Raw genomic sequence first — 63049 nt, 5'->3', positions numbered from 1 at the left:
AAGGCACGTTACCCCTCTCTGTGTGTTCCCTGCAGGTCCCCCAGCTTTCTGCTGCTTTTCTGCGGAGACTGGTACGTGGGAGTCTTCCGCAGGGCTGCCTTTGTTCATATCTGCCTAGATACAGCCATTTTCTCTCTAGGTTTTTTTTTTCCTTATCAGTGACTGTGTTGCAAAGCCAGGCACAGAACTTTTCTGCTCCTGGAATCCAGGACCTCTCATTTTTTCCTCTTTACTCCCATCTATAAAAAAACTCTTTCCGGTCTGGGGATGACACAGATTCTCTTTCTTTAATCTCCACCACATTGCCCCACCCCTTGGGTTCCCTAAGGGCTTAAGTTTTTGGAACAAGGGACAAAAATACTTTTAATCTATATTTGTTTTCTCTCTTAATACATCCCTCCCTCAAGGCAATGAGGCCAGAGCCTGCTGGAATAGAAGGAAGAGAAAGGAGCCCTGTGGAGAGAAAAAGGAAGAAATCCGTATTTCAAAATATTATGTGGCCATGTATTTTATTTGTATGTAGGTCTTATCTCCCTAGTATATTTTAAGCTGCCTGATAGCATGAGTCGTTTTCTCATGCCTTCACAGTACCTGTGGAGTGAGGAGGCATGTCCCCTGACCGTCACTGGTTGGTCTCCCTTAAGCCTTGGCCAGCTTTGAGGAAAGCTCTGGAGCCTGTGGGATCATGAGGGTCACATCCCTGCTACTAAATCATAAGACTTCCCTTCCCAGTCATTGCCAACTATTACATTTTTGGTCACCTTTGGAGACATTGGTCCTCTGAACAGTTCACCAGAATGGATGGAATTTTGAAACTGTTTTTCACCCAACGGAAAGGTTTTGGTCCAAATCATTAAAGGTGGTGAATATAATAACCAGAAGGGAAGGGGGTAGAAATCTTAATGGCACGAGTCTCCTACCCGCAAATGCCACATTGCTTATCCAGAATTCTCACACCTGATACTCGCTTAAGCTGAGGCACTGAAGGCCTATCTTAAAATGAAGCCCTATCTTAAAAAGTGCTATTTGCTGATGCTCTTAGGTTACCTTGGTAATTACTCAGCAGAGCATAAACTCTGATGGAATTGAAGCTGGGTACCTGAGGGTTACTGTAAATATTCAATAAGAACATGGTTAGTCTTGACCTCTTCCCAACACAGACGCAGATGAAAAGAAGTTAATCTTGTTGATTGTTTAACCTGACAGGTGATTCAAGGGTCACAAGGATTTATAAACTTGTTTTGCAGAAGATATAGAATGCCTTTAAGGAAGTTACAACCACCAGATAACCAGCCCCCAGCTACCGCTGAGGCCCAGATGTCTGGTCGCCCAAGGCTTATCTGGAGCAAAAGGAACAGGACTTCACCTTTGTTTCTCCAAACTCCACCTTCCAAGCCCCTTAGCTCTATAAAAACCCCTTGCTTTCTTCTTTTGTTAAGGCAGATGTGGGGAGAACCTCCCACCTTCTCATTCTGGCCAATTCTAATAAAACTTTCTCCATCTCCAAGCATTAGTGTCTCAGTGATTGGCTTACTGTGCATCAGGCACAGGAATTTGAGATTAAGAGGTTCAATATCAGAATGAGACACAGGACAGGTAAGCTTTGATGGAAGAAGGTGAGGATGGGAAAAGGAAAAGGCCATATTCTCCCATGGAGGCTGGGATGAGAAATGGAATATGAAAGTGTCTCAGAAACCGGTCTAACAGTTTATAATTTTGTCCAGAAAAGGTTGGCTCTGCATTGTGGAAAGGGGAGTGTGTGAGCCTATCAGCTTTCTTTTTTCTGAGTTGTCTGATGACAGCCTTATTCATTCTCCACTCAACTCCATAGGGAGCCTGTAGCTGCGGTATTTAGCTTCCCAGGGTTTTCACTGTGTGGGCTGGAGTCCCAGGGCCCTGGGTCAGTGGCTCCTACTGGGAGGCAACATGCTGATGGAGAAGGGAGAATAAGCTCTGTTTTGCTCCAACCACCTCTCTTTTCCTGCTTCAGCTGCCCAGGGCTGAAGGTGCTCTCCATGCCCGACTCTGCCCTCACAGCCCTAAACCTTGTAAAGGCCATTAACTCAATTTTTTTTAGATGTATCAAATAAAAAGGTTTTTTATTGAGATATAATTGACATATGACATTATATTAATTTCAGATGTATGACATAATGATTTGATATTTGTATATATTGCAAAATAATCACCAGAAGTCTAGTTAGCATCCATCGCTGCACATAATTGAAAATTTTTTTCTTGTGATGAGAACTTTTAAGATCTACTCTTTTAGTAACTTTCAAATATATAATACATTAGTACTAACCATAGTCACCATGCTGTATGTTACGTCCCCAGGACTTATGTATTCTATAACTAAAAGTTTGTACATTTTGACCCCCTTCACCCATTTTTCCCACCCTCTACCCTCTGCCTCTGGCAACCACTAATCTGTTATCTGTGAGTTTGGGGTTTTTTTGGATTCCACATATGAGTGAGATCATCCAGTATTTGTCTTTCTCTGTTTGACGTATTTCACTTAGCATAATGCCCTCGATATCTATCTATGTTGTTGTAAATGGCAAGAGTTCCTTCTTTTTTATGGCTGAATAATATTCCATTGTTTATATATAGCACATTTTATTTATCCATTTCTTTGTCTATCGATGGACTCTTAGTTTGCTTCCATGTCTTGGCTATTGTAAATAATGCTGCAGTGAACATGGAGGTGCATATATCTTTTTGAGTTAGTGTTTTCATCTCCTTCTGATACAAACCCAGAAGTGAAATTACTGGATCATATGGTAGTTCTATTTTTAATGTTTGAAGATCCTCCATACTGTTTTCCATAGTGGCTGCACTAACTTACATTCTCACCAACAGTGCTCAGGGTTCCCCTTTTCTCCACATCCTCACCAGCACTTATTTCTTGTCTTTTTGATAATAGCCATTCTAACAGGTGTGAGGTGACATCTCATTGTAGTTTTGATTTGCACTTCCCTGATGATCAATGATGTTGAGCACCTTTTCAATACCCATTGGCCATCTGTATGTCTTCTTTTATTCTAAACCTTTCTATTCCTCTAGCATTTCCTGTCTAAAGAGAGGTCCGTGCTCAGTTCAACCTCACAGCTGGGCAAGACAAGCTATTTTGGTGCCCAGCCTTCTGTCGGCTGCTGGGAATGGAGAACTGGGTAGTTGGAGCCATCACCTTCCCCTCTCCAATTCCCATTTAAGTGGCTCTGGGATGTGCCCTGCTCTCAAAATGCGAAAAACAGCTGATGACGTCCCGCTGGGATATTTCACAATGGGGTGAGCTTATATACTTCTGGCTTTGCAGCTTTTAGCAAGGGAAGCAAAGACCTTAGTCAAACCCCATCTGAGCCTCTGCTTGATCCTTAACCTGAATTCAATTCTGAAGGTGCACACATACCTGGGGGCAATTGTTCTGTATAAGGAGGGATTACGTGGCTCTTGAGAGCTCAGCTGAAACGCTGAGGCTGGATGCTGAGCAACCTGTATGGTGAGAGCAGCCCAGGCCTCTTCCTCTCTGCAGCCCAGTGCCCAGCCCTGTGTCTGCTGCCTCAGAGCCACCCCCTCAATGTTTACAGTACTGAAATGAAACTGTATTTAGTCCACATTTATGGCATTTGGGTCTACCTTACCAAGCTTTTAAATATTCCCAAATAAGTCTCAGGCTGTAAAAAAGATAATGTTATTAATTGACTCAGAATATTCTAATTCTTTGTCACTGCTTTCCTTTATTGCTCACCATGTCCCCCAAGCATTAAGGAGTGCATGATGCAAAGGAGTAGAAAGTGAAGGGAAAGGCCCCTTCTTATTGTCAGGCGCTCATGTGCTTTTATAGAATAAGTATTTTGTACCAGGACTGGACAGCATAGCGGATTCCTTATGAGAGAAGATGAAAGGAATGACAGCGTTGGCCAGGGCAGGCATACCAAAGCCTCTCTCTTCCCTCCAGCCAGCTGCTCAGCAGCTCAGAGCAAAACAACTCTTCTGTCAGGGATTTGTGTTGGACCTGACCCTGCTGTGGCTTTTTCCTCAGACAATGTAAGGCAAGTTCCCTGATTATTATCCTTGGTTAGACTCAGCTAAACGCATACACAGGACCTCTTAGGTTGCTGCTATTGTTCTAGAAGTTTCTGGGCTTTGGCGATGGTCTATGACTGACTTATTAATTACAAAATCTCAAATTCTTGGGAAGGTTTTCACTCATTAACCTCACAGCTCCCAGTTGTTGGTGTCAATGGAATAGCTTAGCTGAAATGGAATTGAGTTATCTAAACCTGCAAAAGATTCCAAATGGTTAGCATTTGACCTTGTGGTATATAGGTGGCAACCCTGTTTTCTGATCCCCAAACAGGACACATCTGGACCACGAGAAAGAAGATTTGAAATCAAGACTGCCCTGGGAGTGGGTTATCTGATCACTCTATGTATATTGTATATTATTTGGATAGCTAAGTTATTTTCCTAACCTTGTTTTTCTTGGACAGATATTATAATTATTTGTGGTCTGTAACCTCACAGCAGCTTGAAGGTAGTGAAAACAGTTGTGAAAACAGTTGTGGGTAAAGAGAGGAAAGGAAGAGAGAAGCTGCCTCAGATGATCTGAGTGAGTGTTTTGGAGCTGCAGGTGCTACTGACCTAGAATTAGTTATAGAGAGTTTATCGTATTATTTATATTATATATAATATATAAATATTTTTATTATATTAAATTTAGTATATTATGTTAAATGCATTAATTAATATATAAATATACTTATTTATATATTATATTTAATATGTTAAATATACAATATATGTTATATTAAATATATGTTACATATATTTGATTTTGGAAATCCCTCTGGTAAATAAAACAATTAGTGCTGTGATGGCTCAGTGAATACTATTTGGTGAACCAGCTGAATTCCAGTTGTCTTACCTTTAGAGGCAAGAGTGCTTTGCTGCCTGGACTTTAGTTTAACTTATTATTTTCCCTCATTTTGCCTTGCAAAAAGTCATTATATGAGTTACCTATTGCTGTGTAACAAATTACCCTAAAACTCAGTGACTTAAAGTAATAACTGTTTATGATCTCATTTCTGTGGGTCTGGAATCTGGGTGCATCTTCGGTGGGTGTTCTAGCTCCTTGTTGGCTGTTGACTGGAAACGTCCCTTAGTTCTTGGCATGTAGACTTCTCCACAGGGCAGCTTGCAACTTGGCAGCAGGCTCCCTCAGAGTGAGTGAGAGAGTAAGAAGAGAGAGCAAGACAGAAGTCATAGTCTAATCTAATCTTGGAAGTGACATCTCATCACTTTTGTCATAGGGTCAAGCCCAATCGAGGGGAGGGGACTCCACAAGAGCATGAATGTCAGGTGTTAGGGATCATTGGAGCCATCTTCGATGCTGCCTCCCACAGCTAAAGAGAGAAAAGTGACCATTTTATGTGGTATCAAAATTAGTATGACCTAGATACGACACCAAATACACAAGCAATTAAATAAAAAAATAAATTGGACTTCATCAAAATGAAAGATTTTTAAGCATCAAAGGACACTATCAAGAAAGTGAAAAGACAATCCACAGAATGGGAGAAAATATTTGCAAACCGTATATGTGATAAGGATCGAGTATCCAAAATACATAGAAAACTCTTACAACTCAACAATAAAACGACAACCCAATTTAAAAATAGGCAAAGGATTTAAATAGACATTTCTCTAAAGAAGGTATACAAATGATCAGTAAGTGCATGAAAAGATGCTCAACATCATTAGTCATTAGGAAAACAAATCAAAATCACAATGAGTACCACTTCATAGCGTATTTTTTAAAAAATGGAAAATAGCAAGTGTTAACAAGCACATGGAAAAATTGGAATCCTCATATACTACTGGTGTAAAATGGTACAGCCACTGTGGAAACAGTTTGGCAGTTCCTCCAAAAGTTAATATAGAATTACCACAGCAATGCCACTCCTAGGTGTGTACCCAAGAGAAGTAAAATTGTACACTACAAAAAAACCTGTACACAAATGTTCATAGTAGCATTATTCATAATACCAAAAAGTGGAAATAATGCAAATGTCCACCAAGTGATGAATGGAAAAAAATGTGGTCTATCCATGGAATATTATTCAGCCATAAAGAGAAATGAAGCACTGCTCCATGCTACAACATGGATGAACCTTGAAAACATTATGCTAAGTGAAAAAGCCTGTCTCAAAACGCCACATGTTGTATGATGCCATTTGTGTGAAATGTCCGAATAGGTAAATCCACACAGACAGAAAATAGATTAATGGTTGCCAGAGGCTTGGAGGAAGGGAGAATAGGGACTGACTGCTTGTAGGTACAGAGTCTCTTTTCAAGGTGATGGAAATGTTCTGAAATTATATATGGGGCTGGTCGCACAACTCTGTGAATATACTAAAAACCACTGAGTTGTACACTTTGAAGTGGTCAATTTTATGTTGTATGAATTATATCTCAATAAAAATCTTTTGTTAGATTAATATGACCAACACCAACAATATTTATTGTTTGGTAGCGTGCAAAGAACCCTGCTGGGTTAGGTTCTAGAACCTAGATCAGTGGTTTTCAGCCTCTGCTGCACGTTAAAATCATGTGGGAGCTTTAAAAAATCCTGATGCCCAGGCTATACCCCAGACCAATTAAATCAGAATCTCTGGGGTGGGATCCAGGCCTCAGTGGTTTTCAGAGAACCTTGTGTAATTCCAGTGTGCAGCCAACTTTGAGAACCAGCACCTAGAGCAGAGTGACTCTTCAGCAAGTTGAGTTCACTCAAGAAGTGGTGACTCTCATGCCGTGTCTAGTATTTTCTTTCCATTAACAGTAGTCAGCAAAGAAAGCTGCGTGCCCTCAAGGACAGACTCCTCTTCCAAGTCAAGACGGCTTCTCAATTTCTCCTAGTTCACTGCTCTTTTCCTTTCTCTGGGTGACTCAGAATGTTCAGTAGTTTAAAGAGGGCGTATTTTATGCCTTACAGTTCTTTTCTCGTTTTGGATTAGGTTGCTGTGATTCAACTGTGGGCAGAGAATCATTTGCTCCGCTTTGGAACAAAAGTTGGCTTCTGTCCAAATGAGTTGGCACTTTTGTCCTGAAAAGGCTGGATTTTAGAGTTGTGAAGTTCTGAGCAAAAATTAAGATACAAGGAGCTAGGAATGTGAGGATGTTTACATTGGGCCCACGCTCTCTCTTTCGTATTTATCATCCATCTGTAATCCTCTAGTTTATTTAACTGTCTTTGATCTTGGCCTCCCGAGTCTTCGCCTTTGGTGCTCTGAGTCCTCCACGGCCAGCAGCTTGCCAGGTTGCTTTGGCATCACATTCGCCCTGTTTGGCAAACCCATCTGGGCTTGTGTCCCAAACCACTGTAGCCCTGATTAAATCCACCAACCAAAGTATTAACTTTTTTCCATTCATCCCCAGAAGCTGGAGGCAATTTGTGGAAAAGATAGAAATGGGTGAAGAAACAGAAGTTAGAAGATTTAAAAGAACCACAAAGAAAGGATCAGCAACAGCTACTGTAGGCTACGTAAGGACCAAGCCTGTGCGGTTCTAGTTAGTGACCCATCCTGGGGTTAGGCAAGGGGAGTAGATACACAGGATCTGCTCTGGTGCCATTCACCAATCATAATAAGAGAAATAACAACGAGAGAAAACTCCAGAAGGGAGACTGAGCGGAGACTGGCAACTGCAGGAAACTTCTGGTAAGAAGACAAGAAGTTGCAGAGTCTGTAGAGCCGAGGAAGCCCAGACAAGACAGGGTAGCGAAGTAACAATCAGAGGCATGTGGATCTGCCCCTGAGAAGAGTGGAAATCAGACATCTTGCTAGAATTAAATGAAGTAGAATGCACAAGTTTTAGGTATATAGATCAATGAATTTTTACGTATAAAAACCTGTGAACCACTGGCCAAATCAATAGTTAGAACATTTCCATCTTTCCGGAAAATTTTCTCATGTCCCTTCCAGGTTAACAGCCCCCTCCCCTAACGCCGAAGTAGCCCTGTGCTTATTTATATGACTGTAAATTAGTTTTTCCTGTTCTTAAACTTCATATGAATGGAATCATACAGCATATGTTCATTTGTATATGGTTTCTTTTGCATGGCGCATGTTTTTGAGGTCTATCCATATTGTTATGTGTATCAATAGTTTCTTCTTCTAGTCTCGCTGTGTAGTATTTCATAATATAAATATGCCGTAATTCTTATCCATTCTCCTGTTAATGGACATTTGGGTTGTTTCAAGTTTGGGGTATTAGGAATCAGGCTGCTATGGACATTGGTGTACATGCCTTTTTGTGGACATACACATCCATTTTTCTTGGGGATATATCTAGGAATGGAATTGCTGGCTCATAGGGTAGGTATATGTTTAACTTTAGTAGATACTGCCAGACAGTTCTTCCAAAGTGGTTGTATCATTTTACACTTTCACTAACAGTGAGAATTCCAGTGGTCATTTTTGAGATAAAAAGGAAGTCAGCAAATACCTTAACCTGGGTCAAGCTCCCGGCAGCATGAAATTCGCAAGGACCTGTGACATATGGAACCAGCAATGCTTTGCAGCTGAGTGATGAAAGAAAAACAATAAAAGCAGAGGCCAGAGAGGACGCCCATAACTGTCCCACCCCAACCAGTGCCCGCAGGAAGGAAACCCTGCAGCTATTTTTGGGTAGTTTGCTGGCATAGGACATTAGCTAGTTAAAAGGGAAAGGGGTTTGATGGAATGGAAAATCCTAAAGTTGTTTCCAATTAGCCTACTGAAAAACAATAATCAAAAAAAATAAGCAGGGTAGGTAGCAATGTTTGCCATACTTTACTGAACAGGACAGCTGGTTAAAAACACAGAATTTGCATTTTTACAGAGATACCCTAGGTAAAATCATGGGTGTTTCAAAAATCACTAAGAAATGCTGTTTAGAGGTTCAGCAATGCTTGCACAGGGTGTGTGATGGGGACAAGAGCAGGAATATTCCCATCTCACTTGACTTTACAGCATAGCACTTTGTTGACGCTGTCCTTTTTGACCTTTAAACGTTTTGTTGAGTATCCTTTTAAACATGTAAAAATTGAGGGGAACCTTCCACCATTCACTTTGTCCCCTGGGGTTCTTCTTCCCAGTGTGCAGGTTCAAAAGTGAGGGGCAGCTTTGTCCCTCCCTTTCTTGTTGCCAAGGAGGATAATCACCAGAAGGAACCCAACCCCCTTTTAAAGGCATTTGTGGTTAGTTTCAATTTTGAGTGATGAGAAGACATCAAAAATTACTGATACAACATTACAGAGTTAAAGCTGTTTGGCACATAGTAGGCACTTGACACATGTTGAGAAAATTACATTTATTTCAGGAAAAAATGTATTAAGCGCCCTTTATGTGACAGGCACTATGATAGGGCAAGGAATACCACGGTGGAAAAGATAGAGGAGGTTTCTATTTTCAAAATCCATTTTCAAGAGGTTTTCATTTTAATGGGGAACTGGATTAGGCAGGTGTGATAACTGTTCTAACAAAAATATATGAACACCTAGTTCTCAGTGGTTTAGTGCAATAAAAAATGTTCATATCACGCATTTCATCTCAGTCCAGTTGGGGTTGGTAAGAGACAGATGTCCTGCTCCAGGCAGTCATGTGCGGTCTCAGGTTCCTTCCACATTGTTTTATGTCCACGGAGCCCTCTCCACTCAGCCAGTAGATTGGAAAGAGAGAGTTAGGAGACTGCCTGAGTAGTTTTCATGGCAAAGCCAAACCTGGAAGTGGCATACATCACTTTACCCACATTGCATTGACCAGACTCAGTCATATAGTCACACCTAACTGCAAAGGAGGCTGGGAAATGTCGCTGGGTACAGAGAAGAAAAAGGAAACAGTTTAGTGAAGCCATAGCAGCCTCTACTGCAGGGGGCAAGAGTAACCAGGGAAGTGAGATCTGGTGTGGAAAGCACTGTATGAGGGGGAGGTCAAGAGTGCTGGATAATATACAGGAAAGACACCTAACCCAGACCAGGCTGGGGCAGAGAGAACATCCTGAAGGAACTGATGCCCAAGCTGAGGCAGAAAAAAAAGTTCATTTCTCTCCAAGATATGGTAACTTGTCCATTAATGAGATACCCCTTTCATGAACAATTTGTTTAAATCCAAAAACATTCTTTTCTTCAAAGTAACCATTAGAAAATAATAAGCCCTTTCCCGGTTACTCTCGGTCTCTGCTTTAAGGAGAAATGGCGTGATGTGGCATACTATTGGCTGACTGCCCCAAAGCCATTCCTTCCTTCTTCTTTGATAAGAAAATGCCAATTTTCTTCAGCCTTCAAGCAACAGTGTGTTCAAGGAAAATGGACTCTAGGAACTGGACTGTAATTATTCTAAGGCGACCATGGTAATCCAATTTACCTTTCATTCATCTGATGAATATTTAATGAGCTCCTGCTATGTGCCAGTCTGTTCTAAGTGCTGACTATCTTCGCCAGTTACAGGTCTGGAGTGGGGCATCAAGTCTGGGGCTCCAGATGATGAAGGGGAAGGGGAAGACTCTTGGGGGGCTTCTGAGAAAGCCTTCTTTTCCTCCCTGATAAAATAAAATGAGAGTTGCCTGGAAAGAAAGCCAGGGCTCTTCGTTCCTGCTTTTGGGCAGTGTCATGTGGTGTGATGCTTGGAACTGCAGCAGTCATCTTGCGATCATGAGGAGAAAGAGAGGAGAATCTCAGAGAGAATGACCCAGAGCTCTGGCCTAGTCAGGCTATTGAATTAGCCAAACGTGGAATCACCTACCTTTGTTATATGAGAAAAGAGAAAGCCTGATAAGCCACTTTTAGTTGGATATTCAGTCACTTGTAGCCAAAAGCATCCTAATAAATATGCATGATTTTGTTGGCATTATTTGTTTTGGATTAGAATGGGTGAATATTTTAATAAATGGATGAAGAATTTGACATTTTTCATTTTCTTCTCAGCTGTGTTGTTTGATCATAGAGGAATTTCTATCCCAGACATTTTTATGGATAGAAATCATCTTCTGTGATCTTATTGGCTCCTCTTTTGGCCACTGCAGATACCCCATTGGAAGCTGACATGTTTAGAAGCAAAGCCATATTCTCTTCTAGGTCCCTAGCCGTGTGCCCCTCCGGGAGCACTCCCAAGTGAGGGTTTTTTGGGTTTTGTTTTTTAATGTAGAAGAGGCAGCTTCTTATCTGAAGAATCATCTTTCTTTCTATGAACTTGATAGACAGGTTCATTCCTTCCTCCCTGCCTCCCTCCCTTCCTCCCTTCCCTCCTTCCTTTCTTCCTCTCTCTCTCTTTCTTCCTTCTTTCACCATGGAATGAGTTGGGCTGTGAGCTGTACTCTTTGTGGTCTGTGAGATTTTTGGAGGCTCCGTGAATCTTGTTCAAACAGAAACCTGGCAAACTTGATGTTCTAATTCAGAGCTTCCTGGCTGAACTCAGTGGAACTCCAGCTGAGGAATTAAGTTGGTAAGCCAGTGATATTTGAAATGAGTAATGGAGATATTTGAGGATCAGCTTTAGTTTTGGAATAAGTATGTCAAACAGCTTTTGCTAGAATGATTTGGCATAAATTCACAAATATTTAAGATGCCACTTGGCCTCTCACCATCTTGATGATGCCAGTAGAAAGGATATCTTTCCATGAAGTGTGAAATTTGGATGCTAATGCCTGTTTGCTCTGATTATTACATTGTTGATCTAAAATCATCATCACCCTTTTGGGACTTTCATGTCTGCCGTTTCTTATGTTGGTTTTGGTTGTTTTGACTAACAGCTGTAATTTGAGGGAGAAGTACTGTGCTGATCAGAGTACTGACAGGAAATAGATGGCAGAGGTAATTGAAGACAATTTAATGAGAGGGCTCTACAAAGATGGGGAATATTAAGGGAAACCAACAAGGGATAGGGAAACAGTGGGGCTAATAACAGTTACTACTTCTAGGCTTAGAATGAGCCAAAGAGAGGGAGAGGTTACTGGAAGCTGGAGAGACCTATAGGTGTGGAGATGGCCTCCCGATAGAATCTGTGGCCTTAGCTAGGAGGACATAGTTACTGTCAAACTGTGACTCTGGATGAACATAGACAGGGAAAAAATACCCTCACCTTACTCTACTCTTATCCTCTGACCTCCTGCTAGTGACTGTCACTGGCTAAACCCAACCAGAAGTCAGAGAGCAAGGGAGTCAATCTGTAAAAGTCACCTTCCTTGGCCACAGAATAAGGTAGAAAAGGATGGAGAGTGGATAAGGAAGGGCAAATGTGCTATCCATTTGCGCACCTTCATTTTCATTGTCAATAACTTTAGAACTAGTTAATAAGTAGGCAGGTCCTAGATCCATGCTTTAATCCATATGCCTTTATTGCCAGGATACAGGCTAGGCTGTATCCCCAAACACTGTAACTTAGCCAAGATAGAAGCTGATTTCTCTATCAGGTATCTTCCCAGAGACAAGTCCAGGGCTGGTGTGATGACTTGACGGTATTCAGTGCTTTGGTAGATGTTAGTTCTGTTGAAAAACGTATTTCTAGTCTCCTTCCTCAGGAAATAAGGAGGATTGTATTTCACTGCCGCCTCGGGGTTAGGTATGATCATGCAGCTTGCTTTGGCCAGTGAGATGTGAGTAAGTGTGAGGTGTATCACAGAAGCATTTCGTTGCCAGTGCAAGGATCTCTTGCTCTTGTTTTCTCTTTCATTGAAATTTGTGGAAGCACTATTGATATGAAGGACAGCCATCCTAAAAAATTTTTCAGAGCTGCAGCAGATTTGTGGGAGTCAAAAATAAAGCATTGCTTGTAAGCTGCTGAGACTGGTGGTTGGTTGTTAGTGCAGCTAAACCTGGTATTTCCTGACTAACACAGAGACCCAGGCTCTTTCTGTTTTGTTGCCCTCCAAACTCTAGGATGTTAGTGTCTTCCACATGCTCTAAGACAAGTTCATCACCATAGTCACCTTCTAGTTCATGAAAAGTAAGAGGGAGAAACAAGAGAGCTCACTTACTCTTTTTAGGAGCATGACCCGGAAGTAGCACATGTCACTTCATTTGGCCACACCTACTGCTTTAGTGATCTCTTGCATAACAAATTATCCCAAAGCTTAAAACAACAAACATTTATCAAATCATTTCAAGAGCAGCTTAGCTGGGTGGTTGTGGCTCGGGGGCTGCAGTTCCCTGAAGGCTAGATAGGGGCTGGAGGATGCACTTCCAAGCTCACTCACACAGTTGTTGGCAGACCTCCGTCCTCACTGGCTGTTGTTGGGAGGCCTCAGTTCCTTGCCACGTGGGCCTCTCCACAGGGCTGCTCCACGTGGTAGTTGGCTTCCCCCAAAACAAGTCCCAGAGACAGACACAGAGAGACAGAGAGAGAGAGAGAGAGAGAGAAAGACAGAGAGAAACTGCAGTGTCTTTTAGAACCAACACACCATCATTTCTGCTCTTTCTACTGGTCGCACAGATCAGCCTTGGTACCACGTGGGAAGGGACTGTGCAAAGGTGTGACTGCCGGGAGGCAGAGCTCACTGGAGGCTGGCTAAAAACCTAAATATATTAGAGGTGAGAAAATACAGTCTTTAGCTGGGCAGCCATATCCTCTGATGAAACTACAGGAAGAAGGAGAGAAGGGCTAAGAGGACAATAAGAATTCCCAGCCTCAGCTCTCCCCTCTGGCCATGTAAACACACTCGTGCACTCTCCGTCTCCTACACGGATACACATTCTGTATCCTGGAAAGAGTCTATGCTTCTGGATTATGGTTCCTGTGCCCCTAGGGATTCTTAGCCTTAGGGTCACTATCCCCAGAAACTTGCCTTCTTCACCCCTAGACAATGCCGAATCCCCAAATAAAAAGCTTTTTAAAAAAGGAGTGGGGAGAGGGAGCTTCCATCTGGAAGAAAGAGAAAGAAAATCCTTCTGCATTGCTAATCTGGAACTCTAAGGATGAGTCATATGAATTATGAGTCAGTTTGTCGTTGTGTTTAAGTAGTTGGATGAGTTATGTAAATTGAGATTCAAATCCAGTGTTTCTTATGTTTTCCTAAGTTTAGGTGGTAAACTCTCATAAGAAGCCACATTGAAATTTATGTTTAAGGGAGTGCATCCCCAGTGCAGCAGCACGCAAATATTTATAAGAGTACAACCAAGGGTGAAGGGAGAAGGTCTTCAGAAACTTTGCTCTTCATGCCGATCATTGTTTATATAGACAACAGCATCATAGTACTAGGCTTCATGAAAACCAAAAAATCTTATTCTCCTGCCTTGCCAACAGAAGCAATGGCTGATGTCCCAGATCCTTGCCTGACTTATGTCCACTTCACTGCATTTTAGTGCTTCCACCATGGGAAAAGAATGTGAAATTTTAAATTATTTTTCTTCTTATCATTATTATTGTGAGTTACTTTGGCATTGAATTTGGGAAGGGATACATTTGAAACAGTTGGTATGAGGTTTTTAAATGAGCTTTTAGTGGGCAATGGAATATGTGAAACAAGACTTCTACATGAAGATAGCAAGGGTTGAGAGAGAGTAGCATGATTTTTGTCACAAGAAGGTGACAAAATCACATCTACCATACATTTGCCCTTAATTCAAAAAGGTATGTACTTGATGTCCATATATTATCTACTTGTCAATGGTCATCTTTTCCTTTAATGTGCAAAAATAATCTTTTTCTCAAATCCCCATGGTCTGAGAAAACACTGATACTTTGCCCAATTATTTTCAAGGTTTGTTGGCCTATGTATTCCTGGCTATCTTTTACTCAGAATTCTTGCTTCTCTTGGATTCTTAGTTACCTTCATGGCCAATATTCCTCCTTCCATGCACTCCTCTCTCCCTTTCTTCACTCAGCTATTAGTCAGGACTCTTTTTGCCATAAATGACACATATACACCAAGAAGGGCATTCACTAGTTCACAGAGCTGGGGGGGTTGGGGTAGCCCAAGGGAAGAGTGAGAACCAGAGCCTCAGGACCTGGCCTCTCTCTCTCTCTCTTACTCCCATCTCTGCCTGGCTTCATTCTCTCCCATTACAGTGGCCTTCTTATGTGGCTGGGTAGATGGCTGCCTGCAACCCCAGGCCTCCATCCCCACAACTCTCCATGCATGAGGATAATAGAGAGCTACCCCTCCAGTTGCAACTGGGAAAACTCTGATGAAGGACTTTGGGCCGCTGAGGTCAAGAGCCCAGTGTGTAAAGGGATACGGCACAGTGATTGGCCAGCCTGGGTCATGTACCTAACTGAGTAGGGTGGGGAATCTGAGGCACTGTGATTAACCCCTCTACCATGACCACATGAAGTGGAAGGAGTTCCCGAGCGGAGAGAGGTGCTGTTACCGCTTTACAAGAAGCAGAGAGCTGACAGAAACAATCACTTCCGCAGTCCACGGCATGCCACAAACATGACTCAAGCTGCTCCTTCCCCATCCCTCAAAGCATCACTAGTGCCGGGCCATTTTGTGTAATAGAGCTTTCCTGAAGGTGGAGAACAACAGATCAATGTTGGCCTGTCAACAGTCGGTCCAGCTCTGCACAGATGTTAATTTAAAGTAGAACATTTGACATTTTAAAGTCCCTAAGCCAACTCGGCCATTCTTCTGGGTCAGTGACATGTTGCTGGAACCTGCTTTCTCCTACCAGACCATTCTCCTCCATCTCTCCTCTCAGCGCCCAAGGATCCCAAATATCCTCTGACCTGACTTTCACGGAATGCAGTCGTAAATTCCTGCTACCTGTTGTGCACGGCCACTGAGTTCTTTATTTTTTTTCTCCTTATAGACCCATGTTTCACCACCAAAAAAACTCATCAAGGTGTTTTCATAATCAAAAGAGCAAATTTTCGCCTTAGGAGGAGTCCTTCCATTCTGTGATATTGTGATTTATAATAAGAAATATATATTTGGTCTTTGTCCTGCTCCTGACAGGCAGCTCCTAAAACCTTTGTCATTTCCCAAGTGACAGGAGCAGTGGGAGCATCTTTTGTTATAATATCTGGTCTTTTGTCCTCCAAGAGCTCCAGTTCCTGAAATAGCTCCAGAATGATGGAGGTGAAGGGAGCGTCCGGTTATTTATAACAAGTCCTTTTCAACCGCACCTGAGTTTGGGTTAATGCGGTGATTTTTGGAAAGTCCCTAGATAACCACGGGATAGGGGCTGGTTGCCAAGGGAACCAACCTTGGGATTCGAGGGTTGGAACTCTCAGGCATCCTTCCCCCGCCTCCCAAGGAGGGGAGAGGGGCTGGACATTGAGTTTAATGGTGAGTGGCCATTGATTTAATCAATTGTGCCTACATAATGAAGTCTCTGTAACAAACCCTAAGTGCAGGGCTCAGAGAGCTTCTGGGTTGGTGAACACACTGAGGTGCTGGGAGGGTGGCATGCCCAGAGAGGGCATGGAAGCTCCACACTCCTTCCCCCATATCTTACCCTGTGCATCTCTTCCACCTGTCTATTCCTGAATTATAGCCTTTATAATAAACTGGTAGTCTAGTAAGTAAACTGTTTTCCTGAGTTCTGTGAGCTATTCTAGCAAATCAGTCGAAACAGAGGAGGGGGTCATGGGAACCTCTGATTCCCAGCTGGTGGGTCACAAGCACAGGTAACAAGCTGGACTCACAATTGGCATCTGAAAGTGGGGGACAATCGTGTGCAACTGAGCTCTTAACCTGTGGGATCCGATGCTGACTCCAGGTAGATAGTGTCAGAACTGAATTGAATTGTGGGACACTCAGCTGATGTCACAGAGTGGCTTGGTGTGGGAACCCCCCCCTCCACCACCACCACATATCTGGTGTCAGAAGTGAAATATTTTGTGAGTAGAGTGTTTTAGTAGAGTAGAGAAAAACAAAGAAGACTTTTCCTTTACCCACCCTTTCAGAGCAATGATTCAAACTGCAGCTACCTTCTAAAGTGGATTCTTCTCCCTGCCCCATGTGTGTTTATGCATCGAAAACATGCCTCCCCTCAATACGGTATGCCATCGTGTCACAGTTAACATTAAGGTTCCCTCTGGGTGCTGAGATTATGGTTAATTTTTATAGGTTTTCTTGGTTTTATAGTATGTTTCACTTTTTTGCTTATCTCTATTTCTACAATTAACAAATGAAACTGGTACAAAGCAAGATAAAAGGACAGGGCCTTTGCTGCCACTGTACCTGTCAGCAAAAAACACATAACTCTTCCCAAAAGTCCCCTCCACCCAGTCCTCAACCTAAGCCTCATTGGCCAGACTGTGTCACATGACCAACACAGCTCCAAGGGAGGATGGAAAAGGGAGTATTTCAGTTTTCCAGCCTCTAAGGCTTTGGTAGAGAAGGTGGCAACAGAGAAGGGGGTTGGAATAATTATCAGTCTAAGTGACCAACAGTGTCTGCGACAGCAAAACTAGGACACAAGGCGAAAAAAGAGGGGATGGTGCAGTTGTGCTCAGTCTGGGGTGGGTATTATCACTTTGGTGTATGACCCTGGGCATCCCGAAGATTCTCCTGATAATAAAACTTAGAGCTCTGCGTTCTCATTAAGATTTGCCTCAGGCATCAAAATGAACCTCGCCCTGTCCTCAGTAGTACTTTGTAGCAATAGTAATTATGATTACTTTTGACAAAGTGCTTTTTTCTTTTTGAGTAGAGTATTGCTATCCTTGTATTACGGTTGAAAAGTAAACTCAAGAAGGTTATTGGAAACAATTTCACATTTAAAGGGGCACCACCTTCTTGCCTGCCGCTGCTGGGCCCTGCAGAGGCAGAGGCTGCACCTGGACCCTGCTGCCAGGGCCGAGGAAGGCACCGCAGGGGGAGATGCTACGGTCGTTAGAACTGCCTCACGAGAGATGCTGAGGACCGGCCTCACACACGATGGCCTAGCACCTGGAATTCTCGAAGCAGCTGAAGCCTGAGACAGGCGCCAATGCCATCGTGTGGGCTTGCATATGACTGTGATGAACATAGCTATATATGTCAAGTTGGTGGACGCCCTTTGTGCTCACACCAAATCAACCTAATCAAGGTGATGACAACAAGAAACCAGGGGGACGGGTAGGCCTCTGCACTGACAGAGAGGGAAAACTCCCGAAAGTGGATGGTTGCAGTTATGTGGTAGTTAAGGACTATAGCAAAGACTCTCAGACCAAGGATGTCGTGAAGGGGGTACATCAAATGCAAGAAACGAACAAATAAAAAACTTAGCTCTTGTAAAAAAGAACAGTGAATAAATAAATAAAAGGACAAGAATCCTCGTTCCCTCCCAGCACCTGCCATTCAAACAGGACTCTTGACTCAGGCCTGATAAGCACAGGAAGTGATCCTTCTGCCATACACTGTGCTTCTCTTCCTCCAGCTAAAGGCACACTCTCTGCCCGGCTGGTTGACTCTTCTTGGCCTGGATGGATTAATCTTGAATCATGTCTCTGGAAAGACTTCTGACCTGGGGCTTAGACCTGGGTTAGCACCTCTCTCATTGCCTGACGAGGACAAATCACCGTGCTCTGTGTCTGCTGTGTCCACAGCCACGTTAGCAGCACTTTTTTCCCTCCCTATCTGTTAGCCAGTGTCTACGACAGTGCTTTGAAAGATCAAGAATCCTCTCTCTATGCAGGTATTTATTATTCGCACACATTCCTCCTCATCCCCACCTTCTTCTTTCCAGAAAGTGATGTCAGCATCCAGCTCTGGGTGCTGACTGATGCTCAGACCCACTAATTAGGCTGCTGGAGAGCACGCCAGATGAGGCTGTTCTGTTCAGGACTCTGGTTCACTGTGTACTGTTTACAGAAAAAAGTTTTAAGGTAGAGGAAGAGGAAGTTTGCCAAGGATGTTTAACGGGATCTTGTAAACATTTGTATTCTGAGTAACTGTTAGTGTTTCTTATTCTGGGCTCTTTATTTTAAAGAACTGAAAAGACTGTGCCTGCATTTTTGGTAAGATTTCAGAAGTGTACACCAGCATCATTTCAGGCTGGGTTGGCAGATGCTGCTAGTGGCCTTTCCAACATTCATCCTCCCCTTTCTTTCTTACCAACAGAACCCTAATTTTGCTCAAGGCAGCAATATGCCCAATTTAAGATGCTCACCTTCCCAGACTCCCTTGCAGTTAAGAGTGACCATGTGGCTCAATTCTGGCCAATGAGATGTGGGTTGAAGTTGTTGTGAGGGGTGGGGGTGGGGAGCTCCCAGGAAATCTGTTTTAAAAGGGAGAGTCTTAGCCAGCATTTGCCTTTTTCTTTTCTTTTTCTTTTTTTGCTTGAAATGCAGACTCATTGCCCAAGCATCCACCTTGTATCCATGAACACAAGAGCCACATGCTAAAGATAGCAAAGTAGGAAGACAGAATGACCGCAGGTCCTTGACAACATTAAGGAGCCACCTACCTATTGATGCCTTATGTAAAAACAATTAATCAATTAAGCAAACCAAAAGCCTATTTGGTTAATCCATTGTAATCAAGTTACTGTTCCAAGCAATCAGACACAATCTTGATTGATAGACTATTAAGACATTTAATGTGCCATGATAGAAAATGGATGCAATTTGACTATAGAGTCCTTTAGAACAATGCTGCTCAAACTTTCATGCACACATGTACCCCTTGGGGACCTTATTAAAAATGCAGATTCTGATTTAGTAGGTCTGGGTTGGAGTCTGAGATTCTGCATTTCTCACAAGCTTGCAGCTAAAGCTGATGATGCCCCGTCCTGGACAGCCTTTGAGCAGCCAGGATGTGGAAAATGACAGCTCTTTTGTCCACTCCTATGTTGAAGCTGCTCTGTTTTTCTTTGATATGCTTATTATTTAGTTAAAAATCTGCAGAGGACTCAGTGCATTTTCAACAAAAAGTTAAGGTTTTATTTAGAACATCATTTTAGAGACAAAAAAGCAGTTCATTTTGTTTAGCAAAATAAATTTAACAAATGCATTTAAATGAGGTAAATTCAAGACTTTTGTGGATTTCTTTCTTAGTTAGTTGCTTTTCTGCCAGTTGGAGTTTCTGTCTTCCAGCCTAACTGGGTTCTTTCCAAGTCAATGCAGCTTTAACCCAAGGAACTGCTTTCTGAAATCTGAATGACTCCAATATCCCTCTGTATTCTCACTGAGCCTCAGTGTATTAAATGAAACATAAGGAAAACGACTTAAGGGAGTAGATTCAGAAGGAAATGTTTTCCCTCTTGGTCATGTTATCTTTTCAACAGCGGCCTTGCCTGCTCTGAAATGGAGGGTGAAGGCCAATGGTTACTGTGAGTTGTTGGTCAAAAGCAAACTTCGATGGTTTTCACACCCACTGTCATCATGACCCAAAGGGAAATGCAAGCCACACCACTTTCCTAGCCAAGCCACTGCTTTACACAGAAGCTGCACATAGCTTCCTTTTGTTATTTTCTTTTCTAGTTATGTACATTAAAAAAAATACAACAGTGTGTTAAATAGCAAGACAGCTAACAGTGGCACATACAACACTACACTGAAAAACCAAAACAGCTTGGCCAAGCTGAGGAGAGAAACAGCAGATGGTCTTCATGAAGGGAAGCTGCCAACGCCCACCGTCTCCTTAGTCTGTAACGGATCTGCATTCTGAGGGCAGGCCTTCCGACCGCCGCCACTGGGCCAGGCGCTGCTTGAACCATTTCTGGAGGAGGGAAATGTGCAAAATTACCTGTCACATACTGAAATAACGAAACCATTATTTTCATAAAAGGAAAGGAAGTTCATTCCCTTCTGTGGCCCAAATGGAAAGGAGGAGAGCAAAGAATGTGTCCATGGGAATGGTTCTTCGCACTGTGACACTTACCTTTCCTGCCTCAGGACTTTTGCACATGCTGTTTCCTATGTTTAGAATGTTCTGTCTTCATTCTTTAGCTGATGATCTCCTTCTCATCCTCCGGTCTCAGCTTAAATAGGACCCTCTCAATGAAGCCTTCCCTGACCACTTTATCTAAACTAGCTTCTCCACCCATTTCAGTACTTTATCACCCTCACAGAAATTTTTAATATCTGTAATTATTTATTTGTGTATTCAGTTTTTAAGCTGTATTTCCTTCTAGAATATAAGATCCATGAAAGCAGAGACTGTATTCATCTTATCCTCATTGCGTCCTTAGCCCCTAGCACAAGGGCTTAACAGAGATTAATCAATATTTGTCAAATGAATAAAAGACATTGAAGCACCTCCTTCAACTGCCCCACATAGATCTCTATGGCTGCTACATCTCATCAATGTGTGCCGATCTCACCAAGGGCCTTGCTTATCGGTAGCACTTAGTAGGTGTTTGTTGAATAAAATGAATGGAAAACTAAGCACTGGACAAGCTCAGAGAACTCCTTCTTGGGGATCTGTGGAGTAGGCTAGCTCAGTCTCTCGAGCTCCAGGGCTGCCGAGCAGTGAGAGAAGATAAAGGGACCTACTACAGTTTACTCAGAGTCTTGTAGCTCTTCAGGACCCAGATATGCACACCTCATGAGAGTGACCATGGATTTAGGGAAGGCCCCAGATGCATGTGGTACCATGTGAAGGCTACAACATTTTCATATGTTGTAAGGCAGTGGCTGCCCATTATGCTACCGAGGGGTGGGGGACTCTGCAAAGAGGAGGTAAGGAGACCCACGCTGGGGGAAAGGCTAGTGTATGGACGACATTGGCCAGGAGGAAACTGGGATTTTTAAAAAACAACTTTGAGGGGCCAGCCCAGTGGCGTAGTGGTTGAGTTCAGTGCACTCTGCTTCTGTGGCTTAGGTTCATGGGTTTGGATCCCGGGTGTGGACCTACACACTACTCATCAAGCCATGCTGTGGAGGCGCTCCACATACGAAACAGAGGAGGGTGGGCACAGTTGTTAGCTCAGGTCCACTCTTCCTCAAGCAAAAAGAGGAAGATTGGCAACAGGTGTTAGCTCAGGGTCAATCTTCCTCACCAAAACAAAACAAAACAAAACAAAAACCCAAAAAACTTTGAAGAGGATCTATTGAGGAAAGAGAAGCAGCAAGCATTGACCCACATGGGAGAATGCGAGCCAGAGAGCTCTATGGGAAGCTGGGAGCCCCACACTCTATTCTCCTGTGCTTCCCCACCTTTCACGCACCATGGCAAACACTGAGAATGAGGAGATGTTCATGTCATGCTGATGTAAACAGGCAAGCTGCTTGGGTAGCTGACCACAGGGGGCTCTGCAGTCCTGGGCCTGCCAATAGGAAGGTCCTCTGTAACCAATTGGCTATGAGACCTTGAAGGAGTCCCTAAAAATAGAGCCAGTCAGCTCACCTGGAAATGAAGAGGTGAGCTTAGGGGCTCTCTTTTGTCCCTCCTGGGGTTTCTAAAATTCACCTGTTCTACTGGTAGGAAGATGAGAGGATAGAAACGAAGCAGAAAGAGCACAGCTGTGGGATGCCAGACCTGGGATGTGCTGATGGAGAAGGTGTGGTGAGAAACACCTAGAGGACTCCTGACTTGGCATGAGTCGGTCGACACCTGCCCAGAGATGCAGATTTAACCTCAGAACAAACAGGTGGGCTCTAGGGCCATCCTTGGGATGATCTCATCTCTGCAGAGATCTGGGGAGCTGAAGGGTAGTTCGGCATAAGCCCAACACCAGAAGAAAGTGAGAACCACAGGGAAGGAGTGCTTCAAAGGATCAAGGATCAAGAGCTTGAAAGGAGGGAGGCCACACGACCATTTAGGGCTAAGCTGGCTGCACAGCATACGACCACACCAACAACTCATGCTAACTGTACAAGAGAGCTCACACACTGAAATGCCTTACACAGCTGGCAAGATCAGCTGTCTTGTACACCTTTGTAATATGGGGCGGCAGCAGGGAAAAGTCATCTAAAGCCAGAGGCAGCAGGCTACCCTTAGCGAAGTCTTCTCTTTGGGGGTTGCTCTCCAGGTGCCACATTTCACTCCTAGGGATCACTAACCTTAAGGAGAAGAGAGCTCTCGTAACTTCGGTGGCTTTAACCAAAGTTCTGCTGCTAAAGGTGGGCACATTTTCTTCTATCATCTGTGTGTGTGTGTTGTCAACTCTGGAATCTGGTGTGAGAGCAGTGTGGATCCAGTCTCATTAATGAGGCAGTTCCTGGTGGGGGGTGGGTTTCAAGCCTACTGGGTCTGATTCAATAGGATTTCCAGTTACTAGAGCCGAATAAATAGCCGAGATTTAAAGACTGACTAATTAAAACTTGGAGGAGGAGAGTCTCATTTTCTACCAGGATTCATTTAAGACAAAATGATTCAGCTGGCCTCATTCCGAAGCGCCACCCACAACCTGACGCCAGTAATGAAGCAGAATATTCATGTACGGTTACCGAAAATAACTTCAGCAAGGACCACGTTTGTGAACTGGTGAGCTGGCATCCAAATGCTTAACAAATTGAGCCCCAGCATTGGGGGATGGGATGAGGTTTACGGAAAGCTCAACTGTTTTCTGAAGATATATATTTTAAATCAAGTATGTATATAAAAATTTAGCAAACTAGTTGCTGTCCAACAAAAACCATTAAACACCTTGCTTGCTTTTTCTCCCTAACCTTATCACATCTCACGCATATCAATGCTAATTTTCCACCTGGCTTTATCCTCCTCTTCTTTGTTTCAGTCATCCCCTGGGAAAGACATTCATCCCTTGCTTGCTTATAAATGAAAGTCCTCATTACGCTCACCCATTGAAGGAGATTTATTTACTCCAGTGAACAGATGATAATTAGACACTGAGATGGGGAGGGCTTGAGGCAAAATAACATTGTTCTGTCCTTTTCTCTAGTAACTAACATTTCATTCTTTTCAGGGGGAGACATTTAGAGGCTTTTATTCCACTGATAAAACATCTAACAACTAAACCCACTGAGTTCTGGGAATAGTCCCAGGACATCCAGAGCAAATAAAAATACTGGAAGCCTCTCTAAGAACCAATGCCAGCTACACTGGGCTTGACTTAGTGATAACAGAAAACGCCAGATCATCCCAACCTCCCAAGGGGCTGATGAAAGAGTTTCCCCAGCTCCTTCTAACAGTGACTTCAAGTAAATAAAAGACACAGGGGTTGGGACTCTGCAAGGTTTGTCTAATTTAAAGGTAGGAGATATCTAATTACTGTCATGAGAAAAACTCATTCTAAGATCCCAGCAAATGCAACCCATAAAGATATTTCCATCAGAGCCCCCTTCACCCCACTCTGGGTTCCTATAGGTGTCCCCCCCATAGCAGAGAATGTTGTCCTACAGTGGAACAGTTTACAGAAGACATCAAAGCCCCCAGTCAGATAACGTCTCAACCTTTAGCTCCTGTTGCCTTTGCCAGGGCATCAGCAGTGGTGGATCAGCTCTAGTTAATTATCTCATGGGCACTTCTCATGCTTATCTTTCTTCTACTAAACTATTACTTGTTCTAGGAAAATGAAGAGTCTGATTCTGATTCTGGAGGAGGGTGGTGTTAGGGAAGAGGGATAAGGCATATGGAATAATATTATTTTGGCTCTGGTGACCTTTCCAATTGGGCAACAAAATGAAGAATAGAAACAGGGGAAGTGCTGATACCAGAAGCTGCTTACAGGTAGGCCCTGCAAACCTTGGCTTTCAGGGTGTTATATAGAGGGCCCCTACAAGGATGCCACAAATAAAAATAATTGTATTAATCCCTGAAAGTTCATCATTGGGCATTATATCTCCAGAAGACACTGTTTTTTTAGAAGACACTTTAAGAAATGTAAATGCTGCTTGAGAAGATTATAGAAGAAATCATTCTCACCCACCAGTCACAGGATGGGGAGGGTTGGGAAGGGGTGGGGGCTTAAAGGATGGAAAGTTGGAAGATGAGACCCAATCCAGTAAGGGTGACAGAGGGCAGGCACCCTCGGGTACCCAGGAAGCCTCTTTCCCTGAACTTGCTAAATTTTGCCTCTCTCTGAGCCCTGGGGTCTCAGATGCTTCTCTGCAGGTCTAGGCAGGAAGACAGAGGGGCAAGCCAAGCTGTGGCAGCCTCAGGGAGGAAGAAGGTGTTGCCCCATGGCAGGAAAAGGAAGCCAGAGGCCCTGCTATGAGGCTGACTCACCCCTACACCCACTCATTTCAGGGTTGGGTCTACCATTTGAGGATGAGAGCAGAGGGGAAATTGGAGAAGGGCTGCCCAAGATGGGCAGATGAACCTGCTGTGCAGAGGTCTGAATTGGCTGACCTCAATCACAGAAAGAAGCAGGTGCCTTTCTTTCTTCCTGCCCCTCACCTGATTTTGTTTCAGTTCTCTTACAGAAGGTGAATCTTGAAGAAAGATTGAATATAGCCTGGAATGACTTGCATTTAATGCATGGATTTTTTTTTTCAAGAAGAAAAATAACATAAATAGAACTTTCGGTCCTTCCCTCCCACCCCACCCAGTTGTTTCCATTCTTCTCCTGTAGAGGCAACAAGGCATGTTGGTTAGGGGCCTGGATCATGACCCAGATGGCCAGGATTCAAATCCTAGCTCTGTTAGTTCCGGTTGTGGTCTTGGGCAAGCTTTTCAACCTTTCTGTGCCTCAGTTCCCTCATCTGTACAATGGGGATAATAGTACCTCCCTCACAGCATTATTGTGACAAACAAGTGATTTAATACTTGGAGGGTACCTGGAACAATATGTGGCAAGTATCAGCCATTATAAAGGGCAACAATTATTCTGCTTTACAGGTAAGGAAATGATGGTAACTGGCCATGGGAGAATTCAGAGGCTGAGAAGAGGTTAGACCCCTAGTTGGCGCTGTGCCCACAATAAATCCACAGCCTTCTGTTTAAAAGATGAGTTATCGTTGTCTCTGTGATTACTCCTCTTTCTAAATATAGCGTAGGATTTTAAATGATAAAACTTCAGCAGGCTGCCTCCTCGGGGGCTTCCAGGAAACACGAGCAGTTAGACTTGGGTTACAGTAAATCACTCTCCATTAAGTTCTGGTTCTGGTGAGCCAGACAGCTGTTGCCTTTGCTAAAAACAGATCTGCTTGACTTTCTATTTGCCCTATGAATGAGAGGGGTTTTTTTATGGGCAGGTTCTCCAACGCGCATCTGGCTTAATTAGTAAAAATCATTTTGGATGTGGGGTCTTGGTTCTAGGATCCACTGGAGCACCCATTACAAGCTTTTAAGCCTCCACTGAGTATGGTTCACAGTGAGGAGAGGACAGAGAGTCTGCTGCTCTGGTTTGTAAAATGGGAGGAATAAGGATGTCTCTGCTTCAGAGCTGAGACTAGAGGGGTGAAGCGCTCTGGGCTCCCCTGGAGAGATGCTAGAGCAGTTCCAAGCAGTATCATCATGCATCACTAATTGTCTTTCCATGACCAAAGGGAAAACAGAAGCCAGAGTTTAGACAGGGTTAAACAAACAAACAAAAAGTCCGTTAAAGGAGCCAACTCTGCACCTGGAGGTTAGCAATCGTGGCCAGGGTTGCATTCTCTACCCTAAAGGATTTTCCGGATAATATAGGAGCCTTAAGAAACAGATAAATAAATGAATGCACTGCAGGGGACATCTGCTTCCACTCCCGCCAGCTGTAATGGCAAATGTCTACCTTCTCGGAAAAATCCAGAAAAAGACTAAACCTTAGAGCTGGAGAATTTTTTAAACTCTGAACCCCATCTCCCTGGCTCCCTGCAGCGTCAGCTCTGTGGCTAAGGAAAAGCTGCTGCCCGATGTAGTGGAAAGAGCATGGCTAAGGACCCGCGCCATCCTGGCAACTCCCTCCCTCTGGGCCTCAGTTTCCTCCTTCACCAACCCTGAGGACTGAATTTATAGCTCATCGCTAAGGTGCCTTCCAGCTCTGACGTTCCCGCCGAGAACAGACAGGAGGGCGCTGGGCGCGGAAAGCGCACACGGCACCTCTCCAGAAGCTTTCGTTCACAGCCCAGAGAAGAAACCACCCGAGAAAGCGAGACAAGAGTGGGCCAGGGACGCTGCTCCCAGCCCGGAGGGGGGAGAGCGCGTTTATCCCGGGCTGTAGGGGAGAGCGGAAAAGCAAGGAGAAGGAAGGGTGGACGCGAGGTTTTCTAAGCAGCTCCTGGGGGAGCCAGCGCGGGCTGGGGGTGGAAGGACAGACGGGGCGACCATGGAGCCAGGAAGCTGGGATGCGGCGGTGGGAGCGATGCAGAGTCTGAGCTCCTAGGATGGGGCTCCTGGGGTGCGGGCAGAAGCGATGAAAGATCAGGGGAGGGGGGGAGGCGACGGCGACCCCCACTTTCGCGAGACGGCCCAGGCGAGGGTGGGCGCGGCGGCCCGGGCGGGCAGGGGTCGGAGTGCGGGCGCGCGCCGGGGCTCACCTGGGTCTCCTCCTCGGAAAGGCCCGCCTCGGCCGCGATGAGGCACAGCGTGGTGGGGTCCGGGTGCTTGTTGACCTTGTTGAAATTGTACTCCAGGATCTCCACCTGATCCTCAGTGGGGCCGCTCGCGGTCTCCGCCGACATGGTCCCGGCGCGGCTGCAGGGGAGGGAGAGGAGGTGGCGGTGAGCGCGGCGCGAGCGGGCGGGCGGGACGTAGGGAGGGCCGGAGATCCGGGGCGCGGCCCGCACCCTCAGCCCGCGGGGCTGTCCCCTCCCGCCGTCGCACGGCCGCGCGAGCCCCGGCGGCTGCAGGCTGCAGCGGGAGCCTTCCCGGGGCGCGCCTCAGTGGTCCCCATCGGAGCTGCGCGTCCTCGGCCTCCGGGCTTGCCTGGGAATTTCTACAGCACCTTTCCCCGGGGGTCCTGGTCTGGGCTGGTGGGAGGAAGATGACGCCGCAGCCTCTCGGCCCCAAGGCTCTAAGGACAGAGTGATGCGCGGGGTGATTTCGAAAAACCACCTTCAAAGCTTCCCTCCCGCGAGCCGGCGCTGCCCTGGGCACAGGCTCGACGGACCGCGTGCGGGGTACACCGAGTCCACGGCGGGGACGCCTCACCCGGACGCGTCGTTCTGCCGCTAAAGTGGTTTAGCGCTTTGGGGCCCTCGCCAGGGACGGCCAAACCCCCTTCGCCCCCCTTTCAAACAAATGACCCACAGTACAGAAGTTACTTCTCAAAGTTGGGGAAATGAGGGCGGGGCTTTAATCTCGCTTTTGCAGAGGTGGAGATAGGTCCACAGACATATGATCTACTCCTGGAGTTCCTAAGGCCGGGAACTGAGCATCGGGAGAAATTTCCACCTGAGGGCTTGTGTGAGTCACTCGGCAATCTGCAACCTCCTCATGCACGCCCCCCCCCCCGCCCCCCGCCCCTCGCCCCTGCTTTTTCTAAGTAAAGCCAAGAGTCCAAGGCCTCCAGCCAACCCCACTGTTCACTGCCCAGCATAGCCTGGCCTTTGTTCCACAGAGTACGGTAGAGAGCCCACTTCATGTGCTCCCCTCGGTCAGGACTTCCAAGACCCTATTGAGAAGGGTCTACCGCAACTCTTTTAAAATCTCAGAATTTCCCCGTGATTATATTAAAATTTATTGCAAAGTCAAGAAAAAATGGGCCCCTTACCAGCTTCAAGGTCTCTTGTATTTCCTTCTTTTAGAACCAACATTGCTCTAGCAGATTTGGGGCAACATGACTTCCTGCTGCGTCCTCGCTATTCCTGAGTAGGCTCAATTGGCGGAGGTGCACCCTCCTCTCCCTCCCCCCAATTTAAGATATATTGAGGTATAAGAAGTTAGAGTCTTCAGGATTGTGGCTGTGGATTTGGTACAGACGGGCCAGGAGTTGCTGACAGTAAAAGACCAGCACAAGTGTGGGAATCCCGTTGGTTTGTGTCTTAACAAACAATTGCAAAATCACCCAACACAATCCTGAGTAGGTTTTGATGTGGTTTGTGCCTGGGGATGAGCCCCACTCTGCTGACCTGCCTGCATAATGTGCCCAAAGTAGTTACAGCCTTTTCTACTGTGACTTGCATTTCATGCTCCCTAAATAACTGTCTTTATCTCCCCTCTAGGTCACTTGAAGGGGCTTTCAGGTAGGATAAGAAGCCGTTCTACTGCGAGAGAATCTTGGGCTCAAGCCACTTGTCAGGTCACTGTGAAAACCCCCTGTGTTTTTAGGGAGCTCTGTGCTCTTCCACCTAAAAATCTGTAGCAATGATTCCTGTCACAGCACTGAGGCAGGATGGGCTCAAGCCAGGTCAGAAACGCCTCCTCTCCTGTTGGCAGCCGCCTCCCTCTTTCTTTGACACAGAACTTCGGAGCTGGAAAGAACCTTGGAGATTAACTCCTCCGGTGGACTCCTGTAGCAGCCCAGGAGAATAAGGCACAGGAAGACTTTCTTTCTCAACGTTGCCTGGTTAGTGCTCAGCACCCTAGAATGGGAAGCCTTAGCTTTAGTTTGAGTCCCATGCTCTGCTAGACCCTTCTCAGCAGGGTATTCTGTCTTTTCTTTGGCAGAAGAACTCAGGAGCGCAACAGTGTAAATGCAGGCAGGGGCTTGTTACCATTTTCAATGGGCATGGACTGTCCTCGTAGGATAACGGTTCCAGCCAAAGCTGCCCACCGGAACCACCCACCTCTGCTCCTTTTGCCTAAAAGAACATAGGAGAGGGGAAACTGCTGTCTCTGGTTTTCTTTCTTGCCCTGGAAAGGTTCCATTAATTCCACTGACACAGTTCCGCTGGCTCTTCCATGAAAATTTTTGCTGCTTCTTTGTAGAATCTTCAGCCCTTCAGAAATAGTCAAAGGAACAGATTTCTAAACTGGACTCAGACTCAAGGACTGTTCTGCATGGACTTCTTTCCCTCTTTTTGTTATTAAATGGCCATTATATAAGTCCAGGGCGACAGATGTTCTTACGTTTAATCAGGTGCATTTTCTCATATTTTTGTGGCTTCCTGTTATAGGACATCGTATGAGGTTTCACGAGTAGATCCCAGTTGACTTACAGTACTTGTTGGGTTTGTTGGCTGAGGGCCGTGGGACTCAGTTGGCTGCTAAGGAGACTTGTGGGAGGACCATTTGAAAGCACTTACTTCTCCTAGGTATGCCAAACAAACAGACTTGATTTCTAGAAATGACGATGGAAGGTTTAACCTTTAGAGTCAGATCTACTGTTAATTCTCTACAACACTGGTCTCTTATTTCAGCCCTCTGGTTGACAAGTGTTTGCTGCTGCTGCTGCTTGGTTTCTTCCCTCCCTCTCTCTCTCTTTCTTTTAAAGGAAACTTATAAACCAAATCACCCTAGTAACCTTAGGCTTATAAAACTTCTCAACTCTTTCCAGTAAGGAAACTGTTGAAAAGTTTCTCTGAAGGTAGTCTAAACAATTTCAGATGAAAAGAACTAAAAATATTTTAAAGCTTCTGAAACTTTGATCTTAGCACAAGTTCTGTTGTTGCTGTGCTTATTAATATCTTATGAAACATTCAAAGAGTGATTTGTCCTGTGGTGGTGTTTTCTTTTGTGGTTGGGGGAAGATGATATGTAAATCTTTTCTAGGGCTTAAATGAAACCCGCTGGCTTTTTACTAAATTACGTCCAATGCCTCAATAGATAGTTGTGCCAATCTGACAGCTTTACCTTGCTTCCCCAATCCTATAATCATTTATTTTAAAAGTACCTACCTATATGAACTAGCTCATGAGAATGCTACAAACTGATAACCTGCAGAAATTGCTTTGGGCTCACAGTTACCATCTTCTCCTCCCACTCCCAGCCATTCTGAACTCTGTAATGCCACTAATATCAAACCAAGAAAAAAGGGTTATCAGTGGCAGATACTCCTCATAAAGAGAGTCCCATGGTGAGCTGGCCAAAAGCAAAGAAAGCAGATGGATCATTCTTTAGGGCTGTTTCCCAATTTTCTTTAGCCTGAATTTCCTTTATGTTCACTGTGGACTTCCTGGAAGCAATGGGCTCTTGAAGCATTTTGTAGTTTTTTAAGTGAGAAAAATTATGTGCTGCCATTTCTCCAAGAGAACTGGTGGGTGTTTGGATGGGGATAAGGGTGTGAGTAACTCATCACTTAATGAATTACTCTGAACCGGGTCAAAGGGGGATCACGGGAGCTGTCAGTCTCTCTCAGAAATTCACAAATAGGAGTGGAATGTTGATGTGCCTCCCCAGGCTAACACCGGGCTGGTTTTAAAAGAAAAGATTTGTTTTTTAAATATGAACCTGGTGGTTAATGTCCTCAAGCTTAGAGCAGTAGTTCTCTTGCCCGGCTGGACCTCAGAATCACCTGAAGAAATGTCCAGGCCCGCTGTAGGCCTCCTGAATCAGGACCACACTTAGGAATCCAGCATGGGAGGGACACAAAGAGTATTTCAGCTCTCACAAGAGTTTGCAATTTAATCATTAAAATCAATGCTAAATGTTCAGGTCTTCTTTTACCTTATACCTGTAAAGATACATTAAAATATCTTCTAACTCTGATCCTGTGTGTTATCTCAACACTTGAGTTGACGGTAGGTTGAGGTAGTCTTACAGGAATAAACTTTAAAAAAAATATACATTGGAGAGAAAATTTAGACACTATGCTATTTATCTTTTGTAAATATGATCAGGAATGGGGAAATTGCCTTTAAAATTATGAATTATCAAGAGAAATTTTTCCACACTTTCAAAAATTCAGAAATAATATAAAACCCTTTTAAAAATCTTTCAGAAAAATATATTCTTGTGTTGAGATCGGAGTTCAAGAAAGCAGATCATCAAAAGAAAAATTCCTTCCATCTCATCATACAAATTTCTGTAATTGATTTAGAAGCAAAAAAATTACTATGGAAGAGATTCAGCAACTGTGACAAACGATTATCCTTCTCTAATTTCTTAAATTTTTCAGTGAAAGATATGCTCAAATTTAAGTTATCATTTATATAGACAACTTATATAATAGAACTTGAATCTGAACATTAGACTATACACACCGTGTACTATACACACCATATACTACACACCATGTACACATAGCATCATTGCTGTCTTCAGGGAAACAATATTTCAAATCTAAACAGGAAAATACATTTTTAAATGCTGCATTCATTCCGATTTTATATATTTAAAAAACTGGTGGAAAATACAACAAAATGTTAACAGTGGTTATACCTAGATTATGGAACTGCAGGTGACCTAAAATTGTTTCTTCTTTGTATTTTTCTGCTTTTTCACATTTATTTCTTTGGAATTAGAAAATTTAATTTTTTTCCCTTAAAAAAAGACATCCTTGATCAGACCAGTGGTCCACCTCTCCCAGATTTTCATCTGATTATTGGTACTAAATTACATTTTCAGGAAAAGCATGTGAGTTATTTTCCATCATGTCTATTTGGAAGATTAGGGAAGTAAACATTTGCATTTTCCATTCAAGGGTCATTATGTATCAAAAGGATATATGTAATGTACATGTAAGTTATGAGGCATCAATTAAATAAACACTAGTAAACCCCATCCAATTTAAGAATTAAATCATTACCCAAGACTGTGGAAGCTACTTCTATTTCCTTCCCAAGCCTACCCTCTGCCTTATCTGCCCCCACAAGAAACCGAGGTTCTAATTTTTGTATTAATCACTCCTTTGCTTTTTAAATTAGTTCTATCACATAGTTTTGTATATTTTTGAGATGTAAAAATTGTTTCTTATCATATGTAATTCTTCTGTGAATTGCTTTTTTTCATCAACATGTTTCCAAGATTCATCCATATTTCTGCATGTAGAGAAGTTCATTCATATTCAGTGCTGTTTCCGTTTTGTGAATATACTACAATTTATTCATGTCTTTCCTTTTGGTGGCTATTTAGGTTGTTTCCACTTTTTTTGCTATTATGAAATTGCCTCTCTGAACATTTTTGTATATGCCTTCTGAAACACATCTGGGAAGGTTTCTCTAGGGTATATACAAGGAATGCAACTGGTCATATGTGGCTGTTAGCTTTACAACATAATATCAACTTCTTTTCCAAAGTTATTGAACAAAACTACACTCCTACCAGTAGTGTATACCATTTCCTTTGCTCCACATCCTCATCAACACTTGTATTGTCAAACTTCTTAATTTTTGCCAAAATTGTTATGTCTTCTTTTTATCCATGAATAATACCTAAACCTTCTTGAAGCTATTTAAGTTTTCAGCCTGCCTAACTTCTTGGGGCTAAAAGATTCCATATGTTTACTATTTACCCTATAAAAGTATTTCCTGTTCCAGCCCAGAAGGAGATTTGAGGTATTTTTTGAGAGATTAGACTCTGTCTCCAGGCTAGCTCGTTATTTCCATTGGTCACCAAGAACAATACCAAAGATGTATGGAAAACTAATTACAGCAGACCTAGCAAAATGTTACTGTTTTACCTTCTACAGAACTCTTAGGAGTCAGGACTTGATTCTGCACTTAACAAAAAAATGTGTTAACCATATCAACTGTTGACCCTGCCCCCCACCCGCCCCCCGCAAAGGAGTGCATATCCAAGTCTGCAAGTGAAAACTAGAGATAGATTTAAAATGACTGAGTGAAGAAGAAGAAAGGATGTAGGGATAGACAGGAAGTGTAAAAGAGAGACTATCAGTCTGTGAGTTTAAAACAGGATAGAAACATGTAAAGTCGAATAATGTGCTCAAGTATCTGGCCTGCAGTACCATGACCACGGGGTGCTGAGCTCCAGCCCAAAAGCAGGCTGGTATTAGTTCTAGTTTCTCTCATAATCCTCTCTTAGAAATCAGAATGGAATTAGTCCTGTTTTGTGGTCTGGAAGGGTTAACTAACTTGTCTACAGGGTCAGAAGAAGACTCAGAATTCTACCTTTTATTCTGGTTATAGCAGTAAAGGCAGTTCATGATGTTACGAGCATCAAGATCGATATAGATCTCCCAAATATATTACTCTCTATCAATGTCAGAAATTCTAAGATATCACCAAATCACCTATTTGGATCACTGAGCTCTAATTTTAGTCATCATTTGACACGTCAGTGAAGAATTGGTTCTGGGGGCAGCCAGTCTTTCCCAATGTGGGCCAGACCACTGCTGACCTACTGTGGTCTCTCCAGCCTCACTCCCTTAGCTGCTCCTGCAGCCTCCTTGCAGACCCCCACGTATCTCCTGGGAAAGCCCTCGTGTCTACTTGACACTAAGGCGACAGAGATAATGGAATTGCCCCTTTCAAATTTTGTTCTGACTCCATTTTTTGAAGTGCAGATAAGTTGGAGAGACTTGTTCACGTTTGTCCAATAAGATCTGAGCTCTTAACTTTTGACCCAGTGTAACAGCTACAGGCACAGGCAGAACCACCTGCCAGCTCAGAACGACAAGCACGCTGTTCTCCCAGAACATGCTGCACTTGACTCGATGAGGCAGGAAGACTGAGATGCCAACTAGTACTTGAATTCATGCCGTTCCAACCCGTCGCCAGCAACCATACCAACCCAAGTACCTCTTATTCCCCATGTTTTGTCAGGCAAAGGTGTCAACAGGTTTGTTTTGGTGTTTCAGCCCCGCTCTGAGATCGCCTATCTCTCAGTAGTTAATGCAAAGCTTAAAAATACAAAGTGCTGCCTTCTTTTATTTTAAGTTCGGCGTATCTGATGTGTGCCATTATATGTGCTCTATGTAGTCACTAATTCAGCTTACTACTTTCCACTTTGGATCCTCTTTAGATTCACTTTCCTCTTGCCTTAAAAGTGCCTGTTTCAGGAAACCCAGCAGAATTAAGAGCAAAATGACATTTGAGTTAACATAGTAAAAAGGTCAAATAATTAGAAGTCCTGGGTACTGATCATGCAAAACATCCCTTTGCTGAGCCTCCATTCTCTCACGTGAAGATGGCATATAATAACACACATCTTTGCCGGCTCACAGCTTTGTTGTAAAGTTCATGTGATATTATTGTAGGGAAAGTGTTTCTAAACTGTGAAATGCTTGCTTACGGAAGATATGATTGTTTTTTCAATGATTGTGAGCTAGGTGTCCAGTGGGGCATCTCCTGGGTGGCAAACTGATAAGAACAGTTGATAAGTTTCACTCGTTCTGGGTTACAATGTCTTTTTTAAATCTTTCTGGAATGGTAAAGCACAATGGTTGAAATCAGAACCTTTTTAAAGAAATCAAATGCTTTATGTATTGTTTCATCATAAGATGTATCCCAGGATGGAACTTCTCAAGACTAACAAGGTGGGGGTGGGGGCGGGCGTCGTAGCTTAAGCATGTTTTCTCATTAGCATTTCTGCATTGTGCATTGATTTGAACTTAGTTGTTGGTATATTCACTAAAATAGTGGTTTCTTTTCTCATTCCTCAGCACCACTCCCCAATTTATCCTTTCCTCTCATCTAGTAATGAGGAAGGATTAATAGGACAAAGACGAATAGTGAGGAAGTTAAAAATAAGCAGGAACAAATACTCTATGAATTGATGAGTAGATTTTTCTAGGCTGACTTGGCCTATGAGAATAACGACCAAATTAAAACTGTTTTGAAGTAATTTGTTCACGGGCCTGTCTCTTCCACTAAATTACATGCTCTCCTATGGGGGGTATGTCATCTCTGATACGTTTATCTCTCTCCAGCATTCGTTTGGAGTATCTGACACTTAACGGATGCTCATTAGATGTCTGCTGAACTGAACTCAACCAATGGCATCTGGCATGACTTGATTTAGGACGTAAGTTAGGAAGACACTGCTCTGTGTTTTCAACAACCAGGACTGGCCATGTTCAAAACCAAAACATAACATTGGAAAAAATAGCTTTCCAGCCTTCTAATATCTTTTGGTCCTCACTACCCCAAACAGCAGAGTTGATTCCTATTTTTTAATTGCATACAGAAACCTTACTCCTGTCATAACAATAACAACATCTTTATTGAATAAATACTATGTGCCAGGCACAGTGCTAAATGTCTTAGATGCATTAACTTATTGAATCATCAGAGGAAGTAACATTATATGATAGGCACTCTTATTGTCTCCATTTTACACACGTGGAAACTGATATAGATGGAAACGTATATACCTTTCCCAAGGATATATAGTATATAACTTTCCCCAAACACAAATCTAGTGAGTGGCAGAGCAGGGATTCAAACCTGGAAAGTCTAGCTTCTGCATCCATGTTCTTAACCACTACACAATGTGTTCTCTTTGTGTTGAGTAGCTATGTAGACAGAAGAACCTTGATGGGTGGTTGTGGAAAGAGGGGCAATAAAGCCGCGTGGGGCCACCTGGGACAGGAGTGAGGCAGTGTCCTGTGTCTACGCTGGCTCCCCTGTGGGGTGGGGCTAGTCTGGGAGCCGTGCCCCCTCCCTGTGGCATGTTTCTCAAGCTTGGTGACCAGACATGGCTCTGACCCAGCTAAATGGATTAGCCAGTGATTTCAGTTAATACCACCAGCGCCACCAGCCAGGCTGGCTTTCTTTCTCCACATGCTCCTCTTTAATTGGTACAGACATAATTGAAAGATGACATGATGTGAATAATATAGTATACAAACGAGAAAAAGTTACAACGTCTGACAGAATGGAATTGAAAGATTGGCTTCAACCAGACCAGCTGGATCTTATGACTATTGTTGCTACTTAATCCCTAAATGTACAGTTTTGTTGAATTGATTAAGGAACCTCCCAAAACTGTTGTTGGAACAAGTCCCTCAGCAGTCCAGACTTTCTACAGCTACTTACAGAAAATAGCACAATATCCTAAAAGCTATTGGAGGAAATGGTGTCTGTGGATGACTTCCAGCAATGAATCAATCATTCATTTACCCTGGACATGAAATTCTTTGTATACACACTGGGTTCTTTTCATTGATAGCCCACCTCGTGGCCTAATCCAAACTTTGTATGTGGAAATGTGGGAAAATGATGAAAGACAATGGTAAAACCTTAGGCTTCTTCTTTGAGTGTGCTGTGAAATAAGTGGCGTATTCAGTCTACCTCTTTAGGAACAAATGGGCAAATGAAAGAGGACATCCCATTTCCATCATGTCCTTATAGGAGATCTCCATCTTGTAAACAGTTTGCTTTTCTAGAGGTCTATCTCTATGATGATTGTTAGGAATTTAGAAAAAGTTTTCTCTAGAAAGAACGTTATCAATTGTAGATAGAGGCTAACCCACAAAAGAGAGTGTAACTAAAATGCTACGTATTTGTTACTGAAAAAAAGTAGAAAGTAATCCTGTTGACATATCCTAGTGAAATTTAATAAGAAATCACTTCTTTATTTGGAAAGAAAATGCTTAAGAAAAAGCAGTTTTAATAAAATTTGGCTTAGAGAAATGAAGTTTTGGTGCAGATGTTGAAGAGGTTTTCAGGGACCTTTTGAGGATGTTCGAGGTTTATAACACAACTCGGATGTGTCCCAAGCATTCAGAATAGTCCCTGACATGTTGTTGGGTGTACAGTGAATACTCATTGAATGCTTGCTGATAGGCTTCATTTTCACTTCAACAAGTATGGCTTTCTTTTATCTTGATATAAAGGCATAATAATTAGAGCTGTATTTGTGTGTAGATGAAATAAAGAGGGGGAGAGAGGAAGAAAGGGAATGTTGAGAAGTATTGATGTGAGAAGTAGGTTGCCTGAGATACAATTAAGGAACAATAAAGAAAAAGCTAGAGGTTACGCTGCAAGGTCTCCTCCTCACCCTTCTACCCAAAGCACAAGGGAGAAAGGAGTGGGACAGATTTTGTGCGCCATGATTCCTGAGCCAGCCGCCAAGGGGCGCTGTCAGACAAGAACAGTTTAGTTGCTGGCCAGAGCTCTTTGTAGGTGGGAAGAGACAGAGAGAAGGAGAAATAAAGTGAGTATATAGCATTAGTCACAGAGGGGATATTTGTGTATCTTTGATGGATAAATTATATATAGGGGATAAATTTTAAATCCAAATTAATGAATGAAAATATTAAACTAGTATGGAGTGATGGAAAGAGCACGGGGCAAGGAGTCAGACCTGGGTTTCAATTTTAACTTCTCTACTTAATAGTCATATGACCTTGGCTCAGTTTTTAACTTATTTGAAACTTAGTTCTTTTCTTTGTAAGATATAGCTAAAAGCTTCCTTCCTTGCCTATTTACATCAGTTGTGACCCAATGAGATTATGCTCATGAAGCAATTTAGAAAACCGTAAAATGATATACACATTTCCAGAAGTGTTACAATTATTTTTTCATCCAGAAAAGTGATGATGTTGGGCCGGATGACCCCTGAGATCATTTCTCCTCTAAAATTCTGATGATCAGAGTGGCCTGAGTTTTAAATTATCATGTGATTCCTCATCAACAGTTCACTGATGTCATTGACCCGAGAAAGGGGTGTACAGTGGCCTGTTCTAGGCTATGTCTCTGATTTGCTGAACACTTTGTGCCTAGTTTCCACTTCAGGGGACAACTGAGGAGCCCATGAAAGATTTTGAACCAAGGTGCTTTTTAATATTCAGCCTAGCTGTTAAATTAACATGACCATATAATTTGTCATCCAACCTGGAACACTGAAGTATAAGATAATTACACCAAGACGACAGGCATATATCAGAAGTGTCCCAGGCAAATCTGGATATCTGGTCCCTTTTTTATTTGTAAAATGTTAAATTTCCCACTCAGGTATGAGATAGTAAAAGCGTTCCTGCTGAACTTAGGCATCTATACTGCTGTTACAGATTAGCGAGATGCCAGTCTGTTAGGATGTGAGAGGACAGAACTGCATATACCCAACCATACTAATGAACAGGAGGCTGCTTTTTGCTCTTTAGAAAGCATTTTGTTGGTCTGTGGTTAAAGGGAAGAGGATACACCAAAGCTTCAAATTTCCCGATCTTTCATTTTTATTGCAGTTTGAATATGGAGGATAGAAATTTGTGTGGTAGGCTGAATAATGTTTGGGTCCCTGCCTACTTTGGGTATTGTTAGGATGGTTGTGCTAATGCTTGGTAAGTGTGAATATCCATTACTTCTCAAGGTTTCGGCCTATGAACAAATATAAACAAAGGAACAAAGAGGGCTTGTACTAGAGATTTCCACAGGGCACAGCCGTGTGCTCAGGGCTTTTCAAACCACATAATACAGGAGGGGGGAGACGTGTAAAGTAAACTGAATTATCAAATCTCACTTTGAAAATGTCTGATACCCTAATACTCCAAGAAATTAGACAAACAGATTTTTGCTATGGGGGGAATCTCAATGTTTTCTACAGAAATCCATTAAACATAAAGAGAAATTTGTGCTACTAAGCTTAGAAGCAAAAACTGAAAAGATCAACTTTCTAAACAGCGTGTTAAGAGAGGAAAAATGGCACAAATAAGTCAAAATGGCATATAATAGATATATTATTTTATTTTTTTGAGGAAGATTGGCCCTGAGCTAACACCTGCCAGTCCTCCTCTTTTTGCTGAGGAAGATTGGCCCTGAGCTAACATCCATGCCCATCTTCCTCTACTTTATATGTGGGACGCCTACCACAGCATGGCTTGCCAAGCGGTGCCATGTCCACACCCGGGATCTGAACTGGTGAACCCTGGGCTGCTGAAGTGCAGTGCGTGAACTTAACCGCTGTGCCACGGGGCTGGCCCCAAGAAATATTATTTTTATGTTTTAGAGTATGTTATTAATTTTTTGCCCCCCTTTAGTTTCCTAATTATATTTTATTTAGGAGAGCATTAATTAGATTAATTGGATCAATAGATTGCAGGGCAGGAAGATGTATGTGTTTGTTGCACAGAAGAGGAGGGGTGAGGACAGAACTCAAAAACTTACGTGCTGATGATAGAAATCAGTTTGGTATTTTAAAAATCTCATACAGAGAAGCCACACACAGATAACTGAGAATCAAGTAGATGGAATTGTCATATTGCTCTGTGACCATTTTGTCACTTTAGAATATGAAAAAATTAAAGTTTTTTCCTGCAAATGGTCTTGTTCCCAGTGCCTGACTCTGGAAAGGGCTGTTCATTTGTAATTCTGGGGACATGTGATCATGATTTATTTTTTTGAAAATGTATGCTGGGTTCTGTAATATTTTTGCCTGAGCCCTAGTGACATGGTAAGGAACAGTAGTTAGTGACCTCCATGGTGTATTGCACATGCGTGATCCGTAGATGCTTAGCTGCCAGTTCATAGGCCTTCACAGGCGGTTGTCACCTGCCTAATGCAAGCTGGCATAACTCCTCAGGTTGTTGGTGCATTTTGAAAAGTCCATGAAAGACTCTTTAATAGAATGGAATTATCTCTTTGCACAAATATACTTGAATCAATTATTTTTTATGGTCCAACGACTGCTCTTATTTTATGACTGTAATTAGGTAAAGGATAAAATGACACACCTGGTACTCTGTAGTGCTCCAAATTATGCCAAAGTCCAACCATGCATGCTGCTTGTTGCCATGTGACTCAGTCATACGAGCCTTATTTTTTCCCCGATCGAGTTGTTGTTATGAACAGGTGTTCTACTAATGGGACAAACACAGGGTGTGCAGCTCTAGCCTACTCATTAACATCACAAAATAATTGAAAAGGACAGATTCACCAGCAAGTCCAGCTCAGGGGATAACTCTGAATCTACAGTAAATCGTTTCTCTGAGCATCAGACATAATGTTGCAGAAAGAGGCTGGATGGAGCCTCAGAAGACCTGCACTCTCCTTCCAGCAATATCACTTAAATCTCCAAGTGACTTTGGACAACTCACTTAATTGCTTTGAATCTCCATTTCTTCATCTACAATAGAAGCTGTAATCCTACCCCCACCTATCTCACAGGGTTGTTGTAGGATTCAATAAGATGGATTATGTTTATGAATAGCACTATAAATGATAAACACTGTATAAATACAAGCTACCATTATTAAGGTTCTAATTCAGCTTTCCCAGTGACTCAGGATATAATGTTGGGCAACTGAATGACATCAGGTTTTACAATCATTAAAATAGTAAAACATTTTAGAAACTTCACTCAACCCTATGACTAATAAGATTTCTTAGAACCTTTCATTGGATTGGTCCAGGTAATCAATGCCCACTATGGAGAAATGAAATGCTTCTAAAACGGACTAGCCCAAGTTTTAGAAAATGACACTGAAAAGGAGAGAGCACTGAAAATCATACTCTTTAGGTTCCAGAAAGCTATTTCAGTCGCTATTATAGTTTTAGTAAAGTACTAAGGAACTCAGAGAAGCTTCTAAATGTTTGAAATACTAGACTAGAACTTGTGATATCATGTGATATCATGATCCATTTCTCAATATTCCAATTGGACAATTCCAATATTCCATATTGCCTAAAAAAAAACATAGTCCTTTAGCCCTCCGTTTCCCTTCTCTGTCTCCCACCAACCGATCCAAAGGGTGACCGAGGATCTGTATGATGACATTCATTATGGCAGCATTTGTGAGAACTGGAGGCAGCAGAAATGGCCAATACTAGAGGATTAGATAAGCCAAGAGTGTCTATAAACAGCAGACTATTGAAAAGCAGTTAGAAATAATGCATTAGAAATATAATCAACAACACAGGTAGATCTTAAAGACATGGTGTTGAGTTAAAAGAGAGAGCAAGAAAGAGGGAGAGTGGGGAGCAGAAGAAATAGAATGAGATGTAAAACCTAAGAAGGGTCTTATGTGTGCTATGAATTAAAGAATATATTAACTCAACATGAGCCAAAAGACCAAAAAAAAAGACTTTAAAAATTAAAAGATGGTTGGACTGCCCCATCTTTCAGAGCTTCCGATGTATTTTTTGCATAATGAGGAATACTTTTTTTTTTTTTGAGGAAGATTAGCCCTGAGCTAACTACTGCCAGTCCTCCTCTTTTTGCTGAGGAAGCCTGGCCCTGAGCTAACATCCGTGCCCATCTTCCTCTGCTTTACATGTGGGACGCCTACCACAGCATGGCTTGCCAAGCAGTGCCATGTCCGCACCCGGGATCCGGGCTGGCGAATGCCCGGCCGCAGAGAAGCGGAACGTGCAAACTTAACCGCTGCGCCACCGGGCCGGCCCCTGAGGGATACTTTATGACCCACTTACTGCCCTTCACACTGCAGCCTACTCCAACCCTCAAAGAGCAAACTGAATATCTGGTCATTGACCATGACCACCCTCCCTGCTTTTCAGCACCATCATCAAATGGCTTTCTAGCCTTCTCTTATTCAAGTTAAATAACATCCGGTCCTTTTGCCACTCCTTTTGTTATTGATTTTATTAAAATAATTAATAAAATGTATCAATTAATAAAATCAATAATAAATAAAATAAAAGGTTTGATTTTATTATTATTTTGTCATCTAGGAGCTCTTCTGAGCTAGTTGCAAGGACTCTCCTCCCTTTTAAATTGTGGAACCCTGAACCAGGTACAAAGCTAATGAAAATAAGAGATGACCTCCCGCTTTCTTCACTCCTGCTTCATAAACCCCAGTTCCAGTCATCTCCAAAGGATTCTAGGCTACTCCCCAAGAAGAGTGTGAAGAATACATGATAAAGTGATAGACACTTGCATTTTAATTTAAATTTGCAATTTAAATTATTAAAGTTTTTCTAAACAGATTTCACTCCTGAGCACCAGTAGACTAGAAATTTGGAAAGGAGTGATTGGATATGAAAGCTAGGGAGGATTGTTTATGTAGCTTTCCTTAGGGAGAAACCACATAGGAAGGAAATGAAAGTACATCAACAAAGACTACAAATTTATTAAGCAGATTATCTAAGCAGATTTGTCATGTCCTTAAGAATTCCAGGAAACTTCCATCATGATCCATCTAGATCTAATGGCTAGAATGACTGCCATTCCTTTCCCACCCAGGATACACTAAGAGATTAGAACTGATCAAGGTCTGTCTTAGGTCGTTTCTGTTTTGTGTATTTTTTTTTTAAACATGAAAAGGACAGAGTAACATAAAAGGACAGATGAAAAATCTGGCAGAGTTTTCATGTTTGGTCACATTTTGTCAAAACTATCAGAAGCAAATTACAAAAAATTATATGAGGATGGGTAAAAATTAACTTTGCTACTTTTAAAAGAGCTTATATCGCTATCCAAACATGGCCATAAGCTAACATTAGAACCTAAAGCAAATAGAGTAACTTGACCTTGTGATGAACAGTTCCTTGAACCCTCAGCATTCGTCCTGAACTTCTTTTTGGAAAGCCAGTATAAATATACCAGCTCTCCTCCGTCTGGGCAGTACGGATACAATACTTCCTGCGGAGAACCTGAGTCACAGTGGGAGTGAGTGACTTGGCAGAGAGGCCAGAATGAGGCATGGGAAGGCCTGGGCTGCAGAGGTAGCTCAGCTACCAACCAATCTACTATTCTGGGCAACTCCCTTTCCTCTCTCGTACCTTCATGTACTGTATTCACAGGTGAACAGACAGTTTATTGCTCAGGCCAGGTATCTTTGAGAATGAAAGGAGGTGTATTAAGAATCCTGGGACTACTGATCTTTCAGGCTCCTTCCTGCTTTAAAATTCCACCACGGCTGACTTAGAGTTGATAATAGGACCCAGGTTCCTGACACCAGACCTGCCCTCTGCTCCCCAGGCTAGGCTGTCTCCTGCCCGGGCCTGTTCCACTGGGGTTCCGTTGAAAAGAGTGTTCAACATATCGCCTAAAGATGGATGAAGGTACTTCCCCAGCAAATAAAAAGGACAGCCTGACCTGTACCTGCTAAGTCATGTACTTACACACCCTAAACCCCATGTGTGTTCAAAATCAACAGCACTGGAATGCCAAATCCACATCAGGGTCATTGAAAGGCAGGGGTGGCCAAGGAAGCCAGGGCCAGGAAGAGAGCAGACACATGCACCCCCTGCATCAGGAGAATCCCTCTATTTGCAGCCTCAAGCCTGTTCTCCACCAGCCCGCCCAAGGTGAGCAGACAGGATGGGTGTGGTCCAGGGTCTGCCTCGGGATCCTCAGGTGCTGGTTTTTAAATGGGCAGGTTAGTACTTTATAAGTCGCTCCAGGACGTAGGCCGCCCTTCTGCCAACAATTACATCTTTGAGTAGCCCTATCCACCATCCCTGTTCCCTTGGCTTTTTAAAAGTTTGAGGAAGCCATCAACAACATCTAAGAATTAGTCTGGGTTAGGTCATGACACAGCCTTAAAAACATGTCCAACTGAACTAAGCCGTTCCAAACTAAGAGAATTTGGAAACAAAGGTGAGGGGAAAATGTTCAAAGAAAAGTCATCCAAGGGAGGCAGCAATTCTGTCACTGATACTCACACTTATCCGCTGTGCAAACCTGTCACTCAGTTTTTAAAAATTATTATCATTATTATTTGGTGAAACTCTGCATGGCAAGAAGAAGAAACATTTGGCTTCCTAACAGCAGCACTCAACCAGTTCTGGCTGCCACCCTAATGCCAACAGCCTAATCCCTTCCCCCAGGGCTTGGGTCCCCTGTCTCTTGGTCTCCAGGGGCTCAGAGTGGAGCTTACCTTCCCCCTCCCCTCCTCGCTGCTGCTCTCACCAGCGAAGACTCTGTGCCCTCTGACTGCCCAGCTGCCCTGGGCTCCCAGCTGCCTGCACACTTTGCCTCCCCAGACGGAGGTTAATGACACTCCTGGCCACGCCCCTCTTCAAAGGCAGGACATGCTGCATGCTGCTGCCACTTGCCAACAAGAGCTTCAGCAATCTCAGCTTTCTGAATGGAAGAAAGGGCCCCGAGTCACAGGAACTGAGCAGGCTCCTTGCCCCGGCCTGCATGGCTGGGTGCCCAAGGAAGGAGCCCCCTTGTCACTAAGGCTGGGCAAGCTGCTCTGCCTGTGCCAGTCTTCTGCTCTGGAGAAGGAGCCCAGTAATATTTATAAAGCCCTGTGAGGAGAATTTCTTGACACTTTATCTCCGCTGTAGTGACCTTAAGGTGGCTCTCCCTTCAGAAAGATAGATGAAATGCAGTCATCTCTGATGAGGATGAACACATTTAACAAAGAATAGACAGATTCAGGAAATGGAATCTCTCAGAGCCCAGTCTGTAGGGTTTCCCTGTGGCATGTGATTTGAGGAATTCTGGTGAAAACGCCCAATCGTGGTATACTTTCCCCCAGCAAGTTGCTTGGAATTCTGACCAGTAGGGATTATAAATTTTGCCTAAAACTTGCTTCTCCTGATTGCCCCAAATGGTAATTATATAACATTTCAAAGAACTCCCAGATACGTTATCTTGCTGGAACCTATTTAATATACCAGGGAGGGCCATAACTCATTAAACAATTATTCTCTATTAACATCATAACTTTAATTAGTTTTCCTGAGATGGGTAAGCAAAGCCCTGAGGGGATGAAACCCAGGAAATCAGGCACCTTTGGATTGGAGGGGGGATGGGAAGCCATCTAAACCATGGCCGGCTGGCCTCGGCACTGTGGTCCCACAGGCACCCCCGCGTCCGCCCTTGCACCTGCACAGGTGCCGAGGTGAGGGACAGACAGGAAAAGCAGAAGCCACAAAGATAAACTTCCCCCACTCACACTTCTGCCTGGGGCTGACCTGGAAATCACAATGAAAAGACCCTGTAGTGCCAAATAGACTCATCACGACACTGAGGACTCGTGCTCGTTTCTGAAAGAGCAACTTGGCTGTGCCCCAGAGCAGAGCGCCTGGTGCGTCTGTCTGGATTCTTTTCAATAACTATAATCCTCTGGCTTAAATCAGAAATTACGTAGGGAACGAAGGGAGGCTTTAGTTTTGAAACATCCCTTCTCACACGTTAGCACAATCCTTAAATAACGCACTTTTGAGGCGCTGAGTAATTCCTGCCACTGGCCAACGCCGAGCGTGTCTGGGTTCCAAGAATTTGCTTGAAATGTGCCGGACACCTTATCCTAGATAGAGCTGAACATTAGAAGCGTCGGTCTCAGGGGTCCCTCCTTCTTCCTCTGTTGTCGTCCTCCCTGGGTCCTGGAACACGGTGGCCCTGTGGCAGACCCCTCCCTCTCTCGGGCCTCACTATCCTCATGTGCCAAGTGAGGGGTTGGGGTTTCACTGGTTCTCATCCTGGCTGCACATTAGAATACCTGGGGAGCTTCAAAAACAATGCGAGGGCTGCATACCCGGGGATTCTGATTTAACTGGTTGGGGTGAGGCCCAGTCCCGGGTATTTTTTATAACGGTTTTCCAGGTCCACAACCTCGGAGTTGGGTGTTCTCGGGGACCCTCCCAATTCTATGAAAGTCCACAATCCTGACAGTCTGCTCCTCCACTTTATTTATTGAATTAATTTTTTTTCCAAACATACTCATTTTTTATTTCCAGTATGTTGCATAGGCTGATTTTTAGAAATGCTTTTAATTAAAAAAAAAAAGATATATTGTTAAAGTATTGTTGAGCATAATTGGTATCTAATGCTGCACATATCTAAAGTGTACAATCTGATAAATTCCACATATAGGGAATGGTTACCACAACCAGGATAGTGAACATAGCCATGGCCCCCGAAAGTTTCCTGTGCCCCTTGGTAAGCCCGCACCCCTTCTCCTGGCTCCCCTTCTCCCTGAAACCACTGATCTGCTTTCTGTTACTATAGAGTCATTGCATTTTCTGTCATTTTACACCAATGGAATCATATAGTGTGTACTATTTTTTTGCCTGGCTTCTTACTAGTTATGTCCTTATACTTTAGATTTCAAGCTCTATGAGAACCGTTTCCACCTTTTAATTCTTTTCTCTTCCTCCCAGCCCCCAACTTACATTTGCTCAGAGAAGCCCCTTAATCATTATTTGCTTGATCACAATGAGACCTTTATAACCTTACAACGGAGCTTCAGTTTGGTGGCCAAGAAGTGCCCGCCGTGTTAAGGGTCTTACCTCCCCATGACTTCTCTGTAGGTCCCTAGTAGTAGCTTCAGCTGAGTTAAAAAATAATGCATTAGCTTAAACCAGAGGTCTTCATTTAGGATCCGTGGCCTTCTAGGGGTCCAGAAAATGAGCATCGAGGTGTGTGTTGAGCGCTGGGGGGAGGGGGCTCTACCTGGGAAAGGCTCTTGGCTTTCACCAGATTCTAAATCTTTTTTTTTCTTTTTTTTTTTTTGCTGAGGAAGATTCACCCGATGCTAATATCTCTTGCCAATCTCCCTCTTTTTGCTTGAGGAAGATTTGCCCTGTGCTAATATCTGTACCAATATCCCCCTCCTTTGTATGTGGATTGCTGCCACAGCATGGCCACCAAACGAGAGGTGTAGGTCCATGCCTGGGATCTGAATCCTGGCCTGGGAAGCAGAGCACACTGAACTTAACCACTAGGCAACCAGGCCAATCCCCAGATTCTAAATCTTAATCATCAGATTCTTGATCTAAAAGCATGAACTATCGAATTAAAGTCATGCTTTATTCCTTATTGTACTCCTATATGCATTTTATGAATATGATGTCTAATTATAAATCCTCTACTGCCTGCTCCCCCTTCTCTACCCTTCCCCCTCCCACTACCTCTGTTTTGCTCTGGTTATACTTAACCCTACTTAACCAATTACACCGCTGGACCCTGTCGAGGGGCAGTGCTGCTTCATGGGAACTTTTGGCATTCTCCTTCTCTTTAAGACCTTCTCACCTCAACTATGGGGTGTGTTGTGCTTTTTTTTTATTCAAGGATTCTTATTCCACTTTACTTAACAGTTTACCCGAATACCTGGATAACAGTGTGCTCAAATATCACGTACCTACATTTCCTCAAAACCCCAGAGCACAAGGTTCCTTTTCATCTTAAACAAGATCAATTTTTTTTTTTTTTTTAAAGATTGGCATCTGGGCTAACAACTATTGCCAATCTTCCTTTTTTTTTTTTCCCCCTGCTTTATTTCCCAAACCGGCCCCCCTCCCCACATAGTTGTATATCTTAGTTGCAGGTCCTTCTAGTTGTGGGATGTGGGACACCGCCTCAACGTGGCCTGACCAGCGGTGCCATGTCCATGCCCAGGATCTGAACCCTGGGCCGCCACAGCGGAGCACGCGAACTTAACCACTCGGCCACGGAGCCGGCCCCAAGATCAATGTTTTTATTGTTATAACTGATAAGTGTTATAAGAGCCAGAAGTAACAATAAATAGCACTGTAAATTCACAGTTGAGCCACCTCTACTCAACCCAGAAACGCCTCCGCTTTCCCCCGACATTGAACACAAAATTATTTCTGAATGATTTAATGTGCGATTTTACACTGAGTTGTAGAATAGCAATACCAGCTTCTAAATGATAAGTTAACGTGCATCTGGCATAGCCATACAAGCGCTGGCTTCAAAACGTCCTTCAGAGATAGGAGAGAGCAAGATAAACATCTTAGCTGCTGGTCAAATGGCCCACATGGACTCTCCCTTGCTCCAAGTCCACCTCCAGCCCATGCACATATTGCAAGGGTCTGCTATCTTACACCCAGCAGCATTCTCTGGCTCCCTGCCCAGGGGCCAGCTCTTGACTTTTCTTCTCCTTTTTCCAACAGAATAGCAAATATGAAACTACAGCATTTCAGTCCACTTTCTACCCGACCTCATTCCTCTGCGTTAAAGGCAAACCTCTGAGAGCTACTTACGTGGACGTGGCAAAGGCAAGTCCTGGGTTTGGAAGCCGGGTTTGCTGATGCCAGCCTGCTTAAATAGCTGGGCTGGCTGACGCAGGCTGTTGATAGCACGTTTATTTACGCCTGTGACTGCACGCTCAAGCAAGGACCTGAAAAACCTGCAGCGTGGGCAGGAAGAAAACAACTGAAAGTATGCCGAGGTTACATCTCTCCCGGTTATTCAGGTTTGATATTCAGGCGGTGACTTCTGAGAGTCTCATGGAACATTCTCGGCACTACCTTCTCGTCCCTGATCTCTTTCTGAGCCAAGTAAGACGCTTCACAAGATTGGATGAGAGACATGCAGCTGAGAGAAGAAGGAAGAAACACAGGACCCTGGACCCTTGTGCCAAGTTCCTTATTTTGAACGGGCTTCCAGTTAGAGGTTGCCTCATTTCAAAGCAAAGGCTTGGTGAGGTTGATTTCACAGCTCTGTGGGCTGGATGCCAAGCTAAGAGCCTGGACAATAGCCCAATCAATGAAAAGTTGTTCTTTCAGGCACAGAACGTACAAATACAGATCAGTTATAAGGGAGGTTCAGGCTAGGATGATACTATTTTAGGTCTCCTTCAAAACCATCTTAATTTCTTTTTCCCTGAATCTGTACTTTCCTCCTGACCTCCCCTCTCTTGCCTTTGTTAATGAAATTCCTATCTAAGAGTTGAAAGATTCCCCATGAGAGCTCAGATAAAAAGCCAGTGTGTGAGCACGCCGGTGGGAGGATGCACTCCAAGTGTGAGAAACTGTTCGGTGGTACGAGTGACCATCAGTGGAAATGTTTCTAAGGGTGAGGGTATGTGTGTGGGTGTGGGGACCTGGTTAGTTGATGTTTCTCTTTATTTTATATCTAGATACAGCAGTTAATAGTCAATTGCAGAATGCTAAACACACCAAGTGGGCATGATTTTGAGAGGATGAAGGAAGGGAGACAGGATTCGGTGAGATCATTTATGGGAGTATCTGTGTGTGTTTGCTGGTACGTAACACAAACTGGTAAGCGCCACCCAGATACACACATCCTAAATTTTTCACTTCATTGGAGAAAGAAAAAGCCCACTTGATTCTCTTGGGAACAGCGGCTATATGTGAAAGAAGAGCAGCAATCATTCAGAATATCTCTTTCCCTCTTAGAAAAGGGGGTGATGGTTGTAAAACATGTGTGGGAGAAAAGTAGAGACAGGGGGCCTAGCCTGCTCCAACCTTGGTTACCAGAGGAATTCTTTTGTTTCCAGCCTAATTCATTGCCTAACTTTTGACTGTTCTATGGCCAAATCTGGATTCTTGCCTCCCAGATCTCTTGAATGCAGTGTCTATGTCTTGTTCATCTTTTGACACCCACAGTGTCTGGCGTAAATTATTATGACAATGACAGTGATGATGATGATGATGATAGTAATCATCATCATCATGATCATCATCATCATCATCTAGAATCTAGAGAAACTGACTGTGTTCCAGGGTCTATTTAAAGCACTTTACAGAAAGTTTGTTTGCTTATATAATCTCACAACTCTGAGTTAGTTTTTTATTATTGTCATTTTACGGATGAGGAGACTGATACTCAGAAAGATTAAACAGAACGTACAAAGGTCACAGCAAGAGGTAGAGGTGGAAATTGCATCCAGATCTGTCAGGTTGCGGAGTCTGGCTTTACACTCAGGACTGTTTTGAACCATATTTAGAAAGTTGCCTGAGAATGTTTGCACCTATTCTTATTTTCTTCCTTATCATCTGTTTTCCAGAACATGATTGCCACAACCTCAATGACCTTGCCTGCCTTGTCTCCTATCGTCACCCTAGCACCTGGCATGGTGTTTGGCACACAGTAGGCGCTCAATAAATATGTGCAATTTACTCAGTTTCTAAATTCCTTTAAAGGCTGTGCAACCCAACAGACAGAGTGTCTGGCATCAGCAGACTCTCATCTTGGTTCAGACACATTTCTTTTCCTCTTGTGTAATGTGTTGGCTTCAAACTATTTCTCTTTATCCAGTGTATCATGGAGATGAAACTAAAAGTGGCAGAAACCATAGAGCAGTTTTAGATCACTTAAGAACTCTGCAGATAGGTGGTTTCAGCTTCAGTGGTGCAAAGAAGTCATCAAGAACCCAGGCTTTTTCTGTCCTTCATTTTGTAGCCCTCAGTGTGACAGCATTGCCTCCCCTCATTGTGACAAGGTTGCTGCAGTAGCTCAGTACATCACGTCCTTAAACAAAAACATCCAAAGAAAGGTAGGAAGGGATGTGGGCTTCCTCTTCAGCATCTCTTTCTATTTATTAGAGAGAAAAATCTTTCCAGAAGCCACTAGCAGACTTCCAGTTATGTCTCCTTGCTCAGAACTGGGTCACATGACCACCACATTGGCTAAATCCATCGTTTGCAAAGAGAATATGAATCAGGCTGGTCATGGCTCATCTCATGGGCCTGAGGGAAGGCTCCAACTTCCCCAGACAAATTTCCTTGATATCTGAACAAAATCAGGGTTCAGTTAACAGGGAAGAAGCAGAAAAGTGCTACCAACAATTCTTCCAATCCAAGAAATCCTTTAAAATATGATAAAGTATGCTTCAGTGCTTAGGCTCCACACCAGCCATGGCAGTTGAGTTTCACTATATTAGTTCTCTATTTCTATGCACCTTTTTTTTTTAAAATGAAAAAAGCTTGCTTGGCTTTCAGCAAAATTAAAACTATTTCAACAACCCACAAATAAGGGAAATAGCTGGCCACAGTCAGTTTTTTTCCTACACATTTAGATCCTAGGTCTTTATATCACCACTGATTTTCTACATATCCAAGGAATAGCACACAATCTATCAGCCTCTTGTCTTCTCCTGTGTCTGATGGGATCAACGATGCTGTTGATTTCTTAGAAACATCAAGTGCAACACTGCAACTAACCATGAAAAGATTGCAAAACAGTCTAGAAGGGTTTAAGACTCAAGTTTACCTGCTGCTTTTCTTGTCTATTGTATTTCAGTGAATTCCTATCCCACATGTTTGCATCTGTCGCTGCCTGAGAGCGCCAGCTGCCTGGGATGTGTAAACCAGAAATATATGGCTGATACAGTAATTCTCATATAGTTCTTTTTCTCCTGGTGGTTGACAAACTTCAAATTAACACCTGCAGATGGGTAATTATTTTCCTTCTCTTCGCTGTTCTAGACTTTGCCTTGCGGTGGGCTTCAGGAACTTCTCCATTGTCACAGATCAAGAGAATTAGGGTGAAGGATGAAGTGAGCTAGATTTTATACTCCACAAGGAAAGAACAACATCTGAGAGATGGTAGGTGCTCCATAACTGCTTGCTGAGTGACTAGAAGAATGGTAGAAAGGACAAAGTATGGGCTTCTGAATCACGCAGACTTGGATTCAAGTCCCACCTCTGCTACTTACCATCTATGTGATCCAGGGCAAGTTATGTAACTTCTTTCAGACTCAGTTTCCTCATCTGTAAAATGGGAATAATGGGGGCCAGCCCCGTGACCGAGTGGTTAAGTTCTCATGCTCTGCTTTGGTGGCCCTGCTTTGGTTTTACCGGTTCTGATCCTGGGTGTGGACCTAGCATCGCTCATCAGGCCATGCTGAGGCGGCATCCTGCATAGCTCAACTAGAAGCACCTACAACTAGAATATACAACTATCTACTGTGGGACTTTGGGGAGAAGAAAAAAAAGAGGAAGATTAGCTCAGGGCCAATCTTTAAAAAAAAAATGGTAATAATGATGTTTATCTCTCAGGTTTGCTGTAAGGACTAGAGATAATGTATGTAAAGCACTTAGCATAGTGCCTAGAACATAGTCTATGCTCAGTAAATGGAGCTATCACTACTAGATACAACAAGAAGCCAGGTTTTCCTTAGTCATCTTTGTGGAGCCTACACATTGTGGGCACAAAATAGGTAAACTCAACCCCATGGCTGAGTGGTTAAGTTCACGCACTCCGCTTCCACAGCCCAGGGTTTCACCGGTTTGGATCCTGAGCGCAGACTTGGTACCGCTCATCAGGCCACCCTGAGGTGGCGTCCCACGTAGTAGAGCCAGAAAGACCTACAACCAGAATATATAACTATGTACTGGGGGGGGGTTGGGGAGAAGGAAATAAAGGAAGATTGGCAACAGATGTTAGCTCAGGTGCCAATCTAAAAAAAAAAGAGTTAAACCTAAAACCCCCAAGTGCTTGAGCAAACTGGGGTGTTGGTAGAGCCATATAGAAGGCAGTGATATCTGGACAGTGGGGACAAATATGAGGGAAGCATGAGGAACCAAGCAATGGTGCCGAGAGAGAAAAGCCAGTTCTTGGGGGACAGAGAACTACCAAAGGCACTTGAGAAAGTTCACCATGAAAGATATAAACCCCCCAAGGGCCCAAACCTGACTTGCACAGAAGCAAATTAGGAAGAGGGGTAGACACGGCATAGGAGCTTACTTGCTGAAAGTCACCCCTGAAACACGAACTTGCAAGACAGAGAGACTGAGAATTCTCTGCAGATGGTGTAGAAGTTCTAATTCCCAGAGTGCCCTTCCTGGCCCAGCCTGGCTGGGATGTGGAACAGTGTGGGGAGCAGAAGAGGATCAGCAGATGACAGAGAACCTTGACACAGAAGAGGATGCCAGCTGGCCTAGGTTGGAGACATTTCCCTTGGCTGCTCCTGGCACAAGCTTTCACAAGTCCCCTGGTGGAGGGATTGGCAGTTATAACATAATCTCTCTCTGTACGTGTTCTTTGTAGTTTCTTGTATACCTCGTAATGATTAGGTCATCCTTTCGGTGAACTGTAGGTATTTCCTCCTAAGCGTGGATTCCATCGTCTGACCTAATCCGTTTGTTGTCCTTGTGGAGTCCTGAGTCAGCTGATGACTGGGAGTTAGGATGCGGTGGTGCATAAGCAGCACCCACTACAGAAGGTCCTGGGCAAGGCTGTTCCATCTGGTGTGGTTCATGTTGCCTTTGCTCTTCAACTTAAGAACCACAGTTTCTTCTCGTTCCATGTGCTTTCATCCAGAGTCTAATGCATGGGGAGGTCACAAGCATTGCTTTCCTTGAGATCCACTCCTGCTATTGGTTGGAGGAGAGGAAGGTGCTTGGGAAGGGGGTGTGTCACCCCAGTTGTGGAAGGAGGGAGGGAGGAGGCGTCTTTCTTCACCCAGGAATGCCTCACTTCTCTCCCTCAGCATTAGGACTTACTGTGTTGGCAGGAGCTGTCCAGGAAGCAGCACGGTGACATTCTCAAGAAGGGTGGGGGTGCAGCATCACCTAAGAGTTTGCTCTTCCATGAATGATAAGATGTTGCAGGTTGGGGCCACCTCAACCTGATTGTAATTCCCTAACACACAGGGTGAGGAAAGAGAGTCCCCACACCCACTACTGAAATTTCAGGGGTGGGCCCCGTGCTTTTAGAAAGCAGGGGGTGGGAGCTGGAGTAAAGAAAAACAAAGTTGTTTGGTAAAAACCTTGCTTGACTGGGCGTCATCAAACCCAGGCACAGTCCACGCTCCTAACCACTGCAGGGCGCGACCTTTGCAGCCACTCCCAACCGCGACTTGTGACTTGCGACTTGAGACTCAGGGAGCCTCAGGCAGGAGAGGTAAAGCAGGCCCTACAGGTACCCCCAACCAAGCTCTGAGCTCAGTCTATTTAAGACGCTTGATGTCTGTGAGTGATTTTTACTTGGGAACAGAGAGGAAGGAGAAAGGAGGACTGAGCTAACAAAGATTTAAAGTTTGAAGACGACACCCCTCACCCCCCAAAACTGCATGTTTGACACAGTGGAGAAAGAGTTGAAAATAATTTGGGCTAAAATCATGAGTCAGCTTCAGGGAGAGAAGAGTTTTGACTAGAAGCTACAGACCTTCTTCTTCCTGCCTCCTGCTCTGCACCCCAGAGGCGCCAGGTGAACTCACGGTGACTTTGGAAGCTCCCATCTCTCCGTGCCTCAGCCCCCGTCTGTATGAGGAGGGAGTGGAACTAGAGGATCTCTCTGAGATCCTTTCTGTTTTAATTGTCCATCCGCAAGGGGAGAGTCAGGAGCAGGTGGATGGAGAGGAGGGAGCCCCGGGTAGCCATGAGGAGGGCGGCTCCCCCTCTAAGGGCTGAGAGAAGCCTCAATGCACAGTACAATTTCACCAACTGTTACAACATTGAAAGAGTCCACTTCCTTAGCATTGGTAAGTAGCCACTCCCAAGGCTCCCTAGTCCTCTCCTTCAACAACCTGGGCCTCCTCACACCACCTAGGATCCAGCAACTAGAGGGTAACACCTGGTACTGTGTCACTGTGTGTGTGTGTGTGTGTGTGTGTGTGTGTGTGTGGTCTTCCCTAGGTACAACCACATGTTTGGTCAGTGCCTGGCCTTCTTCTGCAGTCCAGGGAGACATCCTGAAAGAGAAAATCCCTTGGGGGAGAGGGAAGGAAAGAAGGAAGAAAGGAAGGAAATGTCTAAAAGTTTTGTTTTTTACTTTTGGGAAAAATATACTGTGGTCTGACTTTTTAAACTAATTCAGTGCAATTCTGCTCTGTGCATTCAGCGAGAACCTGCCTCCCCCGTGGCCTTCTCTGAGCTTTCTGTAACGAGGCCTTGGCAGTGAAGTGGGTAATGATTCAAAGGCTCTTGTAAAATGTCTTCTGATGTGGCGAATTGCATAAATGGTGGTACATACTCTTGCATCTGCCTTTCACCAATCTGGAGAGTCAGCTCCTGGACTAGTCTTTCCAGTGAGTTCTGAGGAACCTGCAAGAAGGTCTGGTGTCCTGGCTTGACCTCCCAAAGCTGACGCCCCTGACGTTGTTCTCTGACTCAGAGGGAAATGAACTCTGAATTCTTCATCATGCTGCCATGGGCCAGATCTCTCCCAGGGCCAGATCTCAGGCTGAGGACAATTTAGGGTGGTACCAGAGTTCAGAGGAAAGCCTTTGGAGACAGTGTGGACCTGGTTCAAACTTAGAGTAAGAACCTTCCTGGCTTTCCCAGAAGTGTCCTGGTTTTGGCATTGAAAGTCCTGGGTCCCAGAAAACTTCCTAGTCCTGGGCAAACTGGGATGGTTGGTCACCCTATCTTCATCCTCTCACTTCACAGCCAGTAATTTAACCTCTTGGAACCTTAGTTTCCTCATATGTGAAATGAGGATAATGATAACCTCATACGATATTTGAGGACTAGGATTGATATCTCTCCAAAGATTGTTCAGGAAGAAAAGAGAAGATTGGGTGTCAAAAATGTCTTTCTGCCTCTCTTCCAAGAAGGAGTAGATATCTCCTCTCCCCAATATGTTTTGACTTTTCCAAGTGTAGGTGTGAGGACAGCACTTGAGGATTCTGGAATAGTCTTCAGAAAGCCTTGCAGGTCCTGGCTAATGCAGAAGGGTGGGTTAAGGGCTCTCCCAGCCCTATGATTATCTGATTAAGTCTAACTATCAGAAGCAGCTGACTACTTGCAGAAGTCACTTTTAGCAGCTACCACTTGGGAGTCACAAATGAGGAATGATGAAGCCTTTTCTTTTCAGCGTCTTTGTTGCCCCTCAGCTATTGTCTGCAGAGATGATTAACTAATAGCCAGGTTCTGAAGGCCTATTTCCAAGTAACTGCTGTTTCAGGGCTGAAAACGGAAAAGAAGTCAGTGCTTTCAAAGGACTCCCTTGCAAGGCATTTGCAGCAGGCAAGGATGGATTTCACCGGCATCTTAATCCCTGGCAATAAAAGTCAAGGGCTGTCTTGGAGACCAGAGGCAGCAAGCAAGAACTCCAATAACAAAAGAGAGGCGGGAGGATTATTTATTCAAATGTGCTGACAGAAGAAAGCCTTAATCAAAGACACCATAGAAAACAAGCTGCAGGCTGATAGGGAGTATTCGGAACATGAAGGTGTCAAAGGGATCCAGCTTTTTCTGAGCGGAAGGAGATTGCTGGGGGAAATGGTCTTTCGTAACTGAGCAGAGCTATGTCAGCACTAATGACAGGAGAAGGCTCTTATTAGGAAGATGCCAAGGGCTGGGGATTATTCAAAGTGCAAATGTCTTCACCTTCCCATCCCTCCCACCCCCATCACAAGTGAAATAAGAATCATTAGAATTAGTGCCAGATTCTGATTGAAAATAGGTCTTCAGAAGTTGAAAAATTCAACAGCCAAGACTCTGGTACCAGTAATTAGTAACTAGTTCATATCCAAGGCAACTGACGGCACAATTTTGCATAATTAGGACACCTTTGAAAGTAGAGAGGAGAAAGGACTCACCAATTGGGAATTTACTGATTTGCGTAAACATTAGTGTGATCAGGGGTTTCCAATCCTCCAGTACCTCCTTCATATTTACATTCTAAATTAATGACTGGCCAAATGCCAAGGAGAGCAACGCTGTTGGCTTTTGGCCACACACAAAGCTGCCCATCAGATTCTGGGGAAATCTGCAAGACAGATGTTTCTAGGTTACTGAATCATCTTTTCACCTGTGCTTCTCACCCTTTTCTAAAGAAAATTAAATTCTGGAACAGTTAATTCAAAAGTCAAGAAATTTGATTATCAGAGTAATACATTAAGGCATACCCACTAGCCATGGCTGCATATTAAATCACCCCAAAGCCTAGTGACTTAAGTCAACCAAAAGTGTTTTATTACCTCTCCCGGTTTCTCTGGTCAGGAATTCAGGGAGGGCATGGTGGGGCAATTCTGGTCTGGGGTCCCTCATGTGGTTGGAATTAGACAGAGGCTGGAGTTAGAACAGCAGAGGGTTTGGATCCACTCAGTCTTGTTGGGTATGTTTCTAACCTCATGGTAGTCTCAGGGCCTCTCCATATGGTCTCTCCATAAGAGCTGGTTTGAGCTTCCTCACAACATGGCGGCCTCAGGGCAGTTAAGTGCTCCTGTGCGAGTATTTCAGCTCCCAAGGCAGCAGATGCATCAACTTTTATGATGTGGCCTCAGAAGTCACGTAGCATCACTTCCTACCACATTCTGTTGGTTATAAATGAGTCACAAGCCCACCGAGATTCAAGAGGAATTTGACTTACTTCTTAAGGGAGAAATGGCAAGGTTCTAAAAAAGCAATGTGGGATGGAGATATTGTGGCTGTCTTTGGAAAATACAATATGCTATGAGGCATAAATAACTGATGATCAAAGCCTTTAAAGGAATTTTTTGTGTTTTAAGAAAACAATATGTTAACCCAAATAAATCTCTAAATTAGTGGAATAAGTACTAAGGAACCTTGTGTTAACTGCCTTCAATCCCTTCTTCTCCACATTACCTCTTACTCTTTAGGGCAGAACAATTGGATGTAATGTGGTGTATTCGTTTACTAGGCTGCCATAACAAGGCACCACAAACTGGGTGGCTTAAACGACAGAAATGTATTGTCTCACAGTTCTGGAGGCTAGAAGTCTGAGATTAAGGTGTCAGCAGCATTGATTCTCTCTGAGGGCTTTGAGAGATAAGCTGTTCCATGCCTCGCCCCTGGCTTCTGATGGTTTGCTGACAATCTTTGGCATTCCTTGTCTTATAGAAGCATCGCTCCAATCTCTGCCTTCATCTTCACATGGCACTCTCCCTGAGTACGTTTGTCTGTGTCCAAATTTCCCTTTTTATAAGGATGCCAGTCATATTGATTAGGGGCCCACCCTACTCCAGTATGACCTCATCTTAGTTAATTACATCTGCAATGACCCTAGTTTCAAATATGGTCAATTCTGAGGTACTGGGGGTAAAGACGTCAATGTATGAATTGGGGAAGGGGTCTCTTATTTTCTGAAGGAAGGAACTTCTTTTTTCTTTTTTTATTGGGTTCATAATAGTTTACATCAATGTGCAATTTTATTTGTACATTATTTCTTGACTGTCACCACATAGGTGCTGCCCTTCATCCCCTGTGCCCACCCCCGACCACTCTTCCCCAGGTAACCACTGAACTGTTTTCTTTGTCCACGTGCTTGTTTATATTCCACATATGAGTGAAGTCATCTGGTGTTTGTCTCTCTCAGACTGCCTTATTTCACTTAGCATAATTCCCTCTAGGTCCTCCCATGTTATTGCAAATGGGATGAATTTGTCTTTGTTTCTGGCTGAGTAATGTTCCATTATATATGTATATATACCACATCTTCTTTATTCAATCATCAGTCAATGGGCACTTAGGTTGCTTCCATGTCTTGGCTATTGTGAACAGTGCTGCAATGAACATAGGGGTGCATAGGTTACTCTGGATTGTTGATTTCAAGTTGTTTGGGTAGATACCCAGTAGTGGGATAGCTGGGTCATATGATAGTTCTATTTTTAGTTTTTTGAGGAATCTCCATACTGTTTTCTGTAGTGGCTGCACCAGTTTGCATTCCCAGCAGCCGCGTATGAGGTTTTCCTTTTAGGAAGGAGTTTCTTTTGATACGGTTTCTGAGAGCATGAATAGGGCAGCAGCGTCCAATCTCAGGTAAAATTTTAAAATTTTATATCTATCTTCTTCTTCCCATGACCCTTGGCATTCTCTCTTACCTCCTAAACACCTTTAAACTTTAAGTCAAAGTTTTCATTAAGGTTATTAATGCCATTAGAGTGTTTAGGATTAAATGCCTTTTTTCTGAAAAAAAAATTATCAAATGTTGGTTATTGGGTCTCATTCTTTCCTCAATTTTCTATAGTCCTGATGCCCCTAGTTATGGAACTTCAAGTTGCATAGAATTTTTCAAGACTTTACCCTCCTTGTAAGCTGGGGTTCACCTAGGCAGCAACCTAGTTCATTAAGGAGGCTTAAAGAGCAATTTATTGACTTTGAGGATTCGAGATTGTTCTCTCTCAATGTTAAGCAGACATTTAAAAATTTATTTCCTTTGGATGCTTAAAATGAAAAGAAAAAAAGACAGGCACATCCCGCCGCCTCTTTAGGCAAGCCACAAGTCTTTGGCTTTCTTGCCCCAGCACTTATCTTGCACTTGATGTTTTCAAAATACTATCCAATCATTAAATAGCTGGTTCCCACTACATCTTTGTGAGATGTGAAAATTCTTGCCATTTTTAGTAAAGGAAATTGAAGCAAAAAGCACCAAGGTGACCTGTGCAAGGTGACGTAACAGATCAGGAGTAGCTCCAGGTGTCTTGTCATTTCATGAACTAAAACTTTGTCCTGTGCCAGCCCAGGGACAGACTCTCATGGCCACATCCCTTTCTCCTCTTCCCAGAAGCCAAATACCCACTTTCCCCTTTGCTCTGCAGCCATTGGAGGAGCAGCAGGGAAGGCAGGAGTTAGCAGATGCCCGGCACATCCCTGCTGGGAGCAAGCTTGCTATCAGTGTTTGTAAAACACTCTCTGTATAAAGAGCCCCAGAAATCTTAAGAGGAATCTTTGGGATATGAAGCCTGAGTCAGCAGGTGGGCATCCCAGTGCAATCTCCTTTGTACTCACTGGGTGGTGAGATCTGGGATATTCAGGTCGTATGACAGTAATGAAAAAGGTGTAGAAGGTGTTCTAGTCCTAGAAAACTGTAATCTTCTTGATCACAGGCTGGATCAGAAACAAGCCCCCAGAAACTCTCTGTCTGGTCTGAAATCAATAAACAATAATAGCAACCTTTAAGGACTTTCCTTAGTTCTAGGAAGGTGCTGCATGAAAGAATCCCAGACATCTTGTGTGTCTGCCTCTCCAGGAAGACTGGGAGGCACCATAATGCCCTCTAGTATTTGCAAAGCTCTCATTTTTTCTCTGGTGAGAGAAGATTGCATGTAACTGTCTGGTTCTATACTTGCGGGGAGGGAAATGGATGGCATGCAAATTATCTTATTTAAGATGCCACCCACACCTGTATTTGACTCTTAGGCAGGCCAGCAAATCCAAATCACATTCTCCTCTCTTGAGGTACCCTTTCCCTGCTTTTTCCTTTAGTCACTCACTTTAAACTATGATTGGTTTCTTAATCCGCAGAAGCATAACTAGTAAGGTATGTTTCACACTGATTATATGCTACTCACGTGAAGTGGCACATGACGCGGACCTCTTTCTGAGCAAGAATATAAGTTGAGGCTTCTCATTTTCATATCAAAGTGCCATTTTGGTCCTGCACACCTAAATTCTAAGCATAGGGATCTCAGCATTTAGATCTATTTTCATAACCAATAGTATGATACTCGTCTTATTTCTCATTTTGTATTGGCTGCTAGGAATCTCAGAGCCAAATATAGTGCTCAGTTTTACTATGTATTCTTAGGTTAAGTTTTCAGGTATAAAACCTTTACATTCACAATGTTTATTATTTATCCATATCTTAATGATTTTTTTACAGAGTTTTTTACTACAAGGTACCTCAGATCTTTTTTTAAGAAAAATAATTTAAGCATGGTATTAATAATAAATAAAATATATTTTAAAAACCGCTATAATTTTCAACACTGAGAATGGCCTTTAAAATCATAGTTAGTTTTGTCCATAGGCTGATTAGAGAACACTGGTAAGAGATAATTGGTTCTGATATTTTTCTGGGATACACCCATACTGCCATGCTGGACATTAAGATATTGAAATCTCTCTGTGTGGATTGTTTAAAGCTACTTAACTCCCACCCTCTCCTGGGACCACTCCCTCATGCACCTTCTCCAGGATCCAGCAACCAGAGGGGCCCTAAAGGACCAGCTCCAATGACCCATAGCCATTGTCTCAGGTCAGTGGCCTAGCCATTCTGGTTATGTATTTTAATATCCCCCTTGGAGGGAACGATTTTGCTACTCTTGCCTCCTGTTAGTGCAAACAATAGATTTGCTTATTAATATAGGGCCAGGGTAGTGGGGAGGAATACAGACTCTGAAGCTGGACTGCTTGGCTTCAAGCCCTGGGTCAGCCTCACGTTGTCCCTGTGACCTTAGTGAGTTCTGTGTTTTCTCTCTGCCTTATTTCTCCAGCTGGAGTTGGAGGTGATAGTTACCTTCCTCATAGGATTGTTGTGAAGAATGGACGAGTGAATGTAAGCAGAGCAGTTAGAGCAGTGCCTGTGGGAAGCTCATGCGGTAGCCACTATTATTGAGCACCTGCTAAGTACCAGGCACAGTACTGAGTGCTTTGTGTTTGTTGTCTAACCCCCGCAAAGACCCCATCAAGTAAGTATTATCATCCCTATTTCAAAGAGAACTGAATCTCAGAGAAATTAAGAAATGTGCCCAAGGTCACTGTACTGGGGATGGACAGAGCAGATTTAAATTCCTCTCTCTGCCACTCGAAGCCCATGCTTTCCCCTCTGCTGCAGACTCTTCTCTGGTGCAAGCAGCACTTTGCAGCAAAGAAGAAAGAGAAGACGGCTGGCTTTGGTGAATGCTGAGCACGTGAAGATGCTCCGAGGGTATAGAGACCTCGCAGAGGATGGATGGCAAACGGAGTTGCCCTCTGACTAGAAGAGTTAGAGTTGCTGTTTGTAACAGGGTTCTGCCATCACCCAGGCTTAACACCTGGCAGTCGTCCCTGACCCCTCCCATTCCCTTGCTCCCAGATCTAGTCACCACGCACCTCAATTCTGCCCTAATGATGTCTCTCACATCCCTTCCATTCCATTCATGCCTGTGCTAACACTCCATTTCAAGTTTTCATTACCTTATGTCTAGATCATTTCAAAAGCCTCTTAACTTGTCTCCCAGCCTCCATGTCTCTGTCACCCCTCCCCTCGCAACCACCAAATTATTCCTAAGGGAACTGCTTCCATCACATGATTTCTCTGTTCAAAACCCCTCAATGACTACCCAGTGTTTACTGAATACAGTTCAGCTTTTTACAATGACATTCAAATGCCTTCTTAATCTAATTCCAGTCTTCTTTCCCAAAATTCTCTCTCAGGACTCCTCTGTGAGAATTTTGTGAGATAGCCAAGATTGTTTCCTTGTATTCCTTAGCTACACTATTTTCTTTCCCACCTCCAAGCCTTTCCCCACTCCATTCCCCATGCCTGGCACACCTCCTCCAGTCTTCTAAGTTCTGTACGTCCATCACGACCCAACTTGGCCCCCTCGCCGCTGTGACACCTCCTCTGCACACCCCAGGGAAGTGGAACCCCTCCCTTGTCTGAATTATACCACTCATTAGACACTTAGCCCCCACTGCCTATGTTATGAATTAGCTTTCTGTTCATAAATGCTCTGCTTTCCCAGGTACATTGTGACTGTCTTATAGCCAGAGGAGTGAAGGAGATGGATGGTGGGAGGGCTCTGACAAGGGGATATGGTGGTACAGCCTGGTAGTTAGGCTCTTGAGCTCAGAAATTAGACAAACTGGGTTTGAATCACGGCTCTGCACTAACTAACCAGGCAATCTTACCAAGACACCTAATCTCTCAGTGTCCCCAACCATAAAATGGGGATAATGACTCTCCCTTCCTCATAGAGCTGTTGTGAGGATAATGAGTTAATACATAGAGAGCACTTACTCAACGCCTGGTACATAGATAAAGCTCAATTAATATTAGTTATTATTACTTTCATTATTGAACAAGAGGAGAGGGTTTGTGATGTAGTAGACACTGTATAAATAATTCAATAGACTTTATTTAATTTGTATGAAACCCTTGAGGTATTGGGATCCTGCGCCAGCTATGCCCGAGCTGTGGAGCCTTCTGACCAGCCCTGAACCGCTAAATCTCTTTTCCGTGAGTGAGAAGTACACCTCAGTCACGTTTAAATCATGTTTAATGTCCCTGTTGCAGCTGGACT

General features: G+C 43.6%; 1 protein-coding gene across 1 annotated transcript; it reads right to left on the bottom strand.

Moving 5' to 3' along the window:
* Nucleotides 1-21882: 21882 nt before the first annotated feature.
* Nucleotides 21883-28487, bottom strand: HOPX (HOP homeobox). The gene is made up of 4 exons (XM_046655764.1): nucleotides 28445-28487; nucleotides 27677-27902; nucleotides 27260-27426; nucleotides 21883-22905 (listed from the first exon to the last, which is right to left on the bottom strand). The coding sequence occupies exons 1-4, from the start codon at nucleotides 28485-28487 to the stop codon at nucleotides 22733-22735; spliced, it is 609 nt and encodes a 202-aa protein (XP_046511720.1). The 3' UTR covers nucleotides 21883-22732.
* Nucleotides 28488-63049: the final 34562 nt, after the last annotated feature.

This window comes from Equus quagga, chromosome 3 (assembly GCF_021613505.1).
Source record: "Equus quagga isolate Etosha38 chromosome 3, UCLA_HA_Equagga_1.0, whole genome shotgun sequence".
Taxonomy (NCBI): Eukaryota; Metazoa; Chordata; class Mammalia; order Perissodactyla; family Equidae; genus Equus; species Equus quagga.
The sequence above is the reverse complement of the archived record's forward strand: the minus strand, read 5'-3'. Positions and strand labels throughout refer to the sequence as shown.

Coding starts and splice junctions, on each gene's coding strand:
- HOPX (XM_046655764.1), bottom strand. CDS start 28,487: ATGTTGGTTCTAAAAGAAGGAAATACAAGAGACCTTGAAGCTG. Junction 27,903..28,444: donor TACAAGAGACCTTGAAGCTG/GTAAGGGGCCCA, acceptor AAACCACTTTAG/CGGCAGAACGACGCGTCCGG. Junction 27,427..27,676: donor ACCAGGACCCCCGGGGAAAG/GTGCTGTAGAAA, acceptor CCTCCCCTGCAG/CCGCGCCGGGACCATGTCGG.